The following is a 72,089-nucleotide window of genomic DNA, read 5'->3' on the forward strand; positions in this document are numbered from 1 at the left end:
TATATATATCCAGTGCACATATATTATATATATCCAGTGCACATATATTATATATATCCAGTGCACATATATTAAATATCCAGTGCACATATATCATATTTCCAGTGCACATATATTAAATATCCAGTGCAGATATATTATATATCCAGTGCACATATATTATATATATCCAGTGCACATATATTAAAAATCCAGTGCACATATATTAGATATATCTAGTGCACAAATATTATATATATCCAGTGCACATATATTATATATCCAGTGCACACATATTATATATATCCAGTGCACATATATTAAATATCCAGTGCACATATATTAAATATCCAGCGCACATATATTATATATATCCAGTGCAAATATATTAAATATCCAGTGCACATATATTATATATATCCAGTGCACATATATTAAATATCCAGTGCACATATATTAAATATCCAGTGCACATATATTATATATATCCAGTGCAGATATATTAAATATCCAGTGCACATATATTAAATATCCAGTGCACATATATTAAATATCCAGTGCACATATATTATATTTCCAGTGCACATATATTAATTATCCAGTGCAGATATATTATATATCCAGTGCAAATATATTATATATATCCAGTGCACATATATTAAAAATCCAGTGCACATATATTAGATATATCTAGTGCACAAATATTATATATATCCAGTGCACATATATTATATATCCAGTGCACACATATTATATATATCCAGTGCACATATATTAAATATCCAGTGCACATATATTAAATATCCAGTGCACATATATTATATATATCCAGTGCAAATATATTAAATATCCAGTGCACATATATTATATATATCCAGTGCACATATATTAAAAATCCAGTGCACATATATTAGATATATCTAGTGCACAAATATTATATATATCCAGTGCACATATATTATATATCCAGTGCACACATATTATATATATCCAGTGCACATATATTAAATATCCAGTGCACATATATTAAATATCCAGTGCACATATATTATATATATCCAGTGCAAATATATTAAATATCCAGTGCACATATATTATATATATCCAGTGCACATATATTAAATATCCAGTGCACATATATTAAATATCCAGTGCACATATATTATATATATCCAGTGCACATATATTAAATATCCAGTGCACATATATTATATATATATCCAGTGCAGATATATTAAATATCCAGTGCACATATATTAAATATCCAGTGCACATATATTATATATATCCAGTGCAGATATATTAAATATCCAGTGCACATATATTATATATATCCAGTGCACATATATTAAATATCCAGTGCAGATATATTATATATCCAGAGCACAAATATTATATATATCCAGTGCACATATATAATAAATATCCAGTGCACATATATTACATATATCCTGTGCACATATATTAAATATCCAGTGCACATATAATAAATATCCAGTGCACATATATCATATATATCCAGTGCACATATATTAATTATCCAGTGCACACATAATAAATATCCAGTGCACATATATTATATATATCTAGTGCACATATATTAAATATCCAGTGCACATATATTATATTTCCAGTGCACATATATTAAATTTCCAGTGCAGATATATTATATATCCAGTGCACATATATTATATATCCAGAGCACACATATTATATATATCCAGTGCACATATAATATATATATCCAGTGCACATATATTAAATATCCAGTGCACATATATTATATATATCCAGTGCACATATATTATATATATCCAGTGCACATATATTATATATATCCAGTGCACATATATTAAATATCCAGAGCACATATATTAAATATCCAGTGCACATATATTAAATATCCAGTGCACATATATTACATATATTCAGTGCACATATATTAAATATCCAGAGCACATATATTATATTTCCAGTGCACATATATTAAATATCCAGTGCACATGTATTATATATCCAGTGCACATATATTATATATATCCAGTTCACATATATTAAATATCCAGGGCACATACATTAAATATCCAGTGCACATATATTAAATATCCAGTGCAAATATATTATATATATCCAGTGCACATATATTAAATATCCAGTGCACATATATTAAATATCCAGTGCACATATATTAAATATCCAGTGCACATATATTATATATATCCAGTGCACATATATTAAATATCCAGTGCACATATATTATATATATCCAGTGCACATATATTAAAAATCCAGTGCAAATATATTATATTTCCAGTGCACATATATTAAATATCCAGTGCAGATATATTATATATCCAGTGCATATATATTAAATATCCAGTGCACATATATTATATATATCCAGTGCACTTATATTATATATATCCAGTGCACATATATTAAATATCCAGTGCACTTATATTAAATATCCAGTGCATCTACATTATATATATCCAGTGCACATATATTAAATATCCAGTCCACATATATTAAATATCCAGTGCACATATATTAAATATCCAGTGCACATATATTATATATATTCAGTGCACATATATTATATATATCCAGTGCACATATATTAAATATCCAGTGCACATATATTAAATATCCAGTGCACATATATTATATATCCAGTGCACACATATTATATATATCCAGTGCACATATAGTATATATATCCAGTGCACATATATTATATATATACAGTGCACATATATTAAATATCCAGTGCACATATATTATATATATCCAGTGCACATATATTATATATATACAGTGCACATATATTAAATATCCAGTGCACATATATTATATATATCCAGTGCACATATATTAAATATCCAGTGCACATATATTATATATATCCAGTGCACATATATTAAATATCCAGTGCACTTATATTAAATATCCAGTGCATCTACATTATATATATCCAGTGCACATATATTAAATATCCAGTCCACATATATTAAATATCCAGTGCACATATATTAAATATCCAGTGCACATATATTATATATATTCAGTGCACATATATTATATATATCCAGTGCACATATATTAAATATCCAGTGCACATATATTAAATATCCAGTGCACATATATTATATATCCAGTGCACACATATTATATATATCCAGTGCACATATAATATATATATCCAGTGCACATATATTAAATATCCAGTGCACATATATTATATATATCCAGTGCACATATATTATATATATCCAGTGCACATATATTATATATATCCAGTGCACATATATTAAATATCCAGAGCACATATATTAAATATCCAGTGCACATATATTAAATATCCAGTGCACATATATTACATATATTCAGTGCACATATATTAAATATCCAGAGCACATATATTATATTTCCAGTGCACATATATTAAATATCCAGTGCACATGTATTATATATCCAGTGCACATATATTATATATATCCAGTTCACATATATTAAATATCCAGGGCACATACATTAAATATCCAGTGCACATATATTAAATATCCAGTGCAAATATATTATATATATCCAGTGCACATATATTAAATATCCAGTGCACATATATTAAATATCCAGTGCACATATATTAAATATCCAGTGCACATATATTATATATATCCAGTGCACATATATTAAATATCCAGTGCACATATATTATATATATCCAGTGCACATATATTAAATATCCAGTGCAAATATATTATATTTCCAGTGCACATATATTAAATATCCAGTGCAGATATATTATATATCCAGTGCATATATATTAAATATCCAGTGCACATATATTATATATATCCAGTGCACTTATATTATATATATCCAGTGCACATATATTAAATATCCAGTGCACTTATATTAAATATCCAGTGCATCTACATTATATATATCCAGTGCACATATATTAAATATCCAGTCCACATATATTAAATATCCAGTGCACATATATTAAATATCCAGTGCACATATATTATATATATTCAGTGCACATATATTATATATATCCAGTGCACATATATTAAATATCCAGTGCACATATATTAAATATCCAGTGCACATATATTATATATCCAGTGCACACATATTATATATATCCAGTGCACATATAGTATATATATCCAGTGCACATATATTATATATATACAGTGCACATATATTAAATATCCAGTGCACATATATTATATATATCCAGTGCACATATATTATATATATACAGTGCACATATATTAAATATCCAGTGCACATATATTATATATATCCAGTGCACATATATTAAATATCCAGTGCACATATATTATATATATCCAGTGCACATATATTAAATATCCAGTGCACTTATATTAAATATCCAGTGCATCTACATTATATATATCCAGTGCACATATATTAAATATCCAGTCCACATATATTAAATATCCAGTGCACATATATTAAATATCCAGTGCACATATATTATATATATTCAGTGCACATATATTATATATATCCAGTGCACATATATTAAATATCCAGTGCACATATATTAAATATCCAGTGCACATATATTATATATCCAGTGCACACATATTATATATATCCAATGCACATATAGTATATATATCCAGTGCACATATATTATATATATACAGTGCACATATATTAAATATCCAGTGCACATATATTATATATATCCAGTGCACATATATTATATATATACAGTGCACATATATTAAATATCCAGTGCACATATATTATATATATCCAGTGCACATATATTAAATATCCAGTGCACATATATTATATATATCCAGTGCACATATATTATATATATCCAGTGCACATATATTATATATCCAGTGCACACATATTATATATATCCAGTGCACATATATTAAATATCCAGTGCACATATATTATATATATCCAGTGCACATATATTAAATATCCAGTGCACATATATTATATATATCCAGTGCACATATATTAAATATCCAGTGCAAATATATTATATTTCCAGTGCACATATATTAAATATCCAGTGCAGATATATTATATATCCAGTGCATATATATTAAATATCCAGTGCATATATATTATATATATCCAGTGCACTTATATTATATATATCCAGTGCACATATATTAAATATTCAGTGCACTTATATTAAATATCCAGTGCATTTACATTATATATATCCAGTGCACATATATTAAATATCCAGTGCACATATATTAAATATCCAGTGCACATATATTAAATATCCAGTGCTCATATATTATATATATCCAGTGCACATATATTAAATATCCAGTGCACATATATCATATTTCCAGTGCACATATATTAAATATCCAGTGCAGATATATTATATATCCAGTGCACATATATTGTATATATCCAGTGCACATATATTAAAAATCCAGTGCACATATATTAAAAATCCAGTGCACATATATTAAATATCCAGTGCACATATATTATATATATCCAGTGCACATATATTAAATATCCAGTGCACATATATTAAATATCCAGTGCACATATATTATATATCCAGTGCACACATATTATATATATCTAGTGCACATATAGTATATATATCCAGTGCACATATATTAAATATCCAGTGCACATATATTATATATATCCAGTGAACATATATTATATATATCTAGTGCACATATATTAAATATCCAGTGCACATATATTAAATATCCAGTGCACATATATTATATATATATCCAGTGTGCATATATTAAATATCCAGTGCACATATATCATATTTCCAGTGCACATATATTAAATATCCAGTGCACATATATTAAATATCCAGTGCACATATATTATATATATCCAGTGCACATATATTAAATATCCAGTGCACATATATTATATATATCCAGTGCACATATATTAAATATCCAGTGCACATATATTAAATATCCAGTGCACATATATTATATATATCCAGTGCACATATAATAAATATCCAGTGCACATATATTATATATATCCAGTGCACATATTTTAATTATCCAGTGCACACATAATAAATATCCAGTGCACATATATTATATATATCCAGTGCACATATATTAAATATCCAGTGCACATATATTATATTTCCAGTGCACATATATTAAATTTCCAGTGCAGATATATTATATATCCAGTGCACATATATTATATATATGCAGCGCACATATATTAAATATCCAGTTCACATATATTATATATCCAGTGCACACATATTATATATATCCAAAGCACATATATTAAATATCCAGTGCACATATATTAAATATCCAGTGCACATATATTATATATCCAGTGCACACATATTATATATATCCAGTGCACATATATTAAATATCCAGTGCACATATATTATATATATCCAGTGCACATATATTAAATATCCAGTGCACATATATTATATATATATCCAGTGCACATATATTATATATATCCAGTGCACATATATTAAATATCCAGTGCACATATATTATATATATCCAGTGCACATATATTAAATATCCAGTGCACATATATTATATATATCCAGTGCACATATATTATATGTATCCAGTGCACATATATTATATATATCCAGTGCACATATATTAAATATCCAGTGCACATATATTATATATATCCAGTGCACATATATTATATATATCCAGTGCACATATATTAAATATCCAGTGCACATATATTATATATATCCAGTGCACATATATTATATGTATCCAGTGCACATATATTAAATATCCAGTGCACGTATATTAAATATCCAGTGCACATATATTATATATATCCAGTGCACATATATTAAATATCCAGTGCACATATATTATATATATCCAGTGCACATATATTAAACATCCAGTGCAGATATATTATATATCCAGTGCACACATATTATATATATCCAGTGCACATATATAATAAATATCCAGTGCACATATATTATATATATCCAGTGCACATATATTAAATATCCAGTGCACATATATAATAAATATCCAGGGCACATATATTATATATATCCAGTGCACATATATTATATATCCAGTGCACATATATTGTATATATCCAGTGCACATATATTAGATATTCAGTGCACATATATTATATATCCAGTGCACATATATTATATATCCAGTGCACATATATTAAATATATCCAGTGCACATATATTAAATATATCCAGTGCACATATATTACATTTATCCAGTGCACATATATTATATATATCCATTGCACATATATTATAGATCCAGTGCACATATATTATTTATATCCATTGCACATATATTTAATATCCAGTGCACATATATTATATATATTCAGTTCACATATAGTAAATAATCAGGGCACATACATTAATTATCCAGTGCACATATATTATATATATCCAGTGCACATATATTAAATATCCAGTGCATATATATCATATATCCAGTGCAAACATATTATATATACCCAGTGCACATATATAATAAATGTCCAGTGCACATATATTATATATATCCAGTGCACATATATTAAATATCCAGTGCACATATATTAAATATCCAGTGCACATATATTAAATATCCAGTGCACATATATTATATATATCCAGTGCACATATATTATATTTCCAGTGCACATATATTAAATATCCAGTGCAGATATATTATATATCCAGTGTATATATATTAAATATCCAGTGCACATATATTATATATATCCAGTGCACTTATATTATATATATCCAGTGCACATATAATAAACATCCAGAGCACTTATATTAAATATCCAGTGCATTTACATTATATATATCCAGTGCACATATATTAAATATCCAGTGCACATATATTAAATATCCAGTGCACATATATTAAATATCCAGTGCACACATATTATATATATCCAGTGCACATATATTAAATATCCAGTGCACATATATTATATATATCCAGTGCACATATATTAAATATCCAGTGCACATATATTATATATATCCAGTGCACATATATTAAATATCCAGTGCACATATATTATATATATCCAGTGCACATATATTATATATATCCAGTGCACATATATTAAATATCCAGTGCACATATATTATATATATCCAGTGCACATATATTATATATATCAAGTGCACATATATTAAATATCCAGTGCACGTGTATTAAATATCCAGGGCACATATATTATATATATCCAGTGCACATATATTATATATCCAGTGCACATATATTGTATATATCCAGTGCACATATATTAGATATTCAGTGCACATATATTATATATCCAGTGCACATATATTATATATCCAGTGCACATATATTAAATATATCCAGTGTACATATATTAAATATATCCAGTGCACATATATTAAATATATCCAGTGTACATATATTAAATATATCCAGTGCACATATATTAAATATATCCAGTGCACATATATTATATATATATCCATTGCACATATATTATAGATCCAGTGCACATATATTATTTATATCCATTGCACATATATTTAATATCCAGTGCACATATATTATATATATTCAGTTCACATATATTAAATATCCAGGGCACATACATTAAATATCCAGTGCACATATATTATATATATCCAGTGCACATATATTAAATATCCAGTGCATATATATCATATATCCAGTGCACACATATTATATATACCCAGTGCACATATATAATAAATGTCCAGTGCACATATATTATATATATCCAGTGCACATATATTAAATATCCAGTGCACATATATTAAATATCCAGTGCACATATATTATATATATCCAGTGCACATATATTAAATATCCAGTGCACATATATTATATATATCCAGTGCACATATATTAAATATCCAGTGCACATATATTATATATATCCAGTGCACATATATTAAATATCCAGTGCACATATATTATATTTCCAGTGCACATATATTATATATATCCAGTGCACATATATTAAATATCCAGTGCAAATATATTATATTGCCAGTGCACATATATTAAATATCCAGTGCAGATATATTATATATCCAGTGAATATATATATTAAATATCCAGTGCACATATATTATATATATCCAGTGCACTTATATTATATATATCCAGTGCACTTATATTAAATATCCAGTGCATTTACATTATATATATCCAGTGCACATATATTAAATATCCAGTGCACATATATTAAATATCCAGTGCACATATATTAAATATCCAGTGCACATATATTATATATATATATCCAGTGCACATATATTATATAAATCCAGTGCACATATATTAAATATCCAGTGCACATATATTAAATATCCAGTGCACATATATTAAATATCCAGTGCACATATATTAAATATCCAGTGCACATATATTATATATATCCAGTGCACATATATTATATTTCCAGTGCACATATATTAAATATCCAGTGCAGATATATTATATATCCAGTGCATATATATTAAATATCCAGTGCACATATATTATATATATCCAGTGCACTTATATTATATATATCCAGTGCACATATATTAAACATCCAGAGCACTTATATTAAATATCCAGTGCATTTACATTATATATATCCAGTGCACATATATTAAATATCCAGTGCACATATATTAAATATCCAGTGCACATATATTAAATATCCAGTGCACACATATTATATATATCCAGTGCACATATATTAAATATCCAGTGCACATATATTAAATATCCAGTGCACATATATTATATATATATATCCAGTGCACATATATTATATAAGTCCAGTGCACATATATTAAATATCCAGTGCACATATATTAAATATCCAGTGCACATATATTAAATATCCAGTGCACATATATTAAATATCCAGTGCACATATATTATATATATCCAGTGCACACATATTATATTTCCAGTGCACATATATTAAATATCCAGTGCAGATATATTATATATCCAGTGCATATATATTAAATATCCAGTGCACATATATTATATATATCCAGTGCACTTATATTATATATATCCAGTGCACATATATTAAACATCCAGAGCACTTATATTAAATATCCAGTGCATTTACATTATATATATCCAGTGCACATATATTAAATATCCAGTGCACATATATTAAATATCCAGTGCACATATATTAAATATCCAGTGCAACATATTATTATATATCCAGTGCACATATATTAAATATCCAGTGCACATATATTATATATATCCAGTGCACATATATTAAATATCCAGTGCACATATATTATATATATCCAGTGCACATATATTAAATATCCAGTGCACATATATTATATATATCCAGTGCACATATATTATATATATCCAGTGCACATATATTAAATATCCAGTGCACATATATTATATATATCCAGTGCACATATATTATATATATCAAGTGCACATATATTAAATATCCAGTGCACGTATATTAAATATCCAGGGCACATATATTATATATATCCAGTGCACATATATTATATATCCAGTGCACATATATTGTATATATCCAGTGCACATATATTAGATATTCAGTGCACATATATTATATATCCAGTGCACATATATTATATATCCAGTGCACATATATTAAATATATCCAGTGTACATATATTAAATATATCCAGTGCACATATATTAAATATATCCAGTGCACATATATTATATATATATCCATTGCACATATATTATAGATCCAGTGCACATATATTATTTATATCCATTGCACATATATTTAATATCCAGTGCACATATATTATATATATTCAGTTCACATATATTAAATATCCAGGGCACATACATTAAATATCCAGTGCACATATATTATATATATCCAGTGCACATATATTAAATATCCAGTGCATATATATCATATATCCAGTGCACACATATTATATATACCCAGTGCACATATATAATAAATGTCCAGTGCACATATATTATATATATCCAGTGCACATATATTAAATATCCAGTGCACATATATTAAATATCCAGTGCACATATATTATATATATCCAGTGCACATATATTAAATATCCAGTGCACATATATTATATATATCCAGTGCACATATATTAAATATCCAGTGCACATATATTATATTTCCAGTGCACATATATTATATATATCCAGTGCACATATATTAAATATCCAGTGCAAATATATTATATTGCCAGTGCACATATATTAAATATCCAGTGCAGATATATTATATATCCAGTGAATATATATATTAAATATCCAGTGCACATATATTATATATATCCAGTGCACTTATATTATATATATCCAGTGCACTTATATTAAATATCCAGTGCATTTACATTATATATATCCAGTGCACATATATTAAATATCCAGTGCACATATATTAAATATCCAGTGCACATATATTAAATATCCAGTGCACATATATTATATATATATATCCAGTGCACATATATTATATAAATCCAGTGCACATATATTAAATATCCAGTGCACATATATTAAATATCCAGTGCACATATATTATATATCCAGTGCACACATATTATATATATCCAGTGCACATATAATATATATATCCAGTGCACATATATTAAATATCCAGTGCACATATATTATATATATCCAGTGCACATATATTATATATATCCAGTGCACATATATTATATATATCCAGTGCACATATATTACATATCCAGAGCACATATATTAAATATCCAGTGCACATATATTAAATATCCAGTGCACATATATTACATATATTCAGTGCACATATATTAAATATCCAGAGCACATATATTATATTTCCAGTGCACATATATTAAATATCCAGTGCACATGTATTATATATCCAGTGCACATATATTATATATATCCAGTTCACATATATTAAATATCCAGGGCACATACATTAAATATCCAGTGCACATATATTAAATATCCAGTGCAAATATATTATATATATCCAGTGCACATATATTAAATATCCAGTGCACATATATTAAATATCCAGTGCACATATATTAAATATCCAGTGCACATATATTATATATATCCAGTGCACATATATTAAATATCCAGTGCACATATATTATATATATCCAGTGCACATATATTAAATATCCAGTGCAAATATATTATATTTCCAGTGCACATATATTAAATATCCAGTGCAGATATATTATATATCCAGTGCATATATATTAAATATCCAGTGCACATATATTATATATATCCAGTGCACTTATATTATATATATCCAGTGCACATATATTAAATATCCAGTGCACTTATATTAAATATCCAGTGCATCTAAATTATATATATCCAGTGCACATATATTAAATATCCAGTCCACATATATTAAATATCCAGTGCACATATATTAAATATCCAGTGCACATATATTATATATATTCAGTGCACATATATTATATATATCCAGTGCACATATATTAAATATCCAGTGCACATATATTAAATATCCAGTGCACATATATTATATATCCAGTGCACACATATTATATATATCCAGTGCACATATAGTATATATATCCAGTGCACATATATTATATATATACAGTGCACATATATTAAATATCCAGTGCACATATATTATATATATCAAGTGCACATATATTATATATATACAGTGCACATATATTAAATATCCAGTGCACATATATTATATATATCCAGTGCACATATATTAAATATCCAGTGCACATATATTATATATATCCAGTGCACATATATTAAATATCCAGTGCACTTATATTAAATATCCAGTGCATCTACATTATATATATCCAGTGCACATATATTAAATATCCAGTCCACATATATTAAATATCCAGTGCACATATATTAAATATCCAGTGCACATATATTATATATATTCAGTGCACATATATTATATATATCCAGTGCACATATATTAAATATCCAGTGCACATATATTAAATATCCAGTGCACATATATTATATATCCAGTGCACACATATTATATATATCCAGTGCACATATAGTATATATATCCAGTGCACATATATTATATATATACAGTGCACATATATTAAATATCCAGTGCACATATATTATATATATCCAGTGCACATATATTATATATATACAGTGCACATATATTAAATATCCAGTGCACATATATTATATATATCCAGTGCACATATATTAAATATCCAGTGCACATATATTATATATATCCAGTGCACATATATTATATATATCCAGTGCACATATATTATATATCCAGTGCACACATATTATATATATCCAGTGCACATATATTAAATATCCAGTGCACATATATTATATATATCCAGTGCACATATATTAAATATCCAGTGCAAATATATTATATTTCCAGTGCACATATATTAAATATCCAGTGCAGATATATTATATATCCAGTGCATATATATTAAATATCCAGTGCATATATATTATATATATCCAGTGCACTTATATTATATATATCCAGTGCACATATATTAAATATTCAGTGCACTTATATTAAATATCCAGTGCATTTACATTATATATATCCAGTGCACATATATTAAATATCCAGTGCACATATATTAAATATCCAGTGCACATATATTAAATATCCAGTGCACATATATTATATATATCCAGTGCACATATATTAAATATCCAGTGCACATATATCATATTTCCAGTGCACATATATTAAATATCCAGTGCAGATATATTATATATCCAGTGCACATATATTGTATATATCCAGTGCACATATATTAAAAATCCAGTGCACATATATTAAAAATCCAGTGCACATATATTAAATATCCAGTGCACATATATTATATATATCCAGTGCACATATATTAAATATCCAGTGCACATATATTAAATATCCAGTGCACATATATTATATATCCAGTGCACACATATTATATATATCTAGTGCACATATAGTATATATATCCAGTGCACATATATTAAATATCCAGTGCACATATATTATATATATCCAGTGGACATATATTATATATATCTAGTGCACATATATTAAATATCCAGTGCACATATATTAAATATCCAGTGCACATATATTATATATATATCCAGTGTGCATATATTAAATATCCAGTGCACATATATCATATTTCCAGTGCACATATATTAAATATCCAGTGCAGATATATTATATATCCAGTGCACATATATTATATACATCCAGTGCACATATATTAAAAATCCAGTGCACATATATTAAATATCCAGTGCACATATATTAAATATCCAGTGCACATATATTATATATATCCAGTGCACATATATTATATATATCCAGTGCACATATATTAAATATCCAGTGCACATATATTAAATATCCAGTGCACATATATTATATATATCCAGTGCAAATATATTAAATATCCAGTGCACATATATTATATATATCCAGTGCACATATATTAAATATCCAGTGCACATATATTAAATATCCAGTGCACATATATTATATATATATCCAGTGCAGATATATTAAATATCCAGTGCACATATATTAAATATCCAGTGCACATATATTATATATATCCAGTGCAGATATATTAAATATCCAGTGCACATATATTATATATATCCAGTGCACATATATTAAATATCCAGTGCAGATATATTATATATCCAGAGCACAAATATTATATATATCCAGTGCACATATATAATAAATATCCAGTGCACATATATTACATATATCCTGTGCACATATATTAAATATCCAGTGCACATATAATAAATATCCAGTGCACATATATCATATATATCCAGTGCACATATATTAATTATCCAGTGCACACATAATAAATATCCAGTGCACATATATTATATATATCTAGTGCACATATATTAAATATCCAGTGCACATATATTATATTTCCAGTGCACATATATTAAATTTCCAGTGCAGATATATTATATATCCAGTGCACATATATTATATATATGCAGCGCACATATATTAAATATCCAGTTCACATATATTATATATCCAGTGCACACATATTATATATATCCAAAGCACATATATTAAATATCCAGTGCACATATATTAAATATCCAGTGCACATATATTATATATCCAGTGCACACATATTATATATATCCAGTGCACATATATTAAATATCCAGTGCACATATATTATATATATCCAGTGCACATATATTAAATATCCAGTGCACATATATTATATATATCCAGTGCACATATATTATATATATCCAGTGCACATATATTAAATATCCAGTGCACATATATTATATATATCCAGTGCACATATATTAAATATCCAGTGCACATATATTATATATATCCAGTGCACATATATTATATGTATCCAGTGCACATATATTATATATATCCAGTGCACATATATTAAATATCCAGTGCACATATATTATATATATCCAGTGCACATATATTATATATATCCAGTGCACATATATTAAATATCCAGTGCACATATATTATATATATCCAGTGCACATATATTATATGTATCCAGTGCACATATATTAAATATCCAGTGCACATATATTAAATATCCAGTGCACATATATTATATTTCCAGTGCACATATATTATATATATCCAGTGCACATATATTAAATATCCAGTGCAAATATATTATATTTCCAGTGCACATATATTAAATATCCAGTGCAGATATATTATATATCCAGTGCATATATATTAAATATCCAGTGCACATATATTATATATATCCAGTGCACTTATATTATATATATCCAGTGCACTTATATTAAATATCCAGTGCATTTACATTATATATATCCAGTGCACATATATTAAATATCCAGTGCACATATATTAAATATCCAGTGCACATATATTAAATATCCAGTGCACATATACTATATATATATATCCAGTGCACATATATTATATAAATCCAGTGCACATATATTAAATATCCAGTGCACATATATTAAATATCCAGTGCACATATATTAAATATCCAGTGCACATATATTATATATATCCAGTGCACATATATTATATATATCCAGTGCACATATATTATATATATCCAGTGCACATATATTAAATATCCAGAGCACATATATTAAATATCCAGTGCACATATATTAAATATCCAGTGCACATATATTATATATATCCAGTGCACATATATTATATATATCCAGTGCACATATATTATATATATCCAGTGCACATATATTAAATATCCAGAGCACATATATTAAATATCCAGTGCACATATATTATATATATCCAGTGCAAATATATTAAATATCCAGTGCACATATATTATATATATCCAGTGCACATATATTAAATATCCAGTGCACATATATTAAATATCCAGTGCACATATATTATATATATCCAGTGCACATATATTAAATATCCAGTGCACATATATTATATATATATCCAGTGCAGATATATTAAATATCCAGTGCACATATATTAAATATCCAGTGCACATATATTATATATATCCAGTGCAGATATATTAAATATCCAGTGCACATATATTATATATATCCAGTGCACATATATTAAATATCCAGTGCAGATATATTATATATCCAGTGCACAAATATTATATATATCCAGTGCACATATATAATAAATATCCAGTGCACATATATTACATATATCCTGTGCACATATATTAAATATCCAGTGCACATATAATAAATATCCAGTGCACATATATTATATATATCCAGTGCACATATATTAATTATCCAGTGCACACATAATAAATATCCAGTGCACATATATTATATATATCCAGTGCACATATATTAAATATCCAGTGCACATATATTATATTTCCAGTGCACATATATTAAATTTCCAGTGCAGATATATTATATATCCAGTGCACATATATTATATATATGTAGCGCACATATATTAAATATCCAGTGCAGATATATTATATATCCAGTGAATATATATATTAAATATCCAGTGCACATATATTATATATATCCAGTGCACTTATATTATATATATCCAGTGCACTTATATTAAATATCCAGTGCATTTACATTATATATATCCAGTGCACATATATTAAATATCCAGTGCACATATATTAAATATCCAGTGCACATATATTAAATATCCAGTGCACATATATTATATATATATATCCAGTGCACATATATTATATAAATCCAGTGCACATATATTAAATATCCAGTGCACATATATTAAATATCCAGTGCACATATATTATATATCCAGTGCACACATATTATATATATCCAGTGCACATATAATATATATATCCAGTGCACATGTATTAAATATCCAGTGCACATATATTATATATATCCAGTGCACATATATTATATATATCCAGTGCACATATATTATATATATCCAGTGCACATATATTAAATATCCAGAGCACATATATTAAATATCCAGTGCACATATATTACATATATTCAGTGCACATATATTAAATATCCAGAGCACATATATTATATTTCCAGTGCACATATATTAAATATCCAGTGCACATGTATTATATATCCAGTGCACATATATTATATATATCCAGTTCACATATATTAAATATCCAGGGCACATACATTAAATATCCAGTGCACATATATTAAATATCCAGTGCAAATATATTATATATATCCAGTGCACATATATTAAATATCCAGTGCACATATATTAAATATCCAGTGCACATATATTAAATATCCAGTGCACATATATTATATATATCCAGTGCACATATATTAAATATCCAGTGCACATATATTATATATATCCAGTGCACATATATTAAATATCCAGTGCAAATATATTATATTTCCAGTGCACATATATTAAATATCCAGTGCAGATATATTATATATCCAGTGCATATATATTAAATATCCAGTGCACATATATTATATATATCCAGTGCACTTATATTATATATATCCAGTGCACATATATTAAATATCCAGTGCACTTATATTAAATATCCAGTGCATCTACATTATATATATCCAGTGCACATATATTAAATATCCAGTCCACATATATTAAATATCCAGTGCACATATATTAAATATCCAGTGCACATATATTATATATATTCAGTGCACATATATTATATATATCCAGTGCACATATATTAAATATCCAGTGCACATATATTAAATATCCAGTGCACATATATTATATATCCAGTGCACACATATTATATATATCCAGTGCACATATAGTATATATATCCAGTGCACATATATTAAATATCCAGTGCACATATATTATATATATCCAGTGCACATATATTATATATATACAGTGCACATATATTAAATATCCAGTGCACATATATTATATATATCCAGTGCACATATATTAAATATCCAGTGCACATATATTATATATATCCAGTGCACATATATTATATATATCCAGTGCACATATATTAAATATCCAGTGCAGATATATTATATATATCCAGTGCACATATATTAAATATCCAGTGCACATATATTATATATATCCAGTGCACATATATTAAATATCCAGTGCACATATATTATATTTCCAGTGCACATATATTAAATATCCAGTTCAGATATATTATATATCCAGTGCATATATATTAAATATCCAGTGCATATATATTATATATATCCAGTGCACTTATATTATATATATCCAGTGCACATATATTAAATATTCAGTGCACTTATATTAAATATCCAGTGCATTTACATTATATATATCCAGTGCACATATATTAAATATCCAGTGCACATATATTAAATATCCAGTGCACATATATTAAATATCCAGTGCTCATATATTATATATATCCAGTGCACATATATTAAATATCCAGTGCACATATATCATATTTCCAGTGCACATATATTAAATATCCAGTGCAGATATATTATATATCCAGTGCACATATATTGTATATATCCAGTGCACATATATTAAAAATCCAGTGCACATATATTAAAAATCCAGTGCACATATATTAAATATCCAGTGCACATATATTATATATATCCAGTGCACATATATTAAATATCCAGTGCACATATATTAAATATCCAGTGCACATATATTATATATCCAGTGCACACATATTATATATATCTAGTGCACATATAGTATATATATCCAGTGCACATATATTAAATATCCAGTGCACATATATTATATATATCCAGTGAACATATATTATATATATCTAGTGCACATATATTAAATATCCAGTGCACATATATTAAATATCCAGTGCACATATATTATATATATATCCAGTGTGCATATATTAAATATCCAGTGCACATATATCATATTTCCAGTGCACATATATTAAATATCCAGTGCACATATATTAAATATCCAGTGCACATATATTATATATATCCAGTGCACATATATTAAATATCCAGTGCACATATATTATATATATCCAGTGCACATATATTAAATATCCAGTGCACATATATTAAATATCCAGTGCACATATATTATATATATCCAGTGCACATATAATAAATATCCAGTGCACATATATTATATATATCCAGTGCACATATTTTAATTATCCAGTGCACACATAATAAATATCCAGTGCACATATATTATATATATCCAGTGCACATATATTAAATATCCAGTGCACATATATTATATTTCCAGTGCACATATATTAAATTTCCAGTGCAGATATATTATATATCCAGTGCACATATATTATATATATGCAGCGCACATATATTAAATATCCAGTTCACATATATTATATATCCAGTGCACACATATTATATATATCCAAAGCACATATATTAAATATCCAGTGCACATATATTAAATATCCAGTGCACATATATTATATATCCAGTGCACACATATTATATATATCCAGTGCACATATATTAAATATCCAGTGCACATATATTATATATATCCAGTGCACATATATTAAATATCCAGTGCACATATATTATATATATATCCAGTGCACATATATTATATATATCCAGTGCACATATATTAAATATCCAGTGCACATATATTATATATATCCAGTGCACATATATTAAATATCCAGTGCACATATATTATATATATCCAGTGCACATATATTATATGTATCCAGTGCACATATATTATATATATCCAGTGCACATATATTAAATATCCAGTGCACATATATTATATATATCCAGTGCACATATATTATATATATCCAGTGCACATATATTAAATATCCAGTGCACATATATTATATATATCCAGTGCACATATATTATATGTATCCAGTGCACATATATTAAATATCCAGTGCACGTATATTAAATATCCAGTGCACATATATTATATATATCCAGTGCACATATATTAAATATCCAGTGCACATATATTATATATATCCAGTGCACATATATTAAACATCCAGTGCAGATATATTATATATCCAGTGCACACATATTATATATATCCAGTGCACATATATAATAAATATCCAGTGCACATATATTATATATATCCAGTGCACATATATTAAATATCCAGTGCACATATATAATAAATATCCAGGGCACATATATTATATATATCCAGTGCACATATATTATATATCCAGTGCACATATATTGTATATATCCAGTGCACATATATTAGATATTCAGTGCACATATATTATATATCCAGTGCACATATATTATATATCCAGTGCACATATATTAAATATATCCAGTGCACATATATTAAATATATCCAGTGCACATATATTACATTTATCCAGTGCACATATATTATATATATCCATTGCACATATATTATAGATCCAGTGCACATATATTATTTATATCCATTGCACATATATTTAATATCCAGTGCACATATATTATATATATTCAGTTCACATATAGTAAATAATCAGGGCACATACATTAATTATCCAGTGCACATATATTATATATATCCAGTGCACATATATTAAATATCCAGTGCATATATATCATATATCCAGTGCAAACATATTATATATACCCAGTGCACATATATAATAAATGTCCAGTGCACATATATTATATATATCCAGTGCACATATATTAAATATCCAGTGCACATATATTAAATATCCAGTGCACATATATTAAATATCCAGTGCACATATATTATATATATCCAGTGCACATATATTATATTTCCAGTGCACATATATTAAATATCCAGTGCAGATATATTATATATCCAGTGTATATATATTAAATATCCAGTGCACATATATTATATATATCCAGTGCACTTATATTATATATATCCAGTGCACATATAATAAACATCCAGAGCACTTATATTAAATATCCAGTGCATTTACATTATATATATCCAGTGCACATATATTAAATATCCAGTGCACATATATTAAATATCCAGTGCACATATATTAAATATCCAGTGCACACATATTATATATATCCAGTGCACATATATTAAATATCCAGTGCACATATATTATATATATCCAGTGCACATATATTAAATATCCAGTGCACATATATTATATATATCCAGTGCACATATATTAAATATCCAGTGCACATATATTATATATATCCAGTGCACATATATTATATATATCCAGTGCACATATATTAAATATCCAGTGCACATATATTATATATATCCAGTGCACATATATTATATATATCAAGTGCACATATATTAAATATCCAGTGCACGTGTATTAAATATCCAGGGCACATATATTATATATATCCAGTGCACATATATTATATATCCAGTGCACATATATTGTATATATCCAGTGCACATATATTAGATATTCAGTGCACATATATTATATATCCAGTGCACATATATTATATATCCAGTGCACATATATTAAATATATCCAGTGTACATATATTAAATATATCCAGTGCACATATATTAAATATATCCAGTGTACATATATTAAATATATCCAGTGCACATATATTAAATATATCCAGTGCACATATATTATATATATATCCATTGCACATATATTATAGATCCAGTGCACATATATTATTTATATCCATTGCACATATATTTAATATCCAGTGCACATATATTATATATATTCAGTTCACATATATTAAATATCCAGGGCACATACATTAAATATCCAGTGCACATATATTATATATATCCAGTGCACATATATTAAATATCCAGTGCATATATATCATATATCCAGTGCACACATATTATATATACCCAGTGCACATATATAATAAATGTCCAGTGCACATATATTATATATATCCAGTGCACATATATTAAATATCCAGTGCACATATATTAAATATCCAGTGCACATATATTATATATATCCAGTGCACATATATTAAATATCCAGTGCACATATATTATATATATCCAGTGCACATATATTAAATATCCAGTGCACATATATTATATATATCCAGTGCACATATATTAAATATCCAGTGCACATATATTATATTTCCAGTGCACATATATTATATATATCCAGTGCACATATATTAAATATCCAGTGCAAATATATTATATTGCCAGTGCACATATATTAAATATCCAGTGCAGATATATTATATATCCAGTGAATATATATATTAAATATCCAGTGCACATATATTATATATATCCAGTGCACTTATATTATATATATCCAGTGCACTTATATTAAATATCCAGTGCATTTACATTATATATATCCAGTGCACATATATTAAATATCCAGTGCACATATATTAAATATCCAGTGCACATATATTAAATATCCAGTGCACATATATTATATATATATATCCAGTGCACATATATTATATAAATCCAGTGCACATATATTAAATATCCAGTGCACATATATTAAATATCCAGTGCACATATATTAAATATCCAGTGCACATATATTAAATATCCAGTGCACATATATTATATATATCCAGTGCACATATATTATATTTCCAGTGCACATATATTAAATATCCAGTGCAGATATATTATATATCCAGTGCATATATATTAAATATCCAGTGCACATATATTATATATATCCAGTGCACTTATATTATATATATCCAGTGCACATATATTAAACATCCAGAGCACTTATATTAAATATCCAGTGCATTTACATTATATATATCCAGTGCACATATATTAAATATCCAGTGCACATATATTAAATATCCAGTGCACATATATTAAATATCCAGTGCACACATATTATATATATCCAGTGCACATATATTAAATATCCAGTGCACATATATTAAATATCCAGTGCACATATATTATATATATATATCCAGTGCACATATATTATATAAGTCCAGTGCACATATATTAAATATCCAGTGCACATATATTAAATATCCAGTGCACATATATTAAATATCCAGTGCACATATATTAAATATCCAGTGCACATATATTATATATATCCAGTGCACACATATTATATTTCCAGTGCACATATATTAAATATCCAGTGCAGATATATTATATATCCAGTGCATATATATTAAATATCCAGTGCACATATATTATATATATCCAGTGCACTTATATTATATATATCCAGTGCACATATATTAAACATCCAGAGCACTTATATTAAATATCCAGTGCATTTACATTATATATATCCAGTGCACATATATTAAATATCCAGTGCACATATATTAAATATCCAGTGCACATATATTAAATATCCAGTGCACACATATTATATATATCCAGTGCACATATATTAAATATCCAGTGCACATATATTATATATATCCAGTGCACATATATTAAATATCCAGTGCACATATATTATATATATCCAGTGCACATATATTAAATATCCAGTGCACATATATTATATATATCCAGTGCACATATATTATATATATCCAGTGCACATATATTAAATATCCAGTGCACATATATTATATATATCCAGTGCACATATATTATATATATCAAGTGCACATATATTAAATATCCAGTGCACGTATATTAAATATCCAGGGCACATATATTATATATATCCAGTGCACATATATTATATATCCAGTGCACATATATTGTATATATCCAGTGCACATATATTAGATATTCAGTGCACATATATTATATATCCAGTGCACATATATTATATATCCAGTGCACATATATTAAATATATCCAGTGTACATATATTAAATATATCCAGTGCACATATATTAAATATATCCAGTGCACATATATTATATATATATCCATTGCACATATATTATAGATCCAGTGCACATATATTATTTATATCCATTGCACATATATTTAATATCCAGTGCACATATATTATATATATTCAGTTCACATATATTAAATATCCAGGGCACATACATTAAATATCCAGTGCACATATATTATATATATCCAGTGCACATATATTAAATATCCAGTGCATATATATCATATATCCAGTGCACACATATTATATATACCCAGTGCACATATATAATAAATGTCCAGTGCACATATATTATATATATCCAGTGCACATATATTAAATATCCAGTGCACATATATTAAATATCCAGTGCACATATATTATATATATCCAGTGCACATATATTAAATATCCAGTGCACATATATTATATATATCCAGTGCACATATATTAAATATCCAGTGCACATATATTATATTTCCAGTGCACATATATTATATATATCCAGTGCACATATATTAAATATCCAGTGCAAATATATTATATTGCCAGTGCACATATATTAAATATCCAGTGCAGATATATTATATATCCAGTGAATATATATATTAAATATCCAGTGCACATATATTATATATATCCAGTGCACTTATATTATATATATCCAGTGCACTTATATTAAATATCCAGTGCATTTACATTATATATATCCAGTGCACATATATTAAATATCCAGTGCACATATATTAAATATCCAGTGCACATATATTAAATATCCAGTGCACATATATTATATATATATATCCAGTGCACATATATTATATAAATCCAGTGCACATATATTAAATATCCAGTGCACATATATTAAATATCCAGTGCACATATATTATATATCCAGTGCACACATATTATATATATCCAGTGCACATATAATATATATATCCAGTGCACATATATTAAATATCCAGTGCACATATATTATATATATCCAGTGCACATATATTATATATATCCAGTGCACATATATTATATATATCCAGTGCACATATATTACATATCCAGAGCACATATATTAAATATCCAGTGCACATATATTAAATATCCAGTGCACATATATTACATATATTCAGTGCACATATATTAAATATCCAGAGCACATATATTATATTTCCAGTGCACATATATTAAATATCCAGTGCACATGTATTATATATCCAGTGCACATATATTATATATATCCAGTTCACATATATTAAATATCCAGGGCACATACATTAAATATCCAGTGCACATATATTAAATATCCAGTGCAAATATATTATATATATCCAGTGCACATATATTAAATATCCAGTGCACATATATTAAATATCCAGTGCACATATATTAAATATCCAGTGCACATATATTATATATATCCAGTGCACATATATTAAATATCCAGTGCACATATATTATATATATCCAGTGCACATATATTAAATATCCAGTGCAAATATATTATATTTCCAGTGCACATATATTAAATATCCAGTGCAGATATATTATATATCCAGTGCATATATATTAAATATCCAGTGCACATATATTATATATATCCAGTGCACTTATATTATATATATCCAGTGCACATATATTAAATATCCAGTGCACTTATATTAAATATCCAGTGCATCTAAATTATATATATCCAGTGCACATATATTAAATATCCAGTCCACATATATTAAATATCCAGTGCACATATATTAAATATCCAGTGCACATATATTATATATATTCAGTGCACATATATTATATATATCCAGTGCACATATATTAAATATCCAGTGCACATATATTAAATATCCAGTGCACATATATTATATATCCAGTGCACACATATTATATATATCCAGTGCACATATAGTATATATATCCAGTGCACATATATTATATATATACAGTGCACATATATTAAATATCCAGTGCACATATATTATATATATCAAGTGCACATATATTATATATATACAGTGCACATATATTAAATATCCAGTGCACATATATTATATATATCCAGTGCACATATATTAAATATCCAGTGCACATATATTATATATATCCAGTGCACATATATTAAATATCCAGTGCACTTATATTAAATATCCAGTGCATCTACATTATATATATCCAGTGCACATATATTAAATATCCAGTCCACATATATTAAATATCCAGTGCACATATATTAAATATCCAGTGCACATATATTATATATATTCAGTGCACATATATTATATATATCCAGTGCACATATATTAAATATCCAGTGCACATATATTAAATATCCAGTGCACATATATTATATATCCAGTGCACACATATTATATATATCCAGTGCACATATAGTATATATATCCAGTGCACATATATTATATATATACAGTGCACATATATTAAATATCCAGTGCACATATATTATATATATCCAGTGCACATATATTATATATATACAGTGCACATATATTAAATATCCAGTGCACATATATTATATATATCCAGTGCACATATATTAAATATCCAGTGCACATATATTATATATATCCAGTGCACATATATTATATATATCCAGTGCACATATATTATATATCCAGTGCACACATATTATATATATCCAGTGCACATATATTAAATATCCAGTGCACATATATTATATATATCCAGTGCACATATATTAAATATCCAGTGCAAATATATTATATTTCCAGTGCACATATATTAAATATCCAGTGCAGATATATTATATATCCAGTGCATATATATTAAATATCCAGTGCATATATATTATATATATCCAGTGCACTTATATTATATATATCCAGTGCACATATATTAAATATTCAGTGCACTTATATTAAATATCCAGTGCATTTACATTATATATATCCAGTGCACATATATTAAATATCCAGTGCACATATATTAAATATCCAGTGCACATATATTAAATATCCAGTGCACATATATTATATATATCCAGTGCACATATATTAAATATCCAGTGCACATATATCATATTTCCAGTGCACATATATTAAATATCCAGTGCAGATATATTATATATCCAGTGCACATATATTGTATATATCCAGTGCACATATATTAAAAATCCAGTGCACATATATTAAAAATCCAGTGCACATATATTAAATATCCAGTGCACATATATTATATATATCCAGTGCACATATATTAAATATCCAGTGCACATATATTAAATATCCAGTGCACATATATTATATATCCAGTGCACACATATTATATATATCTAGTGCACATATAGTATATATATCCAGTGCACATATATTAAATATCCAGTGCACATATATTATATATATCCAGTGGACATATATTATATATATCTAGTGCACATATATTAAATATCCAGTGCACATATATTAAATATCCAGTGCACATATATTATATATATATCCAGTGTGCATATATTAAATATCCAGTGCACATATATCATATTTCCAGTGCACATATATTAAATATCCAGTGCAGATATATTATATATCCAGTGCACATATATTATATACATCCAGTGCACATATATTAAAAATCCAGTGCACATATATTAAATATCCAGTGCACATATATTAAATATCCAGTGCACATATATTATATATATCCAGTGCACATATATTATATATATCCAGTGCACATATATTAAATATCCAGTGCACATATATTAAATATCCAGTGCACATATATTATATATATCCAGTGCAAATATATTAAATATCCAGTGCACATATATTATATATATCCAGTGCACATATATTAAATATCCAGTGCACATATATTAAATATCCAGTGCACATATATTATATATATATCCAGTGCAGATATATTAAATATCCAGTGCACATATATTAAATATCCAGTGCACATATATTATATATATCCAGTGCAGATATATTAAATATCCAGTGCACATATATTATATATATCCAGTGCACATATATTAAATATCCAGTGCAGATATATTATATATCCAGAGCACAAATATTATATATATCCAGTGCACATATATAATAAATATCCAGTGCACATATATTACATATATCCTGTGCACATATATTAAATATCCAGTGCACATATAATAAATATCCAGTGCACATATATCATATATATCCAGTGCACATATATTAATTATCCAGTGCACACATAATAAATATCCAGTGCACATATATTATATATATCTAGTGCACATATATTAAATATCCAGTGCACATATATTATATTTCCAGTGCACATATATTAAATTTCCAGTGCAGATATATTATATATCCAGTGCACATATATTATATATATGCAGCGCACATATATTAAATATCCAGTTCACATATATTATATATCCAGTGCACACATATTATATATATCCAAAGCACATATATTAAATATCCAGTGCACATATATTAAATATCCAGTGCACATATATTATATATCCAGTGCACACATATTATATATATCCAGTGCACATATATTAAATATCCAGTGCACATATATTATATATATCCAGTGCACATATATTAAATATCCAGTGCACATATATTATATATATCCAGTGCACATATATTATATATATCCAGTGCACATATATTAAATATCCAGTGCACATATATTATATATATCCAGTGCACATATATTAAATATCCAGTGCACATATATTATATATATCCAGTGCACATATATTATATGTATCCAGTGCACATATATTATATATATCCAGTGCACATATATTAAATATCCAGTGCACATATATTATATATATCCAGTGCACATATATTATATATATCCAGTGCACATATATTAAATATCCAGTGCACATATATTATATATATCCAGTGCACATATATTATATGTATCCAGTGCACATATATTAAATATCCAGTGCACATATATTAAATATCCAGTGCACATATATTATATTTCCAGTGCACATATATTATATATATCCAGTGCACATATATTAAATATCCAGTGCAAATATATTATATTTCCAGTGCACATATATTAAATATCCAGTGCAGATATATTATATATCCAGTGCATATATATTAAATATCCAGTGCACATATATTATATATATCCAGTGCACTTATATTATATATATCCAGTGCACTTATATTAAATATCCAGTGCATTTACATTATATATATCCAGTGCACATATATTAAATATCCAGTGCACATATATTAAATATCCAGTGCACATATATTAAATATCCAGTGCACATATACTATATATATATATCCAGTGCACATATATTATATAAATCCAGTGCACATATATTAAATATCCAGTGCACATATATTAAATATCCAGTGCACATATATTAAATATCCAGTGCACATATATTATATATATCCAGTGCACATATATTATATATATCCAGTGCACATATATTATATATATCCAGTGCACATATATTAAATATCCAGAGCACATATATTAAATATCCAGTGCACATATATTAAATATCCAGTGCACATATATTATATATATCCAGTGCACATATATTATATATATCCAGTGCACATATATTATATATATCCAGTGCACATATATTAAATATCCAGAGCACATATATTAAATATCCAGTGCACATATATTATATATATCCAGTGCAAATATATTAAATATCCAGTGCACATATATTATATATATCCAGTGCACATATATTAAATATCCAGTGCACATATATTAAATATCCAGTGCACATATATTATATATATCCAGTGCACATATATTAAATATCCAGTGCACATATATTATATATATATCCAGTGCAGATATATTAAATATCCAGTGCACATATATTAAATATCCAGTGCACATATATTATATATATCCAGTGCAGATATATTAAATATCCAGTGCACATATATTATATATATCCAGTGCACATATATTAAATATCCAGTGCAGATATATTATATATCCAGTGCACAAATATTATATATATCCAGTGCACATATATAATAAATATCCAGTGCACATATATTACATATATCCTGTGCACATATATTAAATATCCAGTGCACATATAATAAATATCCAGTGCACATATATTATATATATCCAGTGCACATATATTAATTATCCAGTGCACACATAATAAATATCCAGTGCACATATATTATATATATCCAGTGCACATATATTAAATATCCAGTGCACATATATTATATTTCCAGTGCACATATATTAAATTTCCAGTGCAGATATATTATATATCCAGTGCACATATATTATATATATGTAGCGCACATATATTAAATATCCAGTGCAGATATATTATATATCCAGTGAATATATATATTAAATATCCAGTGCACATATATTATATATATCCAGTGCACTTATATTATATATATCCAGTGCACTTATATTAAATATCCAGTGCATTTACATTATATATATCCAGTGCACATATATTAAATATCCAGTGCACATATATTAAATATCCAGTGCACATATATTAAATATCCAGTGCACATATATTATATATATATATCCAGTGCACATATATTATATAAATCCAGTGCACATATATTAAATATCCAGTGCACATATATTAAATATCCAGTGCACATATATTATATATCCAGTGCACACATATTATATATATCCAGTGCACATATAATATATATATCCAGTGCACATGTATTAAATATCCAGTGCACATATATTATATATATCCAGTGCACATATATTATATATATCCAGTGCACATATATTATATATATCCAGTGCACATATATTAAATATCCAGAGCACATATATTAAATATCCAGTGCACATATATTACATATATTCAGTGCACATATATTAAATATCCAGAGCACATATATTATATTTCCAGTGCACATATATTAAATATCCAGTGCACATGTATTATATATCCAGTGCACATATATTATATATATCCAGTTCACATATATTAAATATCCAGGGCACATACATTAAATATCCAGTGCACATATATTAAATATCCAGTGCAAATATATTATATATATCCAGTGCACATATATTAAATATCCAGTGCACATATATTAAATATCCAGTGCACATATATTAAATATCCAGTGCACATATATTATATATATCCAGTGCACATATATTAAATATCCAGTGCACATATATTATATATATCCAGTGCACATATATTAAATATCCAGTGCAAATATATTATATTTCCAGTGCACATATATTAAATATCCAGTGCAGATATATTATATATCCAGTGCATATATATTAAATATCCAGTGCACATATATTATATATATCCAGTGCACTTATATTATATATATCCAGTGCACATATATTAAATATCCAGTGCACTTATATTAAATATCCAGTGCATCTACATTATATATATCCAGTGCACATATATTAAATATCCAGTCCACATATATTAAATATCCAGTGCACATATATTAAATATCCAGTGCACATATATTATATATATTCAGTGCACATATATTATATATATCCAGTGCACATATATTAAATATCCAGTGCACATATATTAAATATCCAGTGCACATATATTATATATCCAGTGCACACATATTATATATATCCAGTGCACATATAGTATATATATCCAGTGCACATATATTAAATATCCAGTGCACATATATTATATATATCCAGTGCACATATATTATATATATACAGTGCACATATATTAAATATCCAGTGCACATATATTATATATATCCAGTGCACATATATTAAATATCCAGTGCACATATATTATATATATCCAGTGCACATATATTATATATATCCAGTGCACATATATTATATATCCAGTGCACACATATTATATATATCCAGTGCACATATATTAAATATCCAGTGCACATATATTATATATATCCAGTGCACATATATTAAATATCCAGTGCACATATATTATATATATCCAGTGCACATATATTAAATATCCAGTGCAAATATATTATATTTCCAGTGCACATATATTAAATATCCAGTGCAGATATATTATATATCCAGTGCATATATATTAAATATCCAGTGCACATATATTATATATATCCAGTGCACTTATATTATATATATCCAGTGCACATATATTAAATATTCAGTGCACTTATATTAAATATCCAGTGCATTTACATTATATATATCCAGTGCACATATATTAAATATCCAGTGCACATATATTAAATATCCAGTGCACATATATTAAATATCCAGTGCACATATATTATATATATCCAGTGCACATATATTAAATATCCAGTGCACATATATCATATTTCCAGTGCACATATATTAAATATCCAGTGCAGATATATTATATATCCAGTGCACATATATTGTATATATCCAGTGCACATATATTAAAAATCCAGTGCACATATATTAAATATCCAGTGCATATATATTAAATATCCAGTGCACATATATTATATATATCCAGTGCACATATATTAAATACCCAGTGCACATATATTAAATATCCAGTGCACATATATTATATATCCAGTGCACACATATTATATATATCCAGTGCACATATAGTATATATATCCAGTGCACATATATTAAATATCCAGTGCACATATATTATATATATCCAGTGGACATATATTATATATATCTAGTGCACATATATTAAATATCCAGTGCACATATATTAAATATCCAGTGCACATATATTATATATATATCCAGTGTGCATATATTAAATATCCAGTGCACATATATCATATTTCCAGTGCACATATATTAAATATCCAGTGCAGATATATTATATATCCAGTGCACATATATTATATACATCCAGTGCACATATATTAAAAATCCAGTGCACATATATTAAATATCCAGTGCACATATATTAAATATCCAGTGCACATATATTATATATATCCAGTGCACATATATTATATATATCCAGTGCACATATATTATATATATCCAGTGCACATATATTAAATATCCAGTGCACATATATCATATTTCCAGTGCACATATATTAAATATCCAGTGCAGATATATTATATATCCAGTGCACATATATTATATATATCCAGTGCACATATATTAAAAATCCAGTGCACATATATTAGATATATCTAGTGCACAAATATTATATATATCCAGTGCACATATATTATATATCCAGTGCACACATATTATATATATCCAGTGCACATATATTAAATATCCAGTGCACATATATTAAATATCCAGCGCACATATATTATATATATCCAGTGCAAATATATTAAATATCCAGTGCACATATATTATATATATCCAGTGCACATATATTAAATATCCAGTGCACATATATTAAATATCCAGTGCACATATATTATATATATCCAGTGCAGATATATTAAATATCCAGTGCACATATATTAAATATCCAGTGCACATATATTAAATATCCAGTGCACATATATTATATTTCCAGTGCACATATATTAATTATCCAGTGCAGATATATTATATATCCAGTGCAAATATATTATATATATCCAGTGCACATATATTAAAAATCCAGTGCACATATATTAGATATATCTAGTGCACAAATATTATATATATCCAGTGCACATATATTATATATCCAGTGCACACATATTATATATATCCAGTGCACATATATTAAATATCCAGTGCACATATATTAAATATCCAGTGCACATATATTATATATATCCAGTGCAAATATATTAAATATCCAGTGCACATATATTATATATATCCAGTGCACATATATTAAAAATCCAGTGCACATATATTAGATATATCTAGTGCACAAATATTATATATATCCAGTGCACATATATTATATATCCAGTGCACACATATTATATATATCCAGTGCACATATATTAAATATCCAGTGCACATATATTAAATATCCAGTGCACATATATTATATATATCCAGTGCAAATATATTAAATATCCAGTGCACATATATTATATATATCCAGTGCACATATATTAAATATCCAGTGCACATATATTAAATATCCAGTGCACATATATTATATATATATCCAGTGCAGATATATTAAATATCCAGTGCACATATATTAAATATCCAGTGCACATATATTATATATATCCAGTGCAGATATATTAAATATCCAGTGCACATATATTATATATATCCAGTGCACATATATTAAATATCCAGTGCAGATATATTATATATCCAGAGCACAAATATTATATATATCCAGTGCACATATATAATAAATATCCAGTGCACATATATTACATATATCCTGTGCACATATATTAAATATCCAGTGCACATATAATAAATATCCAGTGCACATATATCATATATATCCAGTGCACATATATTAATTATCCAGTGCACACATAATAAATATCCAGTGCACATATATTATATATATCTAGTGCACATATATTAAATATCCAGTGCACATATATTATATTTCCAGTGCACATATATTAAATTTCCAGTGCAGATATATTATATATCCAGTGCACATATATTATATATATGCAGCGCACATATATTAAATATCCAGTTCACATATATTATATATCCAGTGCACACATATTATATATATCCAAAGCACATATATTAAATATCCAGTGCACATATATTAAATATCCAGTGCACATATATTATATATCCAGTGCACACATATTATATATATCCAGTGCACATATATTAAATATCCAGTGCACATATATTATATATATCCAGTGCACATATATTAAATATCCAGTGCACATATATTATATATATCCAGTGCACATATATTATATATATCCAGTGCACATATATTAAATATCCAGTGCACATATATTATATATATCCAGTGCACATATATTAAATATCCAGTGCACATATATTATATATATCCAGTGCACATATATTATATGTATCCAGTGCACATATATTATATATATCCAGTGCACATATATTAAATATCCAGTGCACATATATTATATATATCCAGTGCACATATATTATATATATCCAGTGCACATATATTAAATATCCAGTGCACATATATTATATATATCCAGTGCACATATATTATATGTATCCAGTGCACATATATTAAATATCCAGTGCACATATATTAAATATCCAGTGCACATATATTATATTTCCAGTGCACATATATTATATATATCCAGTGCACATATATTAAATATCCAGTGCAAATATATTATATTTCCAGTGCACATATATTAAATATCCAGTGCAGATATATTATATATCCAGTGCATATATATTAAATATCCAGTGCACATATATTATATATATCCAGTGCACTTATATTATATATATCCAGTGCACTTATATTAAATATCCAGTGCATTTACATTATATATATCCAGTGCACATATATTAAATATCCAGTGCACATATATTAAATATCCAGTGCACATATATTAAATATCCAGTGCACATATACTATATATATATATCCAGTGCACATATATTATATAAATCCAGTGCACATATATTAAATATCCAGTGCACATATATTAAATATCCAGTGCACATATATTACATATCCAGTGCACATATATTATATATATCCAGTGCACATATATTATATATATCCAGTGCACATATATTATATATATCCAGTGCACATATATTAAATATCCAGAGCACATATATTAAATATCCAGTGCACATATATTAAATATCCAGTGCACATATATTATATATATCCAGTGCACATATATTATATATATCCAGTGCACATATATTATATATATCCAGTGCACATATATTAAATATCCAGAGCACATATATTAAATATCCAGTGCACATATATTAAATATCCAGTGCACATATATTACATATATTCAGTGCACATATATTAAATATCCAGAGCACATATATTATATTTCCAGTGCACATATATTAAATATCCAGTGCACATGTATTATATATCCAGTGCACATATATTATATATATCCAGTTCACATATATTAAATATCCAGGGCACATACATTAAATATCCAATGCACATATATTAAATATCCAGTGCAAATATATTATATATATCCAGTGCACATATATTAAATATCCAGTGCACATATATTAAATATCCAGTGCACATATATTATATATATCCAGTGCACATATATTAAATATCCAGTGCACATATATTATATATATCCAGTGCACATATATTAAATATCCAGTGCAAATATATTATATTTCCAGTGCACATATATTAAATATCCAGTGCAGATATATTATATATCCAGTGCATATATATTAAATATCCAGTGCACATATATTATATATATCCAGTGCACTTATATTATATATATCCAGTGCACATATATTAAATATCCAGTGCACTTATATGAAATATCCAGTGCATCTACATTATATATATCCAGTGCACATATATTAAATATCCAGTCCACATATATTAAATATCCAGTGCACATATATTAAATATCCAGTGCACATATATTATATATATTCAGTGCACATATATTATATATATGCAGTGCACATATATTAAATATCCAGTGCACACATATTAAATATCCAGTGCACATATATTATATATCCAGTGCACACATATTATATATATCCAGTGCACATATAGTATATATATCCAGTGCACATATATTAAATATCCAGTGCACATATATTATATATATCCAGTGCACATATATTATATATATACAGTGCACATATATTAAATATCCAGTGCACATATATTATATATATCCAGTGCACATATATTAAATATCCAGTGCACATATATTATATATATCCAGTGCACATATATTATATATATCCAGTGCACATATATTATATATCCAGTGCACATATATTAAATATCCAGTGCACATATATTATATATATCCAGTGCACATATATTAAATATCCAGTGCACATATATTATATATATCCAGTGCACATATATTAAATATCCAGTGCACATATATTATATATATCCAGTGCACATATATTAAATATCCAGTGCAAATATATTATATTTCCAGTGCACTTATATTAAATATCCAGTGCAGATATATTATATATCCAGTGCATATATATTAAATATCCAGTGCACATATATTATATATATCCAGTGCACTTATATTATATATATCCAGTGCACATATATTAAATATTCAGTGCACTTATATTAAATATCCAGTGCATTTACATTATATATATCCAGTGCACATATATTAAATATCCAGTGCACATATATTAAATATCCAGTGCACATATATTATATATATCCAGTGCACATATATTAAATATCCAGTGCACATATATCATATTTCCAGTGCACATATATTAAATATCCAGTGCAGATATATTATATATCCAGTGCACATATATTGTATATATCCAGTGCACATATATTAAAAATCCAGTGCACATATATTAAATATCCAGTGCACATATATTAAATATCCAGTGCACATATATTAAATATCCAGTGCACATATATTATATATCCAGTGCACACATATTATATATATCCAGTGCACATATAGTATATATATCCAGTGCACATATATTAAATATCCAGTGCACATATATTATATATATCCAGTGGACATATATTATATATATCTAGTGCACATATATTAAATATCCAGTGCACATATATTAAATATCCAGTGCACATATATTATATATATATTCAGTGCACATATATTATATATATCCAGTGCACATATATTATATACATCCAGTGCACATATATTAAAAATCCAGTGCACATATATTAAATATCCAGTGCACATATATTAAATATCCAGTGCACATATATTATATATATCCAGTGCACATATATTAAATATCCAGTGCACATATATTATATATATCCAGTGCACATATATTATATATATCCAGTGCACATATATTAAATATCCATTGCACATATATTATATATATCCAGTGCACATATATTATATATATACAGTGCACATATATTAAATATCCAGTGCACATATATTATATATATCCAGTGCACATATATTAAATATCCAGTGCACATATATTATATATATCCAGTGCACATATATTATATATATCCAGTGCACATATATTATATATCCAGTGCACACATATTATATATATCCAGTGCACATATATTAAATATCCAGTGCACATATATTATATATATCCAGTGCACATATATTAAATATCCAGTGCACATATATTATATATATCCAGTGCACATATATTAAATATCCAGTGCAAATATATTATATTTCCAGTGCACATATATTAAATATCCAGTGCAGATATATTATATATCCAGTGCATATATATTAAATATCCAGTGCACATATATTATATATATCCAGTGCACTTATATTATATATATCCAGTGCACATATATTAAATATTCAGTGCACTTATATTAAATATCCAGTGCATTTACATTATATATATCCAGTGCACATATATTAAATATCCAGTGCACATATATCATATTTCCAGTGCACATATATTAAATATCTAGTGCAGATATATTATATATCCAGTGCACATATATTGTATATATCCAGTGCACATATATTAAAAATCCAGTGCACATATATTAAATATCCAGTGCACATATATTAAATATCCAGTGCACATATATTATATATATCCAGTGCACATATATTAAATATCCAGTGCACATATATTAAATATCCAGTGCACATATATTATATATCCAGTGCACACATATTATATATATCCAGTGCACATATAGTATATATATCCAGTGCACATATATTAAATATCCAGTGCACATATATTATATATATCCAGTGGACATATATTATATATATCTAGTGCACATATATTAAATATCCAGTGCACATATATTAAATATCCAGTGCACATATATTATATATATATCCAGTGTGCATATATTAAATATCCAGTGCACATATTTCATATTTCCAGTGCACATATATTAAATATCCAGTGTAGATATATTATATATCCAGTGCACATATATTATATACATCCAGTGCACATATATTAAAAATCCAGTGCACATATATTATATTTCCAGTGCACATATATTAAATATCCAGTGCACATGTATTATATATCCAGTGCACATATATTATATATATCCAGTTCACATATATTAAATATCCAGGGCACATACATTAAATTTCCAGTGCACATATATTAAATATCCAGTGCAAATATATTATATATATCCAGTGCACATATATTAAATATCCAGTGCACATATATTAAATATCCAGTGCACATATATTAAATATCCAGTGCACATATATTATATATATCCAGTGCACATATATTAAATATCCAGTGCACATATATTATATATATCCAGTGCACCTATATTAAATATCCAGTGCAAATATATTATATTTCCAGTGCACATATATTAAATATCCAGTGCAGATATATTATATATCCAGTGCATATATATTAAATATCCAGTGCACATATATTATATATATCCAGTGCACTTATATTATATATATCCAGTGCACATATATTAAATATCCAGTGCACTTATATTAAATATCCAGTGCATCTACATTATATATATCCAGTGCACATATATTAAATATCCAGTCCACATATATTAAATATCCAGTGCACATATATTAAATATCCAGTGCACATATATTATATATATTCAGTGCACATATATTATATATATCCAGTGCACATATATTAAATATCCAGTGCACATATATTAAATATCCAGTGCACATATATTATATATCCAGTGCACACATATTATATATATCCAGTGCACATATAGTATATATATCCAGTGCACATATATTAAATATCCAGTGCACATATATTATATATATCCAGTGCACATATATTATATATATACAGTGCACATATATTAAATATCCAGTGCACATATATTATATATATCCAGTGCACATATATTAAATATCCAGTGCACATATATTATATATATCCAGTGCACATATATTATATATATCCAGTGCACATATATTATATATCCAGTGCACACATATTATATATATCCAGTGCACATATATTAAATATCCAGTGCACATATATTATATATATCCAGTGCACATATATTAAATATCCAGTGCACATATATTATATATATCCAGTGCACATATATTAAATATCCAGTGCAAATATATTATATTTCCAGTGCACATATATTAAATATCCAGTGCAGATATATTATACATCCAGTGCATATATATTAAATATCCAGTGCACATATATTATATATATCCAGTGCACTTATATTATATATATCCAGTGCACATATATTAAATATTCAGTGCACTTATATTAAATATCCAGTGCATTTACATTATATATATCCAGTGCACATATATTAAAAATCCAGTGCACATATATTAAATATCCAGTGCACATATATTAAATATCCAGAGCACATATATTATATTTCCAGTGCACATATATTAAATATCCAGTGCACATGTATTATATATCCAGTGCACATATATTATATATATCCAGTTCACATATATTAAATATCCAGGGCACATACATTAAATATCCAGTGCACATATATTAAATATCCAGTGCAAATATATTATATATATCCAGTGCACATATATTAAATATCCAGTGCACATATATTAAATATCCAGTGCACATATATTAAATATCCAGTGCACATATATTATATATATCCAGTGCACATATATTAAATATCCAGTGCACATATATTATATATATCCAGTGCACATATATTAAATATCCAGTGCAAATATATTATATTTCCAGTGCACATATATTAAATATCCAGTGCAGATATATTATATATCCAGTGCATATATATTAAATATCCAGTGCACATATATTATATATATCCAGTGCACTTATATTATATATATCCAGTGCACATATATTAAATATCCAGTGCACTTATATTAAATATCCAGTGCATCTACATTATATATATCCAGTGCACATATATTAAATATCCAGTCCACATATATTAAATATCCAGTGCACATATATTAAATATCCAGTGCACATATATTATATATATTCAGTGCACATATATTATATATATCCAGTGCACATATATTAAATATCCAGTGCACATATATTAAATATCCAGTGCACATATATTATATATCCAGTGCACACATATTATATATATCCAGTGCACATATAGTATATATATCCAGTGCACATATATTATATATATACAGTGCACATATATTAAATATCCAGTGCACATATATTATATATATCAAGTGCACATATATTATATATATACAGTGCACATATATTAAATATCCAGTGCACATATATTATATATATCCAGTGCACATATATTAAATATCCAGTGCACATATATTATATATATCCAGTGCACATATATTAAATATCCAGTGCACTTATATTAAATATCCAGTGCACTTATATTAAATATCCAGTGCATCTACATTATATATATCCAGTGCACATATATTAAATATCCAGTCCACATATATTAAATATCCAGTGCACATATATTAAATATCCAGTGCACATATATTATATATATTCAGTGCACATATATTATATATATCCAGTGCACATATATTAAATATCCAGTGCACATATATTAAATATCCAGTGCACATATATTATATATCCAGTGCACACATATTATATATATCCAGTGCACATATATTATATATATACAGTGCACATATATTAAATATCCAGTGCACATATATTATATATATCCAGTGCACATATATTATATATATACAGTGCACATATATTAAATATCCAGTGCACATATATTATATATATCCAGTGCACATATATTAAATATCCAGTGCACATATATTATATATATCCAGTGCACATATATTATATATATCCAGTGCACATATATTATATATCCAGTGCACACATATTATATATATCCAGTGCACATATATTAAATATCCAGTGCACATATATTATATATATCCAGTGCACATATATTAAATATCCAGTGCACATATATTATATATATCCAGTGCACATATATTAAATATCCAGTGCAAATATATTATATTTCCAGTGCACATATATTAAATATCCAGTGCAGATATATTATATATCCAGTGCATATATATTAAATATCCAGTGCATATATATTATATATATCCAGTGCACTTATATTATATATATCCAGTGCACATATATTAAATATTCAGTGCACTTATATTAAATATCCAGTGCATTTACATTATATATATCCAGTGCACATATATTAAATATCCAGTGCACATATATTAAATATCCAGTGCACATATATTATATATATCCAGTGCACATATATTAAATATCCAGTGCACATATATCATATTTCCAGTGCACATATATTAAATATCCAGTGCAGATATATTATATATCCAGTGCACATATATTGTATATATCCAGTGCACATATATTAAAAATCCAGTGCACATATATTAAAAATCCAGTGCACATATATTAAATATCCAGTGTACATATATTATATATATCCAGTGCACATATATTAAATATCCAGTGCACATATATTAAATATCCAGTGCACATATATTATATATCCAGTGCACACATATTATATATATCTAGTGCACATATAGTATATATATCCAGTGCACATATATTAAATATCCAGTGCACATATATTATATATATCCAGTGGACATATATTATATATATCTAGTGCACATATATTAAATATCCAGTGCACATATATTAAATATCCAGTGCACATATATTATATATATATCCAGTGTGCATATATTAAATATCCAGTGCACATATATCATATTTCCAGTGCACATATATTAAATATCCAGTGCAGATATATTATATATCCAGTGCACATATATTATATACATCCAGTGCACATATATTAAAAATCCAGTGCACATATATTAAATATCCAGTGCACATATATTAAATATCCAGTGCACATATATTATATATATCCAGTGCACATATATTATATATATCCAGTGCACATATATTATATATATCCAGTGCACATATATTAAATATCCAGTGCACATATATCATATTTCCAGTGCACATATATTAAATATCCAGTGCAGATATATTATATATCCAGTGCACATATATTATATATATCCAGTGCACATATATTAAAAATCCAGTGCACATATATTAGATATATCTAGTGCACAAATATTATATATATCCAGTGCACATATATTATATATCCAGTGCACACATATTATATATATCCAGTGCACATATATTAAATATCCAGTGCACATATATTAAATATCCAGCGCACATATATTATATATATCCAGTGCAAATATATTAAATATCCAGTGCACATATATTATATATATCCAGTGCACATATATTAAATATCCAGTGCACTTATATTAAATATCCAGTGCATCTACATTATATATATCCAGTGCACATATATTAAATATCCAGTCCACATATATTAAATATCCAGTGCACATATATTAAATATCCAGTGCACATATATTATATATATTCAGTGCACATATATTATATATATCCAGTGCACATATATTAAATATCCAGTGCACATATATTAAATATCCAGTGCACATATATTATATATCCAGTGCACACATATTATATATATCCAGTGCACATATAGTATATATATCCAGTGCACATATATTATATATATATACAGTGCACATATATTAAATATCCAGTGCACATATATTATATATATCCAGTGCACATATATTATATATATACAGTGCACATATATTAAATATCCAGTGCACATATATTATATATATCCAGTGCACATATATTAAATATCCAGTGCACATATATTATATATATCCAGTGCACATATATTATATATATCCAGTGCACATATATTATATATCCAGTGCACACATATTATATATATCCAGTGCACATATATTAAATATCCAGTGCACATATATTATATATATCCAGTGCACATATATTAAATATCCAGTGCACATATATTATATATATCCAGTGCACATATATTAAATATCCAGTGCAAATATATTATATTTCCAGTGCACATATATTAAATATCCAGTGCAGATATATTATATATCCAGTGCATATATATTAAATATCCAGTGCATATATATTATATATATCCAGTGCACTTATATTATATATATCCAGTGCACATATATTAAATATTCAGTGCACTTATATTAAATATCCAGTGCATTTACATTATATATATCCAGTGCACATATATTAAATATCCAGTGCACATATATTAAATATCCAGTGCACATATATTAAATATCCAGTGCACATATATTATATATATCCAGTGCACATATATTAAATATCCAGTGCACATATATCATATTTCCAGTGCACATATATTAAATATCCAGTGCAGATATATTATATATCCAGTGCACATATATTGTATATATCCAGTGCACATATATTAAAAATCCAGTGCACATGTATTAAAAATCCAGTGCACATATATTAAATATCCAGTGCACATATATTATATATATCCAGTGCACATATATTAAATATCCAGTGCACATATATTAAATATCCAGTGCACATATATTATATATCCAGTGCACACATATTATATATATATCTAGTGCACATATAGTATATATATCCAGTGCACATATATTAAATATCCAGTGCACATATATTATATATATCCAGTGGACATATATTATATATATCTAGTGCACATATATTAAATATCCAGTGCACATATATTAAATATCCAGTGCACATATATTATATATATATCCAGTGTGCATATATTAAATATCCAGTGCACATATATCATATTTCCAGTGCACATATATTAAATATCCAGTGCAGATATATTATATATCCAGTGCACATATATTATATACATCCAGTGCACATATATTAAAAATCCAGTGCACATATATTAAATATCCAGTGCACATATATTAAATATCCAGTGCACATATATTATATATATCCAGTGCACATATATTATATATATCCAGTGCACATATATTATATATATCCAGTGCACATATATTAAATATCCAGTGCACATATATCATATTTCCAGTGCACATATATTAAATATCCAGTGCAGATATATTATATATCCAGTGCACATATATTATATATATCCAATGCACATATATTAAAAATCCAGTGCACATATATTAGATATATCTAGTGCACAAATATTATATATATCCAGTGCACATATATTATATATCCAGTGCACACATATTATATATATCCAGTGCACATATATTAAATATCCAGTGCACATATATTAAATATCCAGCGCACATATATTATATATATCCAGTGCAAATATATTAAATATCCAGTGCACATATATTATATATATCCAGTGCACATATATTAAATATCCAGTGCACATATATTAAATATTCAGTGCACATATATTATATATATCCAGTGCAGATATATTAAATATCCAGTGCACATATATTAAATATCCAGTGCACATATATTATATTTCCAGTGCACATATATTAATTATCCAGTGCAGATATATTATATATCTAGTGCACATATATTATATATATCCAGTGCACATATATTAAAAATCCAGTGCACATATATTAGATATATCTAGTGCACAAATATTATATACATCCAGTGCACATATATTATATATCCAGTGCACACATATTATATATATCCAGTGCACATATATTAAATATCCAGTGCACATATATTAAATATCCAGTGCACATATATTATATATATCCAGTGCAAATATATAAAATATCCAGTGCACATATATTATATATATCCAGTGCACATATATTAAATATCCAGTGCACATATATTAAATATCCAGTGCACATATATTATATATATCCAGTGCACATATATTAAATATCCAGTGCACATATATTATATATATATCCAGTGCAGATATATTAAATATCCAGTGCACATATATTAAATATCCAGTGCACATATATTATATATATCCAGTGCAGATATATTAAATATCCAGTGCACATATATTATATATATCCAGTGCACATATATTAAATATCCAGTGCAGTTATATTATATATCCAGTGCACAAATATTATATATATCCAGTGCACATATATAATAAATATCCAGTGCACATATATTACATATATCCTGTGCACATATATTAAATATCCAGTGCACATATAATAAATATCCAGTGCACATATATTATATATATCCAGTGCACATATATTAATTATCCAGTGCACACATAATAAATATCCAGTGCACATATATTATATATATCTAGTGCACATATATTAAATATCCAGTGCACATATATTATATTTCCAGTGCACATATATTAAATTTCCAGTGCAGATATATTATATATCCAGTGCACATATATTATATATATTCAGCGCACATATATTAAATATCCAGTTCACATATATTATATATCCAGTGCACACATATTATATATATCCAAAGCACTTATATTAAATATCCAGTGCACATATATTAAATATCCAGTGCACATATATTATATATCCAGTGCACACATATTATATATATCCAGTGCACATATATTAAATATCCAGTGCACATATATTATATATATCCAGTGCACATATAATAAATATCCAGTGCACATATATTATATATATCCAGTGCACATATATTATATATATCCAGTGCACATATATTAAATATCCAGTGCACATATATTATATATATCCAGTGCACATATATTAAATATCCAGTGCACATATATTATATATATCCAGTGCACATATATTATATGTATCCAGTGCACATATATTATATATATCCAGTGCACATATATTAAATATCCAGTGCACATATATTATATATATCCAGTGCACATATATTATATATATCCAGTGCACATATATTAAATATCCAGTGCACATATATTATATATATCCAGTGCACATATATTATATGTATCCAGTGCACATATATTAAATATCCAGTGCACATATATTAAATATCCAGTGCACATATATTATATTTCCAGTGCACATATATTATATATATCCAGTGCACATATATTAAATATCCAGTGCAAATATATTATATTTCCAGTGCACATATATTAAATATCCAGTGCAGATATATTATATATCCAGTGCATATATATTAAATATCCAGTGCACATATATTATATATATCCAGTGCACTTATATTATATATATCCAGTGCACTTATATTAAATATCCAGTGCATTTACATTATATATATCCAGTGCACATATATTAAATATCCAGTGCACATATATTAAATATCCAGTGCACATATATTATATAAATCCAGTGCACATATATTAAATATCCAGTGCACATATATTAAATATCCAGTGCACATATATTATATATCCAGTGCACACATATTATATATATCCAGTGCACATATAATATATATATATCCAGTGCACATATATTAAATATCCAGTGCACATATATTATATATATCCAGTGCACATATATTATATATATCCAGTGCACATATATTATATATATCCAGTGCACATATATTAAATATCCAGAGCACATATATTAAATATCCAGTGCACATATATTAAATATCCAGTGCACATATATTACATATATTCAGTGCACATATATTAAATATCCAGAGCACATATATTATATTTCCAGTGCACATATATTAAATATCCAGTGCACATGTATTATATATCCAGTGCACATATATTATATATATCCAGTTCACATATATTAAATATCCAGGGCACATACATTAAATTTCCAGTGCACATATATTAAATATCCAGTGCAAATATATTATATATATCCAGTGCACATATATTAAATATCCAGTGCACATATATTAAATATCCAGTGCACATATATTAAATATCCAGTGCACATATATTATATATATCCAGTGCACATATATTAAATATCCAGTGCACATATATTATATATATCCAGTGCACCTATATTAAATATCCAGTGCAAATATATTATATTTCCAGTGCACATATATTAAATATCCAGTGCAGATATATTATATATCCAGTGCATATATATTAAATATCCAGTGCACATATATTATATATATCCAGTGCACTTATATTATATATATCCAGTGCACATATATTAAATATCCAGTGCACTTATATTAAATATCCAGTGCATCTACATTATATATATCCAGTGCACATATATTAAATATCCAGTCCACATATATTAAATATCCAGTGCACATATATTAAATATCCAGTGCACATATATTATATATATTCAGTGCACATATATTATATATATCCAGTGCACATATATTAAATATCCAGTGCACATATATTAAATATCCAGTGCACATATATTATATATCCAGTGCACACATATTATATATATCCAGTGCACATATAGTATATATATCCAGTGCACATATATTAAATATCCAGTGCACATATATTATATATATCCAGTGCACATATATTATATATATACAGTGCACATATATTAAATATCCAGTGCACATATATTATATATATCCAGTGCACATATATTAAATATCCAGTGCACATATATTATATATATCCAGTGCACATATATTATATATATCCAGTGCACATATATTATATATCCAGTGCACACATATTATATATATCCAGTGCACATATATTAAATATCCAGTGCACATATATTAAATATCCAGTGCACATATATTATATATATCCAGTGCACATATATTATATATATCCAGTGCACATATATTATATATCCAGTGCACACATATTATATATATCCAGTGCACATATATTAAATATCCAGTGCACATATATTATATATATCCAGTGCACATATATTAAATATCCAGTGCACATATATTATATATATCCAGTGCACATATATTAAATATCCAGTGCAAATATATTATATTTCCAGTGCACATATATTAAATATCCAGTGCAGATATATTATACATCCAGTGCATATATATTAAATATCCAGTGCACATATATTATATATATCCAGTGCACTTATATTATATATATCCAGTGCACATATATTAAATATTCAGTGCACTTATATTAAATATCCAGTGCATTTACATTATATATATCCAGTGCACATATATTAAAAATCCAGTGCACATATATTAAATATCCAGTGCACATATATTAAATATCCAGTGCACATATATTATATATATCCAGTGCACATATATTAAATATCCAGTGCACATATATCATATTTCCAGTGCACATATATTAAATATCCTGTGCAGATATATTATATATCCAGTGCACATATATTGTATATATCCAGTGCACATATATTAAAAATCCAGTGCACATATATTAAATATCCAGTGCACATATATTAAATATCCAGTGCACATATATTATATATATCCAGTGCACATATATTAAATATCCAGTGCACATATATTAAATATCCAGTGCACATATATTAAATATCCAGTGCACATATATTATATATATCCAGTGCACATATATTAAATATCCAGTGCACATATATTATATATATCCAGTGCACCTATATTAAATATCCAGTGCAAATATATTATATTTCCAGTGCACATATATTAAATATCCAGTGCAGATATATTATATATCCAGTGCATATATATTAAATATCCAGTGCACATATATTATATATATCCAGTGCACTTATATTATATATATCCAGTGCACATATATTAAATATCCAGTGCACTTATATTAAATATCCAGTGCATCTACATTATATATATCCAGTGCACATATATTAAATATCCAGTCCACATATATTAAATATCCAGTGCACATATATTAAATATCCAGTGCACATATATTATATATATTCAGTGCACATATATTATATATATCCAGTGCACATATATTAAATATCCAGTGCACATATATTAAATATCCAGTGCACATATATTATATATCCAGTGCACACATATTATATATATCCAGTGCACATATAGTATATATATCCAGTGCACATATATTAAATATCCAGTGCACATATATTATATATATCCAGTGCACATATATTATATATATACAGTGCACATATATTAAATATCCAGTGCACATATATTATATATATCCAGTGCACATATATTAAATATCCAGTGCACATATATTATATATATCCAGTGCACATATATTATATATATCCAGTGCACATATATTATATATCCAGTGCACACATATTATATATATCCAGTGCACATATATTAAATATCCAGTGCACATATATTATATATATCCAGTGCACATATATTAAATATCCAGTGCACATATATTATATATATCCAGTGCACATATATTAAATATCCAATGCAAATATATTATATTTCCAGTGCACATATATTAAATATCCAGTGCAGATATATTATACATCCAGTGCATATATATTAAATATCCAGTGCACATATATTATATATATCCAGTGCACTTATATTATATATATCCAGTGCACATATATTAAATATTCAGTGCACTTATATTAAATATCCAGTGCATTTACATTATATATATCCAGTGCACATATATTAAAAATCCAGTGCACATATATTAAATATCCAGTGCACATATATTAAATATCCAGTGCACATATATTATATATATCCAGTGCACATATATTAAATATCCAGTGCACATATATCATATTTCCAGTGCACATATATTAAATATCCTGTGCAGATATATTATATATCCAGTGCACATATATTGTATATATCCAGTGCACATATATTAAAAATCCAGTGCACATATATTAAATATCCAGTGCACATATATTAAATATCCAGTGCACATATATTATATATATCCAGTGCACATATATTAAATATCCAGTGCACATATATTAAATATCCAGTGCACATATATTATATATCCAGTGCACACATATTATATATATCCAGTGCACATATAGTATATATATCCAGTGCACATATATTAAATATCCAGTGCACATATATTATATATATCCAGTGGACATATATTATATATATCTAGTGCACATATATTAAATATCCAGTGCACATATATTAAATATCCAGTGCACATATATTATATATATATCCAGTGTGCATATATTAAATATCCAGTGCACATATATCATATTTCCAGTGCACATATATTAAATATCCAGTGCAGATATATTATATATCCAGTGCACATATATTATATACATCCAGTGCACATATATTAAAAATCCAGTGCACATATATTAAATATCCAGTGCACATATATTAAGTATCCAGTGCACATATATTATATATATCCAGTGCACATATATTAAATATCCAGTGCACATATATTATATATATCCAGTGCACATATATTATATATATACAGTGCACATATATTAAATATCCAGTGCACATATATTATATATATCCAGTGCACATATATTAAATATCCAGTGCACATATATTATATATATCCAGTGCACATATATTATATATATCCAGTGCACATATATTATATATCCAGTGCACACATATTATATATATCCAGTGCACATATATTAAATATCCAGTGCACATATATTATATATATCCAGTGCACATATATTAAATATCCAGTGCACATATATTATATATATCCAGTGCACATATATTAAATATCCAGTGCAAATATATTATATTTCCAGTGCACATATATTAAATATCCAGTGCAGATATATTATATATCCAGTGCATATATATTAAATATCCAGTGCACATATATTATATATATCCAGTGCACTTATATTATATATATCCAGTGCACATATATTAAATATTCAGTGCACTTATATTAAATATCCAGTGCATTTACATTATATATATCCAGTGCACATATATTAAATATCCAGTGCACATATATTAAATATCCAGTGCACATATATTATATATATCCAGTGCACATATATTAAATATCCAGTGCACATATATCATATTTCCAGTGCACATATATTAAATATCCAGTGCACATATATTATATATCCAGTGCACATATATTGTATATATCCAGTGCACATATATTAAAAATCCAGTGCACATATATTAAATATCCAGTGCACATATATTATATATATCCAGTGCACATATATTAAATATCCAGTGCACATATATTAAATATCCAGTGCACATATATTATATATCCAGTGCACACATATTATATATATCCAGTGCACATATAGTATATATATCCAGTGCACATATATTAAATATCCAGTGCACATATATTATATATATCCAGTGGACATATATTATATATATCTAGTGCACATATATTAAATATCCAGTGCACATATATTAAATATCCAGTGCACATATATTATATATATATCCAGTGTGCATATATTAAATATCCAGTGCACATATATCATGTTTCCAGTGCACATATATTAAATATCCAGTGCAGATATATTATATATCCAGTGCACATATATTATATACATCCAGTGCACATATATTAAAAATCCAGTGCACATATATTAAATATCCAGTGCACATATATTAAATATCCAGTGCACATATATTATATATATCCAGTGCACATATATTATATATATCCAGTGCACATATATTATATATATCCAGTGCACATATATTAAATATCCAGTGCACATATATCATATTTCCAGTGCAGATATATTATATATCCAGTGCAGATATATTATATATCCAGTGCACATATATTATATATATCCAGTGCACATATATTAAAAATCCAGTGCACATATATTTGATATATCTAGTGCACAAATATTATATATATCCAGTGCACATATATTATATATCCAGTGCACACATATTATATATATCCAGTGCACATATATTAAATATCCAGTGCACATATATTAAATATCCAGCGCACATATATTATATATATCCAGTGCAAATATATTAAATATCCAGTGCACATATATTATATATATCCAGTGCACATATATTAAATATCCAGTGCACATATATTAAATATCCAGTGCACATATATTATATATATCCAGTGCAGATATATTAAATATCCAGTGCACATATATTAAATATCCAGTGCACATATATTAAATATCCAGTGCACATATATCATATTTCCAGTGCACATATATTAATTATCCAGTGCAGATATATTATATATCCAGTGCACATATATTATATATATCCAGTGCACATATATTAAAAATCCAGTGCACATATATTAGATATATCTAGTGCACAAATATTATATATATCCAGTGCACATATATTATATATCCAGTGCACACATATTATATATATCCAGTGCACATATATTAAATATCCAGTGCACATATATTAAATATCCAGTGCACATATATTATATATATCCAGTGCAAATATATTAAATATCCAGTGCACATATATTATATATATCCAGTGCACATATATTAAATATCCAGTGCACATATATTAAATATCCAGTGCACATATATTATATATATCCAGTGCACATATATTAAATATCCAGTGCACATATATTATATATATATCCAGTGCAGATATATTAAATATCCAGTGCACATATATTAAATATCCAGTGCACATATATTATATATATCCAGTGCAGATATATTAAATATCCAGTGCACATATATTATATATATCCAGTGCACATATATTAAATATCCAGTGCAGATATATTATATATCCAGTGCACATATATAATAAATATCCAGTGCACATATATTACATATATCCTGTGCACATATATTAAATATCCAGTGCACATATAATAAATATCCAGTGCACATATATTATATATATCCAGTGCACATATATTAATTATCCAGTGCACACATAATAAATATCCAGTGCACATATATTATATATATCCAGTGCACATATATTAAATATCCAGTGCACATATATTATATTTCCAGTGCACATATATTAAATTTCCAGTGCAGATATATTATATATCCAGTGCACATATATTATATATATGCAGCGCACATATATTAAATATCCAGTTCACATATATTATATATCCAGTGCACACATATTATATATATCCAGTGCACATATATTAAATATCCAGTGCACATATATTATATATATCCAGTGCACATATATTATATATATCCAGTGCACATATATTATATATATCCAGTGCACATATATTATATATATCCAGTGCACATATATTAAATTTCCAGTGCACATATATTATATATATCCAGTGCACATATATTATATGTATCCAGTGCACATATATTATATATATCCAGTGCACATATATTAAATATCCAGTGCACATATATTATATATATCCAGTGCACATATATTATATATATCCAGTGCACATATATTAAATATCCAGTGCACATATATTATATATATCCAGTGCACATATATTACATGTATCCAGTGCACATATATTAAATATCCAGTGCACGTATATTAAATATCCAGTGCACATATATTATATATATCCAGTGCACATATATTAAATATCCAGTGCACATATATTATATATATCCAGTGCACATATATTAAACATCCAGTGCAGATATATTATATATCCAGTGCACACATATTATATATATCCAGTGCACATATATAATAAATATCCAGTGCACATATATTATATATATCCAGTGCACATATATTAAATATCCAGTGCACATATATAATAAATATCCAGGGCACATATATTATATATATCCAGTGCACATATATTATATATCCAGTGCACATATATTGTATATATCCAGTGCACATATATTAGATATTCAGTGCACATATATTATATATCCAGTGCACATATATTATATATCCAGTGCACATATATTAAATATATCCAGTGCACATATATTAAATATATCCAGTGCACATATATTAAATTTATCCAGTGCACATATATTATATATATCCATTGCACATATATTATAGATCCAGTGCACATATATTATTTATATCCATTGCACATATATTTAATATCCAGTGCACATATATTATATATATTCAGTTCACATATATTAAATAATCAGGGCACATACATTAATTATCCAGTGCACATATATTATATATATCCAGTGCACATATATTAAATATCCAGTGCATATATATCATATATCCAGTGCACACATATTATATATACCCAGTGCACATATATAATAAATGTCCAGTGCACATATATTATATATATCCAGTGCACATATATTAAATATCCAGTGCACATATATTAAATATCCAGTGCACATATATTAAATATCCAGTGCACATATATTATATATATCCAGTGCACATATATTAAATATCCAGTGCACATATATTATATTTCCAGTGCACATATATTAAATATCCAGTGCAGATATATTATATATCCAGTGCATATATATTAAATATCCAGTGCACATATATTATATATATCCAGTGCACTTATATTATATATATCCATTGCACATATATTAAACATCCAGAGCACTTATATTAAATATCCAGTGCATTTACATTATATATATCCAGTGCACATATATTAAATATCCAGTGCACATATATTAAATATCCAGTGCACATATATTAAATATCCAGTGCACACATATTATATATATCCAGTGCACATATATTAAATATCCAGTGCACATATATTATATATATCCAGTGCACATATATTAAATATCCAGTGCACATATATTATATATATCCAGTGCACATATATTAAATATCCAGTGCACATATATTATATATATCCAGTGCACATATATTAAATATCCAGTGCACATATATTATATATATCCAGTGCACATATATTATATATATCAAGTGCACATATATTAAATATCCAGTGCACGTATATTAAATATCCAGGGCACATATATTATATATATCCAGTGCACATATATTATATATCCAGTGCACATATATTGTATATATCCAGTGCACATATATTAGATATTCAGTGCACATATATTATATATCCAGTGCACATATATTATATATCCAGTGCACATATATTAAATATATCCAGTGTACATATATTAAATATATCCAGTGCACATATATTAAATATATCCAGTGCACATATATTATATATATATCCATTGCACATATATTATAGATCCAGTGCACATATATTATTTATATCCATTGCACATATATTTAATATCCAGTACACATATATTATATATATTCAGTTCACATATATTAAATATCCAGGGCACATACATTAAATATCCAGTGCACATATATTATATATATCCAGTGCACATATATTAAATATCCAGTGCACATATATTATATATATGCAGTGCACTTATATTATATATATCCAGTGCACTTATATTAAATATCCAGTGCATTTACATTATATATATCCAGTGCACATATATTAAATATCCAGTGCACATATATTAAATATCCAGTGCACATATATTAAATATCCAGTGCACATATATTATATATATATATATATCCAGTGCACATATATTATATAAATCCAGTGCACATATATTAAATATCCAGTGCACATATATTAAATATCCAGTGCACATATATTAAATATCCAGTGCACATATATTATATATATCCAGTGCACATATATTATATATATCCAGTGCACATATATTATATATATCCAGTGCACATATATTAAATATCCAGAGCACATATATTAAATATCCAGTGCACATATATTAAATATCCAGTGCACATATATTATATATATCCAGTGCACATATATTATATATATCCAGTGCACATATATTATATATATCCAGTGCACATATATTAAATATCCAGAGCACATATATTAAATATCCAGTGCACATATATTAAATATCCAGTGCACATATATTACATATATTCAGTGCACATATATTAAATATCCAGAGCACATATATTATATTTCCAGTGCACATATATTAAATATCCAGTGCACATGTATTATATATCCAGTGCACATATATTATATATATCCAGTTCACATATATTAAATATCCAGGGCACATACATTAAATATCCAGTGCACATATATTAAATATCCAGTGCAAATATATTATATATATCCAGTGCACATATATTAAATATCCAGTGCACATATATTAAATATCCAGTGCACATATATTAAATATCCAGTGCACATATATTATATATATCCAGTGCACATATATTAAATATCCAGTGCACATATATTATATATATCCAGTGCACATATATTAAATATCCAGTGCAAATATATTATATTTCCAGTGCACATATATTAAATATCCAGTGCAGATATATTATATATCCAGTGCATATATATTAAATATCCAGTGCACATATATTATATATAACCAGTGCACTTATATTATATATATCCAGTGCACATATATTAAATATCCAGTGCACTTATATGAAATATCCAGTGCATCTACATTATATATATCCAGTGCACATATATTAAATATCCAGTCCACATATATTAAATATCCAGTGCACATATATTAAATATCCAGTGCACATATATTATATATATTCAGTGCACATATATTATATATATCCAGTGCACATATATTAAATATCCAGTGCACACATATTAAATATCCAGTGCACATATATTATATATCCAGTGCACACATATTATATATATCCAGTGCACATATAGTATATATATCCAGTGCACATATATTAAATATCCAGTGCACATATATTATATATATCCAGTGCACATATATTATATATATACAGTGCACATATATTAAATATCCAGTGCACATATATTATATATATCCAGTGCACATATATTAAATATCCAGTGCACATATATTATATATATCCAGTGCACATATATTATATATATCCAGTGCACATATATTATATATCCAGTGCACACATATTATATATATCCAGTGCACATATATTAAATATCCAGTGCACATATATTATATATATCCAGTGCACATATATTAAATATCCAGTGCACATATATTATATATATCCAGTGCACATATATTAAATATCCAGTGCAAATATATTATATTTCCAGTGCACATATATTAAATATCCAGTGCAGATATATTATATATCCAGTGCATATATATTAAATATCCAGTGCACATATATTATATATATCCAGTGCACTTATATTATATATATCCAGTGCACATATATTAAATATTCAGTGCACTTATATTAAATATCCAGTGCATTTACATTATATATATCCAGTGCACATATATTAAATATCCAGTGCACATATATTAAATATCCAGTGCACATATATTATATATATCCAGTGCACATATATTAAATATCCAGTGCACATATATCATATTTCCAGTGCACATATATTAAATATCCAGTGCAGATATATTATATATCCAGTGCACATATATTGTATATATCCAGTGCACATATATTAAAAATCCAGTGCACATATATTAAATATCCAGTGCACATATATTAAATATCCAGTGCACATATATTAAATATCCAGTGCACATATATTATATATCCAGTGCACACATATTATATATATCCAGTGCACATATAGTATATATATCCAGTGCACATATATTAAATATCCAGTGCACATATATTATATATATCCAGTGGACATATATTATATATATCTAGTGCACATATATTAAATATCCAGTGCACATATATTAAATATCCAGTGCACATATATTAAATATCCAGTGCACATATATTAAATATCCAGTGCACATATATTAAATATCCAGTGCACATATATTATATATCCAGTGCACACATATTATATATATCCAGTGCACATATAGTATATATATCCAGTGCACATATATTAAATATCCAGTGCACATATATTATATATATCCAGTGGACATATATTATATATATCTAGTGCACATATATTAAATATCCAGTGCACATATATTAAATATCCAGTGCACATATATTATATATATTCAGTGCACATATATTATATATATCCAGTGCACATATATTATATACATCCAGTGCACATATATTAAAAATCCAGTGCACATATATTAAATATCCAGTGCACATATATTAAATATCCAGTGCACATATATTATATATATCCAGTGCACATATATTAAATATCCAGTGCACATATATTATATATATCCAGTGCACATATATTAAATATCCAGTGCACATATATTATATATCCAGTGCACACATATTATATATATCCAGTGCACATATAGTATATATATCCAGTGCACATATATTAAATATCCAGTGCACATATATTATATATATCCAGTGGACATATATTATATATATCTAGTGCACATATATTAAATATCCAGTGCACATATATTAAATATCCAGTGCACATATATTATATATATTCAGTGCACATATATTATATATATCCAGTGCACATATATTATATACATCCAGTGCACATATATTAAAAATCCAGTGCACATATATTAAATATCCAGTGCACATATATTAAATATCCAGTGCACATATATTATATATATCCAGTGCACATATATTAAATATCCAGTGCACATATATTATATATATCCAGTGCACATATATTATATATATACAGTGCACATATATTAAATATCCAGTGCACATATATTATATATATCCAGTGCACATATATTAAATATCCAGTGCACATATATTATATATATCCAGTGCACATATATTATATATATCCAGTGCACATATATTATATATCCAGTGCACACATATTATATATATCCAGTGCACATATATTAAATATCCAGTGCACATATATTATATATATCCAGTGCACATATATTAAATATCCAGTGCACATATATTATATATATCCAGTGCACATATATTAAATATCCAGTGCAAATATATTATATTTCCAGTGCACATATATTAAATATCCAGTGCAGATATATTATATATCCAGTGCATATATATTAAATATCCAGTGCACATATATTATATATATCCAGTGCACTTATATTATATATATCCAGTGCACATATATTAAATATTCAGTGCACTTATATTAAATATCCAGTGCATTTACATTATATATATCCAGTGCACATATATTAAATATCCAGTGCACATATATCATATTTCCAGTGCACATATATTAAATATCTAGTGCAGATATATTATATATCCAGTGCACATATATTGTATATATCCAGTGCACATATATTAAAAATCCAGTGCACATATATTAAATATCCAGTGCACATATATTAAATATCCAGTGCACATATATTATATATATCCAGTGCACATATATTAAATATCCAGTGCACATATATTAAATATCCAGTGCACATATATTATATATCCAGTGCACACATATTATATATATCCAGTGCACATATAGTATATATATCCAGTGCACATATATTAAATATCCAGTGCACATATATTATATATATCCAGTGGACATATATTATATATATCTAGTGCACATATATTAAATATCCAGTGCACATATATTAAATATCCAGTGCACATATATTATATATATATCCAGTGTGCATATATTAAATATCCAGTGCACATATTTCATATTTCCAGTGCACATATATTAAATATCCAGTGCAGATATATTATATATCCAGTGCACATATATTATATACATCCAGTGCACATATATTAAAAATCCAGTGCACATATATTAAATATCCAGTGCACATATATTAAATATCCAGTGCACATATATTATATATATCCAGTGCACATATATTATATATATCCAGTGCACATATATTATATATATCCAGTGCACATATATTAAATATCCAGTGCACATATATCATATTTCCAGTGCAGATATATTATATATCCAGTGCAGATATATTATATATCCAGTGCACATATATTATATATATCCAGTGCACATATATTAAATATCCAGTGCACATATATTAAATATCCAGCGCACATATATTATATATATCCAGTGCAAATATATTAAATATCCAGTGCACATATATTATATATATCCAGTGCACATATATTAAATATCCAGTGCACATATATTAAATATCCAGTGCACATATATTATATATATCCAGTGCAGATATATTAAATATCCAGTGCACATATATTAAATATCCAGTGCACATATATTAAATATCCAGTGCACATATATCATATTTCCAGTGCACATATATTAATTATCCAGTGCAGATATATTATATATCCAGTGCACATATATTATATATATCCAGTGCACATATATTAAAAATCCAGTGCACATATATTAGATATATCTAGTGCACAAATATTATATATATCCAGTGCACATATATTATATATCCAGTGCACACATATTATATATATCCAGTGCACATATATTAAATATCCAGTGCACATATATTAAATATCCAGTGCACATATATTATATATATCCAGTGCAAATATATTAAATATCCAGTGCACATATATTATATATATCCAGTGCACATATATTAAATATCCAGTGCACATATATTAAATATCCAGTGCACATATATTATATATATCCAGTGCACATATATTAAATATCCAGTGCACATATATTATATATATATCCAGTGCAGATATATTAAATATCCAGTGCACATATATTAAATATCCAGTGCACATATATTATATATATCCAGTGCAGATATATTAAATATCCAGTGCACATATATTATATATATCCAGTGCACATATATTAAATATCCAGTGCAAATATATTATATATCCAGTGCACAAATATTATATATATCCAGTGCACATATATAATAAATATCCAGTGCACATATATTACATATATCCTGTGCACATATATTAAATATCCAGTGCACATATAATAAATATCCAGTGCACATATATTATATATATCCAGTGCACATATATTAATTATCCAGTGCACACATAATAAATATCCAGTGCACATATATTATATATATCCAGTGCACATATATTAAATATCCAGTGCACATATATTATATTTCCAGTGCACATATATTAAATTTCCAGTGCAGATATATTATATATCCAGTGCACATATATTATATATATGCAGCGCACATATATTAAATATCCAGTTCACATATATTATATATCCAGTGCACACATATTATATATATCCAAAGCACATATATTAAATATCCAGTGCACATATATTAAATATCCAGTGCACATATATTATATATCCAGTGCACACATATTATATATATCCAGTGCACATATATTAAATATCCAGTGCACATATATTATATATATCCAGTGCACATATATTAAATATCCAGTGCACATATATTATATATATCCAGTGCACATATATTATATATATCCAGTGCACATATATTAAATATCCAGTGCACATATATTATATATATCCAGTGCACATATATTAAATATCCAGTGCACATATATTATATATATCCAGTGCACATATATTATATGTATCCAGTGCACATATATTATATATATCCAGTGCACATATATTAAATATCCAGTGCACATATATTATATATATCCAGTGCACATATATTATATATATCCAGTGCACATATATTAAATATCCAGTGCACATATATTATATATATCCAGTGCACATATATTATATGTATCCAGTGCACATATATTAAATATCCAGTGCACGTATATTAAATATCCAGTGCACATATATTATATATATCCAGTGCACATATATTAAATATCCAGTGCACATATATTATATATATCCAGTTCACATATATTAAACATCCAGTGCAGATATATTATATATCCAGTGCACACATATTATATATATCCAGGGCACATATATAATAAATATCCAGTGCACATATATTATATATATCCAGTGCACATATATTAAATATCCAGTGCACATATATAATAAATATCCAGGGCACATATATTATATATATCCAGTGCACATATATTATATATCCAGTGCACATATATTGTATATATCCAGTGCACATATATTAGATATTCAGTGCACATATATTATATATCCAGTGCACATATATTATATATCCAGTGCACATATATTAAATATATCCAGTGCACATATATTAAATATATCCAGTGCACATATATTAAATTTATCCAGTGCACATATATTATATATATCCATTGCACATATATTATAGATCCAGTGCACATATATTATTTATATCCATTGCACATATATTTAATATCCAGTGCACATATATTATATATATTCAGTTCACATATAGTAAATAATCAGGGCACATACATTAATTATCCAGTGCACATATATTATATATATCCAGTGCACATATATTAAATATCCAGTGCATATATATCATATATCCAGTGCACACATATTATATATACCCAGTGCACATATATAATAAATGTCCAGTGCACATATATTATATATATCCAGTGCACATATATTAAATATCCAGTGCACATATATTAAATATCCAGTGCACATATATTAAATATCCAGTGCACATATATTATATATATCCAGTGCACATATATTATATTTCCAGTGCACATATATTAAATATCCAGTGCAGATATATTATATATCCAGTGCATATATATTAAATATCCAGTGCACATATATTATATATATCCAGTGCACTTATATTATATATATCCAGTGCACATATATTAAACATCCAGAGCACTTATATTAAATATCCAGTGCATTTACATTATATATATCCAGTGCACATATATTAAATATCCAGTGCACATATATTAAATATCCAGTGCACATATATTAAATATCCAGTGCACACATATTATATATATCCAGTGCACATATATTAAATATCCAGTGCACATATATTATATATATCCAGTGCACATATATTAAATATCCAGTGCACATATATTATATATATCCAGTGCACATATATTAAATATCCAGTGCACATATATTATATATATCCAGTGCACATATATTATATATATCCAGTGCACATATATTAAATATCCAGTGCACATATATTATATATATCCAGTGCACATATATTATATATATCAAGTGCACATATATTAAATATCCAGTGCACGTATATTAAATATCCAGGGCACATATATTATATATATCCAGTGCACATATATTATATATCCAGTGCACATATATTGTATATATCCAGTGCACATATATTAGATATTCAGTGCACATATATTATATATCCAGTGCACATATATTATATATCCAGTGCACATATATTAAATATATCCAGTGTACATATATTAAATATATCCAGTGCACATATATTAAATATATCCAGTGCACATATATTATATATATATCCATTGCACATATATTATAGATCCAGTGCACATATATTATATATATATCCATTGCACATATATTATAGATCCAGTGCACATATATTATTTATATCCATTGCACATATATTTAATATCCAGTGCACATATATTATATATATTCAGTTCACATATATTAAATATCCAGGGCACATACATTAAATATCCAGTGCACATATATTATATATATCCAGTGCACATATATTAAATATCCAGTGCATATATATCATATATCCAGTGCACACATATTATATATACCCAGTGCACATATATAATAAATGTCCAGTGCACATATATTATATATATCCAGTGCACATATATTAAATATCCAGTGCACATATATTAAATATCCAGTGCACATATATTATATATATCCAGTGCACATATATTAAATATCCAGTGCACATATATTATATATATCCAGTGCACATATATTAAATATCCAGTGCACATATATTATATTTCCAGTGCACATATATTATATATATCCAGTGCACATATATTAAATATCCAGTGCAAATATATTATATTGCCAGTGCACATATATTAAATATCCAGTGCAGATATATTATATATCCAGTGAATATATATATTAAATATCCAGTGCACATATATTATATATATCCAGTGCACTTATATATATCCAGTGCACTTATATTAAATATCCAGTGCATTTACATTATATATATCCAGTGCACATATATTAAATATCCAGTGCACATATATTAAATATCCAGTGCACATATATTAAATATCCAGTGCACATATATTATATATATATATATCCAGTGTACATATATTATATAAATCCAGTGCACATATATTAAATATCCAGTGCACATATATTAAATATCCAGTGCACATATATTATATATCCAGAGCACACATATTATATATATCCAGTGCACATATAATATATATATCCAGTGCACATATATTAAATATCCAGTGCACATATATTATATATATCCAGTGCACATATATTATATATATCCAGTGCACATATATTATATATATCCAGTGCACATATATTAAATATCCAGAGCACATATATTAAATATCCAGTGCACATATATTAAATATCCAGTGCACATATATTACATATATTCAGTGCACATATATTAAATATCCAGAGCACATATATTATATTTCCAGTGCACATATATTAAATATCCAGTGCACATGTATTATATATCCAGTGCACATATATTATATATATCCAGTTCACATATATTAAATATCCAGGGCACATACATTAAATATCCAGTGCACATATATTAAATATCCAGTGCAAATATATTATATATATCCAGTGCACATATATTAAATATCCAGTGCACATATATTAAATATCCAGTGCACATATATTAAATATCCAGTGCACATATATTATATATATCCAGTGCACATATATTAAATATCCAGTGCACATATATTATATATATCCAGTGCACATATATTAAATATCCAGTGCAAATATATTATATTTCCAGTGCACATATATTAAATATCCAGTGCAGATATATTATATATCCAGTGCATATATATTAAATATCCAGTGCACATATATTATATATATCCAGTGCACTTATATTATATATATCCAGTGCACATATATTAAATATCCAGTGCACTTATATTAAATATCCAGTGCATCTACATTATATATATCCAGTGCACATATATTAAATATCCAGTCCACATATATTAAATATCCAGTGCACATATATTAAATATCCAGTGCACATATATTATATATATTCAGTGCACATATATTATATATATCCAGTGCACATATATTAAATATCCAGTGCACATATATTAAATATCCAGTGCACATATATTATATATCCAGTGCACACATATTATATATATCCAGTGCACATATAGTATATATATCCAGTGCACATATATTATATATATACAGTGCACATATATTAAATATCCAGTGCACATATATTATATATATCCAGTGCACATATATTATATATATACAGTGCACATATATTAAATATCCAGTGCACATATATTATATATATCCAGTGCACATATATTAAATATCCAGTGCACATATATTATATATATCCAGTGCACATATATTAAATATCCAGTGCACTTATATTAAATATCCAGTGCATCTACATTATATATATCCAGTGCACATATATTAAATATCCAGTCCACATATATTAAATATCCAGTGCACATATATTAAATATCCAGTGCACATATATTATATATATTCAGTGCACATATATTATATATATCCAGTGCACATATATTAAATATCCAGTGCACATATATTAAATATCCAGTGCACATATATTATATATCCAGTGCACACATATTATATATATCCAGTGCACATATAATATATATATCCAGTGCACATATATTAAATATCCAGTGCACATATATTATATATATCCAGTGCACATATATTATATATATCCAGTGCACATATATTATATATATCCAGTGCACATATATTAAATATCCAGAGCACATATATTAAATATCCAGTGCACATATATTAAATATCCAGTGCACATATATTACATATATTCAGTGCACATATATTAAATATCCAGAGCACATATATTATATTTCCAGTGCACATATATTAAATATCCAGTGCACATGTATTATATATCCAGTGCACATATATTATATATATCCAGTTCACATATATTAAATATCCAGGGCACATACATTAAATATCCAGTGCACATATATTAAATATCCAGTGCAAATATATTATATATATCCAGTGCACATATATTAAATATCCAGTGCACATATATTAAATATCCAGTGCACATATATTAAATATCCAGTGCACATATATTATATATATCCAGTGCACATATATTAAATATCCAGTGCACATATATTATATATATCCAGTGCACATATATTAAATATCCAGTGCAAATATATTATATTTCCAGTGCACATATATTAAATATCCAGTGCAGATATATTATATATCCAGTGCATATATATTAAATATCCAGTGCACATATATTATATATATCCAGTGCACTTATATTATATATATCCAGTGCACATATATTAAATATCCAGTGCACTTATATTAAATATCCAGTGCATCTACATTATATATATCCAGTGCACATATATTAAATATCCAGTCCACATATATTAAATATCCAGTGCACATATATTAAATATCCAGTGCACATATATTATATATATTCAGTGCACATATATTATATATATCCAGTGCACATATATTAAATATCCAGTGCACATATATTAAATATCCAGTGCACATATATTATATATCCAGTGCACACATATTATATATATCCAGTGCACATATAGTATATATATCCAGTGCACATATATTATATATATACAGTGCACATATATTAAATATCCAGTGCACATATATTATATATATCCAGTGCACATATATTATATATATACAGTGCACATATATTAAATATCCAGTGCACATATATTATATATATCCAGTGCACATATATTAAATATCCAGTGCACATATATTATATATATCCAGTGCACATATATTAAATATCCAGTGCACTTATATTAAATATCCAGTGCATCTACATTATATATATCCAGTGCACATATATTAAATATCCAGTCCACATATATTAAATATCCAGTGCACATATATTAAATATCCAGTGCACATATATTATATATATTCAGTGCACATATATTATATATATCCAGTGCACATATATTAAATATCCAGTGCACATATATTAAATATCCAGTGCACATATATTATATATCCAGTGCACACATATTATATATATCCAATGCACATATAGTATATATATCCAGTGCACATATATTATATATATACAGTGCACATATATTAAATATCCAGTGCACATATATTATATATATCCAGTGCACATATATTATATATATACAGTGCACATATATTAAATATCCAGTGCACATATATTATATATATCCAGTGCACATATATTAAATATCCAGTGCACATATATTATATATATCCAGTGCACATATATTATATATATCCAGTGCACATATATTATATATCCAGTGCACACATATTATATATATCCAGTGCACATATATTAAATATCCAGTGCACATATATTATATATATCCAGTGCACATATATTAAATATCCAGTGCACATATATTATATATATCCAGTGCACATATATTAAATATCCAGTGCAAATATATTATATTTCCAGTGCACATATATTAAATATCCAGTGCAGATATATTATATATCCAGTGCATATATATTAAATATCCAGTGCATATATATTATATATATCCAGTGCACTTATATTATATATATCCAGTGCACATATATTAAATATTCAGTGCACTTATATTAAATATCCAGTGCATTTACATTATATATATCCAGTGCACATATATTAAATATCCAGTGCACATATATTAAATATCCAGTGCACATATATTAAATATCCAGTGCACATATATTATATATCCAGTGCACATATATTAAATATCCAGTGCACATATATCATATTTCCAGTGCACATATATTAAATATCCAGTGCAGATATATTATATATCCAGTGCACATATATTGTATATATCCAGTGCACATATATTAAAAATCCAGTGCACATATATTAAAAATCCAGTGCACATATATTAAATATCCAGTGCACATATATTATATATATCCAGTGCACATATATTAAATATCCAGTGCACATATATTAAATATCCAGTGCACATATATTATATATCAAGTGCACACATATTATATATATCTAGTGCACATATAGTATATATATCCAGTGCACATATATTAAATATCCAGTGCACATATATTATATATATCCAGTGGACATATATTATATATATCTAGTGCACATATATTAAATATCCAGTGCACATATATTAAATATCCAGTGCACATATATTATATATATATCCAGTGTGCATATATTAAATATCCAGTGCACATATATCATATTTCCAGTGCACATATATTAAATATCCAGTGCAGATATATTATATATCCAGTGCACATATATTATATACATCCAGTGCACATATATTAAAAATCCAGTGCACATATATTAAATATCCAGTGCACATATATTAAATATCCAGTGCACATATATTATATATATCCAGTGCACATATATTATATATATCCAGTGCACATATATTATATATATCCAGTGCACATATATTAAATATCCAGTGCACATATATCATATTTCCAGTGCACATATATTAAATATCCAGTGCAGATATATTATATATCCAGTGCACATATATTATATATATCAAGTGCACATATATTATATATATCCAGTGCACATATATTATATATATCCAGTGCACATATATTAAATATCCAGTGCACATATATCATATTTCCAGTGCAGATATATTATATATCCAGTGCAGATATATTAAAAATCCAGTGCACATATATTAGATATATCTAGTGCACAAATATTATATATATCCAGTGCACATATATTATATATCCAGTGCACACATATTATATATATCCAGTGCACATATATTAAATATCCAGTGCACATATATTAAATATCCAGCGCACATATATTATATATATATCCAGTGCAAATATATTAAATATCCAGTGCACATATATTATATATATCCAGTGCACATATATTAAATATCCAGTGCACATATATTAAATATCCAGTGCACATATATTATATATATCCAGTGCAGATATATTAAATATCCAGTGCACATATATTAAATATCCAGTGCACATATATTAAATATCCAGTGCACATATATCATATTTCCAGTGCACATATATTAATTATCCAGTGCACATATATTAAATATACAGTGCACATATATTAAATATCCAGTGCACATATATTATATATATCCAGTGCACATATATTATATATATACAGTGCACATATATTAAATATCCAGTGCACATATATTATATATATCCAGTGCACATATATTAAATATCCAGTGCACATATATTATATATATCCAGTGCACATATATTAAATATCCAGTGCACTTATATTAAATATCCAGTGCATCTACATTATATATATCCAGTGCACATATATTAAATATCCAGTCCACATATATTAAATATCCAGTGCACATATATTAAATATCCAGTGCACATATATTATATATATTCAGTGCACATATATTATATATATCCAGTGCACATATATTAAATATCCAGTGCACATATATTAAATATCCAGTGCACATATATTATATATCCAGTGCACACATATTATATATATCCAGTGCACATATAATATATATATCCAGTGCACATATATTAAATATCCAGTGCACATATATTATATATATCCAGTGCACATATATTATATATATCCAGTGCACATATATTATATATATCCAGTGCACATATATTAAATATCCAGAGCACATATATTAAATATCCAGTGCACATATATTAAATATCCAGTGCACATATATTACATATATTCAGTGCACATATATTAAATATCCAGAGCACATATATTATATTTCCAGTGCACATATATTAAATATCCAGTGCACATGTATTATATATCCAGTGCACATATATTATATATATCCAGTTCACATATATTAAATATCCAGGGCACATACATTAAATATCCAGTGCACATATATTAAATATCCAGTGCAAATATATTATATATATCCAGTGCACATATATTAAATATCCAGTGCACATATATTAAATATCCAGTGCACATATATTAAATATCCAGTGCACATATATTATATATATCCAGTGCACATATATTAAATATCCAGTGCACATATATTATATATATCCAGTGCACATATATTAAATATCCAGTGCAAATATATTATATTTCCAGTGCACATATATTAAATATCCAGTGCAGATATATTATATATCCAGTGCATATATATTAAATATCCAGTGCACATATATTATATATATCCAGTGCACTTATATTATATATATATCCAGTGCACATATATTAAATATCCAGTGCACTTATATTAAATATCCAGTGCATCTACATTATATATATCCAGTGCACATATATTAAATATCCAGTCCACATATATTAAATATCCAGTGCACATATATTAAATATCCAGTGCACATATATTATATATATTCAGTGCACATATATTATATATATCCAGTGCACATATATTAAATATCCAGTGCACATATATTAAATATCCAGTGCACATATATTATATATCCAGTGCACACATATTATATATATCCAGTGCACATATAGTATATATATCCAGTGCACATATATTATATATATACAGTGCACATATATTAAATATCCAGTGCACATATATTATATATATCCAGTGCACATATGTTATATATATACAGTGCACATATATTAAATATCCAGTGCACATATATTATATATATCCAGTGCACATATATTAAATATCCAGTGCACATATATTATATATATCCAGTGCACATATATTA

Source organism: Leptodactylus fuscus, chromosome 11 (genome assembly GCF_031893055.1).
Source record: "Leptodactylus fuscus isolate aLepFus1 chromosome 11, aLepFus1.hap2, whole genome shotgun sequence".
In the NCBI taxonomy this organism is placed as follows: domain Eukaryota; kingdom Metazoa; phylum Chordata; class Amphibia; order Anura; family Leptodactylidae; genus Leptodactylus; species Leptodactylus fuscus.